This window comes from Amaranthus tricolor, chromosome 2 (genome assembly GCF_026212465.1).
Source record: "Amaranthus tricolor cultivar Red isolate AtriRed21 chromosome 2, ASM2621246v1, whole genome shotgun sequence".
NCBI classification, from domain to species: domain Eukaryota; kingdom Viridiplantae; phylum Streptophyta; class Magnoliopsida; order Caryophyllales; family Amaranthaceae; genus Amaranthus; species Amaranthus tricolor.
Window position 1 is genome coordinate 34,345,042 of NC_080048.1, and position 57,201 is coordinate 34,402,242.

At 33.7% G+C, this 57,201-nt stretch overlaps 2 protein-coding genes and 3 non-coding genes across 5 annotated transcripts; all 5 read left to right on the forward strand.

Annotated features, from left to right (window-relative positions):
* The first annotated feature begins 5,810 nt into the window (after positions 1–5,810).
* Positions 5,811–12,809, forward strand: LOC130806438 (uncharacterized). Its single transcript, XM_057671515.1, has 2 exons — positions 5,811–6,364; positions 12,546–12,809. Exons 1-2 carry the CDS (start codon positions 6,023–6,025, stop codon positions 12,780–12,782), a joined length of 579 nt encoding a protein of 192 aa, XP_057527498.1. The 5' UTR covers positions 5,811–6,022; the 3' UTR covers positions 12,783–12,809.
* Positions 12,810–33,325: 20,516 nt separating this feature from the next.
* Positions 33,326–33,419, forward strand: LOC130807132 (small nucleolar RNA snoR27). The gene has a single exon (XR_009040502.1). It is a non-coding gene; the product is annotated as a small nucleolar RNA snoR27 (small nucleolar RNA).
* A 37-nt stretch (positions 33,420–33,456) lies between these two features.
* Positions 33,457–33,545, forward strand: LOC130807130 (small nucleolar RNA snoR26). Its single transcript, XR_009040500.1, has one exon. It is a non-coding gene; the product is annotated as a small nucleolar RNA snoR26 (small nucleolar RNA).
* Positions 33,546–33,838: 293 nt separating this feature from the next.
* Positions 33,839–33,939, forward strand: LOC130807124 (small nucleolar RNA snoR97). The gene has a single exon (XR_009040495.1). It is a non-coding gene; the product is annotated as a small nucleolar RNA snoR97 (small nucleolar RNA).
* Positions 33,940–44,579: 10,640 nt separating this feature from the next.
* On the forward strand, positions 44,580–45,747 carry LOC130806436 (zinc finger BED domain-containing protein RICESLEEPER 3-like). Its single transcript, XM_057671514.1, has 2 exons — positions 44,580–45,402; positions 45,574–45,747. The coding sequence occupies exon 1, from the start codon at positions 44,598–44,600 to the stop codon at positions 45,345–45,347; it is 750 nt and encodes a 249-aa protein (XP_057527497.1). The 5' UTR covers positions 44,580–44,597; the 3' UTR covers positions 45,348–45,402; positions 45,574–45,747.
* The last annotated feature ends 11,454 nt before the right edge of the window (positions 45,748–57,201 follow it).

Consider the following 57,201-nt stretch of genomic DNA (forward strand, 5'->3'; position numbering starts at 1 on the left):
TTTTCTTACGAGACCCAACTAAGAGACTCACCTTCGAGGGCTCACACATTTTAATAAATAATCATTTCAATTCAAACCTCTTTATTGGAGAAGTCGTAACTATATTTTTAATATATATATAAGTCGACATTTAAATCCGTATATGAAAGAAATTTATTAAAACTAATTCGGAAATAATTAAATAATAATTGTAAAATCTTTAAAAACTATTAAAATATTAAATAATTACGTCATTAAAATCTCAGGGTGTTACAGACTACCCCCCCTTAAAAGGAGTTTCGTCCCCGAAACTAGCGCAACCAAGTGCCAAATTGTGAAAATTTATATTTCTAATAACTCAAGGAGGCGTCTTAACGATTTTAAGCCTAAGGAATTAACTCAAAGATCGTGACCTTATTGACACTATTATACTCACTCTATCCAAATATTCATGCATATTTCGTTTCGAGCATTCATAACCATCTAAATTAACTCAACACCCAAACAAAGCATGTAAATGTCACACAATTAACTTAACATAATCAATCAAAAGCATGTAAAAATCATACAATTGACTCAACACGGTCAATCAAAAGCATGCAAATATCACACCAATTGATTCACACAATCAATCAAAGCATGTAGATATCACACAGATAGGTTCAAACAATGAATCGAAAGCATGTAAGTTTGTAATAGGTTGTTATCATAGAGACAAAAATGCGTGAAAACGCAAGAGAAAATGCGTGTAAATGCGCGAAATTTTACCGCATTCTCCCCCCCTTAAAACTTAGTTACGACCTCGTAACTCACTAACCTCGAAACATATGCAAGGATAGTGTGGTTAGACCATGGAACTCTAATTATTTCATCTCTTCGATCTCAGTGCTACATACCCTAGTATCTAGGTCTCAATATGTTCTCTTAGTAAGACAACTCTTCTCAATGTTTACAAAAATAACAGAACTAGCAGATGTGGCTTTTAAAAAAAAAATATCACTTGAGTTCGTAACAACACGAAACGTCCTGTTATCTAATGTAATTCTCAAACAACTTTTTTCAATTCTACGTGACCACCTAAGGTCGACTTTGTGATAATCTTGAAATGTACGGAAGGTTTAACTATTATAATTTGAACCATGAATGGGGGTAAAATATCAAAACAACAAAGTCCTAAAAGTAAAGTGCACGAAGTTGCTCAACACTTAACTCGTATTACAATTAGAAACCCTAGACCTGAGGATACTTGAATTTTACAAAACTGATTGGTTATCACCTCCCAAATCGATTCACCGCTAACTTTACTTATCATGACATAATCCTAACCTTTTACTTAACATGAAATGCCCTTTTTTATTAACCATATATGATCAAATCATTTTATAACATATTAATTCATACATCAAGAATCGATTAGTAGATTAATAACTCAAATTAATAACTCATAACATAATACATGTTTCAAGTATATAATCCAATTATATATACCACATTTTTAGCAAGTTACTGTAGTTAATAGTTATACGTTCACAACCATGATACTAATACACATATTGTAATCATTCAACAATAACATCCTTTATCCATCATAATATCAAATTATAATTACGATAATGTGAGGATGATTTACAATCATGAAGACATTTTTCAACTATTCACTTACCATACAACTAGATATGTTGAAAGTATAGAATTTTTTTCTTTTTTTTTTTTATTTTTTTTTTTTTATTTTTTTTTTTTTATTTTTTTTTTTTTATCAATTAAGATCACGAACTCATATATGACTGAAGTAATGCATCATGTTCATATATAACGACAGCACTAATGGTACTAATAGGGTAATAATAACAGTGATGATCAACAAAGATGGCATTTTATGTATACAAAAAAATGCAAGATGAACACACCTACATCATCGCAATTTCCCATATCAATAGCAAAGCAGTTATGTATCATTCAGTTCGATAAAGTTGTGATACCAACACTAATTTCACAATATCCAACCTACATCATAACATTTCCATCTCAATACTACCTCTACCTATAAGACCGTTATCGCAACCATATGACTGCTACATTAACTATCCTAACACTATACTAAGGTACAACAACACAAGCCAACAAAATAACGCAACACTTGAAATTATGCATTACAATTATTCCTTCGCAAAAAAAAAATTGGAACTCAATCACCCTTCGACCTAAGAGGCGAAACTTAAAACTAACAACTATAACATAATCGTTTGTATTAAAACACGTCAAAATTTCAAAACTCTTTCATCAAATGCTTATTACGATCCAATGATTTAGTAACATCAAATTAAAACTCTTCTTAACACAAGTGCGAATATTATTTAACTCTCTTTATCGCATAATAATGATTGTGTATAATAATCGTTTAAGACATACTCCATTATCTTGATTCATCTCTCAAGTTATAATTATTTGCATACTCATTGTCGTTTCTTCAATGTTTAGGTTTAAAACACCTGGACTTTTATTAGGACCACATTATCTTTAATAACCCAACTTATCACATCAATCATTATTAAAACAATAACTTGCATAGAGTCAACTTCATTTAGAATCTCATCTGAGTCTTATCATTTCGATACACTAGCAGGGCTATTAAATTGGTAATCAATGAGAAATTCTAAAAGACTTCAAACATTTAACTATATCTTACGTGCACAAGGACGCTTATTCCACCTCATCATCAGGTTATTTTATCCTTATATCTTGTAATAGCCCAGAAGGCCATGAGGAAAACAAATTATAATATCACTGATTCCTTTTTAATTTCAAATATCATTTTATCCAGTTAACGCTTTAAAACCGTCTCGGTTCTTCTTCACATTATCATCCGATTAAAATATTCATCACTCCATATAGGCATTTAATGAGACAAAATGTCTTAACTCAATAGTGCTCCCTTGAATCAATCCTTAGGCCCTTAACATGAAAATTTGTTTACGATGATTATTCTTTAACTATCCACTTTAATATGAAGTTATCGACTTATGTATGAATGATATATCATGTCTCAACGAAATACAGAACTCAAAGGACTTGCGAACAATAATTTTCTCCTTTGATACTCAAACTCATATGTCTTCAAGAAAAAAAAATCACCCTTATTTTATCCAAGGAATCCCTTTAAATAGAGATTTAAAGGTTGTTAGCCTTCGACAAACATGAAATATTATATTCATTATGATGAGAGTTGAATGCTTACAAAAATTAAAATCAATGACAGAGGACCTTTATAGTATATAATTCATCAAAATATATATAAAGTGTTTACTAAGGCTGATAGGTTGACTATCGTTTTCACTCTCAACTGATTCTCAAGGTCTCACTACAAGCATAATATGTTGGGTTTAGAACTAACAAATATATGTTACATAAACCAATTTAAAGCATCAGTCTCAATCACTGTATGAGACTAAAAACGTTTATTGGTAGACACGTTTATGCCACACTAAAACTCAACACCAATGTTACTATAGCTAGTTACAAAGGTCGAGAGCCTCAATCTAGTAAGAATTATAACTTCAAATAGAAATATTAAAGCGATTCTAGTATGAACAACAATACTAATGTAATAATTTGGTTCAGCTAATATAGCATTATCTTTAAACACTTAGCGGCGTTGAAAACAATCTCTTAACTTCAACTCAACACTATATAAAGAATATATCAATAATACTCTTATAGATCATGGTTCGAAATTGGGGGTTGAATTCTCAAACTATAAACTCTTAACGTGCTCTCGAACTTCTGCTTATATTAATATGTAGGTTTTAACGCATCTATACTTTTGCTATGACCGCATTATTATCATCAACTGGTGATTAAAAATTTATTTACAAGGTATCGCATACAAGACCCTTTTCTTTCATTTACAATACATCAAATTCTTATTACCCTTTAGCTCTTATACTTATTCTAGTTCAAACTACCTATGCTCATACTTGCACAGTCATTCAACATATTCAAGAGAATTATGATCACCACCTTCTATGTTATGATATGATGGACGAATGCACCCAACAAAGGAAATGCTCAAGCAGATAATAATTAGTGGGTTCATGTATAGAATCAATATCAAAACTAGTAAGCTTTATGAAAGCAATTAACATGAACAAATACTCAAACACATAAGGCTAAATTTCATATAATCATCACGAGCAAGAGGAAGTTCCCGTTGCAACCAACTTCTCTAGAATTTCTTCATTCATACTTTATATCTTCATAATGACTACTTGTAATACAACTCATGAGTTGAACCAAATACTCAAAAATTTCATTATTTCTTGATAATACATCATTCAATTCTACTGATTTGTTAAATCATGTTATCATTCAAACCAGCATCATGATTGTTATTTATAATAACACACATGAGAATAAGTCTTATAACAAGCTAAACAAACTATATATTGATCTATGCACGTGCAATGGTAATCATTATGCATGAATGTGTAATGTATGCACCTATCCCATATCTACCCAAACTCTCACGAATGACTTCTAACTTCAGGCAATTTCTAAACGATTTTGAGAACACAAAGCGTCGGAAATAGGGACCACTGGCTCTGGTAACCACCTGTAACACCTCAGAATTTCCGACCCCTTAACGAAACCAAAACCGTAAAGGACGGGAGGAAATTCGGGTGTTACATAAAAGAAAAAGGAATAGAATTTAGATAAACTTTAATTATTAACTTTTAAAAGGTGAGTGGAAATTTTGGCAGCATCTACCTTAAAACTGTGCGCCTTTGTAGAAAACAAAAGTTAATTAAGAAACTAATAAAGTAAAGGCACTAACGGCTTATCAAAACTATATCACGGCGGAATGATTCGTCGCCGGCTTCTCAAATCAACATGCCAAACATGGATCGTGGTTCCAGTGTTGACGTTTGCGTTTTTTAAAAAGACTTAACTACTCAAAACCATACAGAGTTATAAACTACGCAGCGGAAATACAAATACATGTGGGAGGACACAAGGCCTCATAACAGAACATATACAACCGAAATTTACAAAAGATAACAAGAGATACAAAATCGAAAGATAGGGTAATGACACAAGTTATGCTTCGCCCTCATCACTTTCCCCAAATGCAATGCAATGCATAAGAAGCTCCAGTACCTGCTACGCTGGTCTATGATCCCCCTGCTGCTCGACATTAGACCAAGGGCCAATGTGTCATAGCAGGACAATCATAGAAAGTCAACAAACAAACATAAACACAAACACATACACGTCAGTAACTAACATCAAATAGAATAAGGCCAACTACTAGATAGCATTATATCATAAAACAAATAAGACGATTTCATAAAACGCAAGCACGGATAGTAACCGTTTATCGGCCACTTATACTTCTTAATTTCATTACGTGCTTTCCAACCCGAACCATGTGCTCTCGGGTAGAATGCAGGTCTTCACGTTCCTCTCTTCAAACATAAACTCTTGCAAAACACGCATAGATTAACTCGACCTAGGCATTAACAGAATACCTAACTCATACCCTTATAGAGCTTGTCTATCTTAAGGTAAGCGTGATCATAGTTCGTAATACCCTTGAAGTAACTTAACTTAGGCACAGTTCTCACTAGCATAAACTATTCTATCAATAATAAGTATACGTTCTATCAATGAGTAAATATTCTACCAAAGAATGAACCTTCTATCATTACATAACTTTCGATCAATGAATAAACTTTCTATCACTGAATAGTTTTCTATCAGTGGATCTTTTCTCTACTTCCTGGCATAGTGACACTCCAAAGGGCGTTATCGGCCTCCCGGCGCCCAATGGCAAAGTATGAGCTCATGCCCCCTCCAGCTGACCCTCTCGGGTCCTACCTTCGGGCTAAACCTAACACACTGGGGTACTAAACCAGTGAAGAGGCCACCATATTGGGGTTTGCAAGGCCCGCATGGTAACACCTCGGTCAAGGGGCGTTATCGGCCTCCAAACAACCTAAACCAACATACTCCACAATAAAATAAACCTCTAACCACAAAATAAAAAATGACCTTAACCACTAATTACCCCCAAGTTAATTGGGTTCCCACATTTAAGGGAGAAAAATATGAACAATGGGCTATGCAAATGAGGTCAATATTTATCTCCCAAGATTTATGGGAATTAGTACAAGAAGGTTACGAGCAACCACCCAAAGATGACACTAAAGAGTCATCTTGGGATGAAACAAAAATAAAACAATATAAACAAAATAGGATAAGGGATAACTATGCCCTATCTCTATTATATCGTGGAGTCGACGAGGCAATACTTACAACGATCATGTCTGCAAAAATAGCTACGGAGGCTTGGAGGATCCTGGAGACAAAATACAAAGGTTCCGAAGAGGTAATTCTTTTTAAACTCCAATCACTATGGAGAGAATTTGATAATCTATTAATGGCAGAAAATGAAACAATACATTCATTTTTTGACCGAGTCACTAATATAGTTTATCAAATAAGATCAAATGGTGGTAAAATAGAAGATGAAAATGTGATTCAAAAAATATTAAGGAGTCTTTCACAAAAATATAACATTATTGCCACAACAATAGAAGAAGTTAACAAGAAAAATTTATCTCAATTAAGTATGCCCGAATTAATGGGATCACTACTTGCACATGAAGATAGATTAAAAAGATTTAACGAAGAACCACTAGAATAAGCATTTCAAGCTAAATTAAAATTTTCTAATGGTGAAAATAAAAATAGTCATTGTAAAAATTATGAAAAAGGACAAACATCAACTAATTGTAGCAAGGGGAGAGGAAATTTTAATAATCAAAGGACTCGATTAAATAATCAAACTGACCTTTATTGTAAATTATGTAATAAAACTAACCACAATACTAATGATTGTCGGTACAAATGTAATAGGTGTAAAAAACACTCTCACCTCGAAAAAGATTGTTGGTATCGACAAAAAGAAGCAAACTATTCCGAAAATAATAATTCCGGAGAGCAAATATTTTACACTGGATTAAATGCACAAGAAAAAGTAAGTGACATATGGTATATTGATAGTGGTTGTTCAAACCACATGACCGGCAATAAAAATTATTTTGTCACTCTTGACGAAAATGTTAAAACACACATCACACTTGGCGACGGTAAAAAAGAAGATGTCGCCAGAAAAGGAACAATTGCCGTTAAAACAAAAATTGGATCATCAAAATTAATTCATGAAGTTTTTTATGTTCTCGGACTTGCACAAAATTTATTAAGCGTAGGCCAATTAATTAAAAAAGGATATATGGTTAAATTTGAGAATAACAAATGTCAAATCTATGATAAAAATAAGGGTCAGATAATAACAACTGTTGAAATGGCTCCTAACAAAATATTCCCATTAAAATTGCCATTTGAAGAAAAATTGGCTTTAAGCTCAATAAATGATGAATCCACCTTATGGTATTTGAGATTCGGGCATCTAAATTTTTACAGTCTAAAACTATTAAAACAAAAAGAAATGGTAATTGAACTACCATCAATAAAAAATGAAAGAAAAATTTGTGAAGGCTGTATATATGGCAAGATGCACAGATTGCCATTTCCTACCGCACCTTGGAGGGCCAAGGCTCCTCTAGAGCTTGTTCATGCAGATATCTGGGGTCCTACCAAGAATCCGTCTCTTGGCGGAAAAAGATATTTTCTTCTGTTCGTAGATGACTACTCCAGCATGATGTGGGTATATTTCCTGGAGAAAAAATCAGAAGCTTTTTCCCACTTCATGGAATTCAAAGCCCTCACAGAAAATCAAAGTGGGCATTCTCTTAAGATTCTTAGAACAGATCGTGGCGGAGAATTTACAAGCAACGAATTCAACAACTTCTGTAAGAAGCATGGGATTAAAAGAGAACTTACAGCAAGGCATACACCACAACAAAATGGTGTCGCGGAAAGGAAAAACCGCACTATAGCAGAGATGGCCCGCAGCATGATGCAGGGTAAACATCTACCCAAAGGATACTGGGCCGAAGCTGTTCACACGGCAGTATATATCCTCAATAGATCTCCCACAAAAGCAGTTAGGGATTTAACGCCATATGAAGCCTGGCACAAGAGAAAGCCAAAAGTAGAACACCTCAAAGTGTTCGGATGCGTAGCTTATGCCCACATCCCAAAGGAGAATCGGGAAAAGCTCGACGGGAAGGGAGAAAAATGCATATTCATTGGATACAGTCACGAAACAAAAGGATATCGCCTTTACAAGCCTGAATCTAAACAATTAATCATCTCTAAAGACGTAATTTTCGACGAAGCAGCCGAATGGACGTGGAAAGAAAAAGAAACTGAAGCTCGCGAAGGAGATACTCTCCTAAGAGATCCAAGTGAAGAAGACGGAGCAGACCAACCAACAAACCCATCATCTCCGAGTCCAAGTACACCTGAAAGTACAAGATCATTCCCAAGCTCAAGAAGCCAAACATCACGTTCAACTCCTCAACCTCAAGAAGCCCGAAGATCAACACGAGATCGGCAACCGCCATCATGGTTACAAGATTACCATTGTGACCAAGCAATGATGGCTCTCTTCTCTAGTGAGCCACAAACATTTCAAGAAGCAGCACAAGAAGAAACCTGGATTGAGGCTATGAACGAAGAAATCAAAATGATCGAGAAGAATCACACATGGAAACTTGTAGACAAACCACAAGACAAGGAAGTCATCGGACTCAAGTGGGTCTACAAGGTGAAACATAATGATGATGGTTCCATCAACAAGTACAAAGCAAGGCTCGTAGCAAAGGGATATGCGCAACAACCAGGAATCGACTTCAACGAAACATATGCACCAGTTGTCCGCATGGAGACAATCAGAACAGTCCTGGCATTAGCAGCACAGCATCAGCTACCAGTCTTTCAACTCGATGTCAAATCAGCATTTCTAAATGGAGAACTTGAAAAAGAAGTGTACTGTAACACCTCAGAATTTCCGACCCCTTAACGAAACCAAAACCGTAAAGGACGGGAGGAAATTCGGGTGTTACATAAAAGAAAAAGGAATAGAATTTAGATAAACTTTAATTATTAACTTTTAAAAGGTGAGTGGAAATTTTGGCAGCATCTACCTTAAAACTGTGCGCCTTTGTAGAAAACAAAAGTTAATTAAGAAGCTAATAAAGTAAAGGCACTAACGGCTTATCAAAACTATATCACGGCGGAATGATTCGTCGCCGGCTTCTCAAATCAACATGCCAAACATGGATCGTGGTTCCAGTGTCGACGTTTGCGTTTTTTAAAAAGACTTAACTACTCAAAACCATACAGAGTTATAAACTACGCAGCGGAAATACAAATACACGTGGGAGGACACAAGGCCTCATAACAGAACATATACAACCGAAATTTACAAAAGATAACAAGAGATACAAAATCGAAAGATAGGGTAATGACACAAGTTATGCTTCGCCCTCATCACTTTCCCCAAATGCAATGCAATGTATAAGAAGCTCCAGTACCTGCTACGCTGGTCTATGATCCCCCTGCTGCTCGACATTAGACCAAGGGCCAATGTGTCATAGCAGGACAATCATAGAAAGTCAACAAACAAACATAAACACAAACACATACACGTTAGTAACTAACATCAAATAGAATAAGGCCAACTACTAGATAACATTATATCATAAAACAAATAAGACGATTTCATAAAACGCAAGCACGGATAGTAACCGTTTATCGGCCACTTATACTTCTTAATTTCATTACGTGCTTTCCAACCCGAACCATGTGCTCTCGGGTAGAATGCAGGTCTTCACGTTCCTCTCTTCAAACATAAACTCTTGCAAAACACGCATAGATTAACTCGACCTAGGCATTAACAGAATACCTAACTCATACCCTTATAGAGCTTGCCTATCTTAAGGTAAGCGTGATCATAGTTCGTAATACCCTTGAAGTAACTTAACTTAGGCACACTTCTCACTAGCATGAACTATTCTATCAATAATAAGTATACGTTCTATCAATGAGTAAATATTCTACCAAAGAATGAACCTTCTATCATTACATAACTTTCGATCAATGAATAAACTTTCTATCACTGAATAGTTTTCTATCAGTGGATCTTTTCTCTACTTCCTGGCATAGTGACACTCCAAAGGGCGTTATCGGCCTCCCGGCGCCCAATGGCAAAGTATGAGCTCATGCCCCCTCCAGCTGACCCTCTCGGGTCCTACCTTCGGGCTAAACCTAACACACTGGGGTACTAAACCAGTGAAGAGGCCACCATATTGGGGTTTGCAAGGCCCGCATGGTAACACCTCGGTCAAGGGGCGTTATCGGCCTCCCGGCGCCCAATGACCCAAGCATGCTCATACCCCCCTTACGGTGGTCCCGTAGAACCTCACCTAGGGGACTAATAAAACAACCGGACATAATCCAGTTAAGTCACGCCAACTAATCATAATATAGTACCTTATCAGATGGGAATAACTTCCACTCTCAACTATTAATGAGCGCCCTGGGATAGCAGCGCGCTAAAACCCACTGAGCCACTCAATAGAATATGAAATTCACCTATAAAGGAGTCATTCTAACTCCAATTAGGCATAATCTAATTCTTAAATAAATAAGGGGTAGTTCTCGCCCTCTATTAACTCTCATTCTCTAAACTATTCTAAGCGCAAGGATTTCATAGTCGATAGCTCTTCATGTAAAGTGTACTCAATAGTATCTCATAGTTTCAATGCAATGTATATTATCACAATAAACAATAATGTCTTAAAGCAAATTGCGTATAAGGGTTAGTTACTGCGTGTACGTACCTGTAAGCGTCACCGCACGATCAAAAGTCACAAAATCACCCAACTAAGGCTCTACTTTCCTCTTACGTAATAGGCACCTATATAAGTTATGAGTAGAACTATTAAGTTCCCTTAACTACTTTGACATACCAAACTAAATACCAATTTAACCGCTATCACCCATTCAACATGAGTTTCCGATTACTCTAGCACGCACACAACCCATTCAATACAAGTCAAAAATTATTAACTCAATACAACATAAGTCTTTCCATCAATTTAAAGTAGAAGTATGTGTGAATAGTTTCTTTACATTAATCAACTTGAGTTATAGCGATCCACGTTACTTTAGGATAACATATCAATTCACACTTAAATCTTGCGATGTTCATGTAGTGCTAATATGACGACAATGACGAATCTTAAATTTATCACATCGCAATATCATCCATTATATTCTTCAAGGTTAGGAAGAACTACAATCACGACATCATAACTAGTAACTTTAGCAACTCTCAACAATAAGTTAGACACTATGCTCATGACTTATTGAAATTACGTATTTACAACATCAATAACAACCTAATAAGGTAGTAGTAATTCTCTACAATTAAATCAATAACAATTAGCAACTCCTACTTCCAATTAACAACCAAAACCATTTCTATAGTCAATTGTAATCAAAACATTACTAATTGCCACCACGATAATCAACAAAGTCTCAACTACTTATAAGATTATTGAATAAATCATCACATCACCAAAGTAGCATACAAACACACACACACACTACTAGTAATCACATCTTTAAATAAAACCCTAATCATTTCATTTCAATGACAATTCTTTTAACTACTACCCATACTAGAATTCAATGAGACTAATACAATACACAATCAACACACAACTCATGAACATGGTAGATTCTAATTAAAATTAGTAAATTAATCAATTGGAAAGTGAGATGCTTACAAAGATTAAAACTAGTAAGAATGGTGAAGAGGAGGATGAAGGTCGTGGTGGTGGTGCACGAAAGCCAAGAAGGGCTGGAGAGGGCCTTAAATCGAACAGCAATTGGCGGTTGTTCGTGGGTCTGCTGCCGGCCAGCCACAGCGAGGGAGGAGGGAGTGTGCTGCGGTGGCGAGAAGAAAACGCAGCTGCTGGTCAGAGGAGAACGCAGCCTTGCTGCTGCTGCTTGCGGGAAGGAGAAGGCGGGCTGCTGCTGGTCGTTCACTGGTGGCGCAGGGGAGAAAAGGGGTTGCTTGTGTCCTCGTGGCTGCCGGGCTGCTGTGCGGGAAGGGGGAAAATGCGGGAGTGAGGGAGGAAGGAAGAAGAAGAGAAAGAAGGAGGAGAAGAAGGAAAGAAGTGACGGCTCCCTCTTGAGTGTTTAGGGTTTCAACGTTTTTATACTCGTTATTTCTATTATTATGATTATTATTATTATTATTATTATTATTATTATTACTATTATTATTATTATTATTATTATTATTATTATTATATATTTATTTATTTATTTTTCATCTCGATTTGTTTTTCTTACGAGACCCAACTAAGAGACTCACCTTCGAGGGCTCACACATTTTAATAAATAATCATTTCGATTCAAACCTCTTTATTGGAGAAGCCGTAACTATATTTTTAATATATATATAAGTCGACATTTAAATCCGTATATGAAAGAAATTTATTAAAACTAATTCGGAAATAATTAAATAATAATTGTAAAATCTTTAAAAACTATTAAAATATTAAATAATTACGTCATTAAAATCTCAGGGTGTTACATGTACGTCGAGCAACCGCAGGGATACGTCATCAAAGGCCAAGAAGACAAAGTATACCGCCTTCGAAAAGCTCTGTACGGACTCAAACAAGCACCCCGAGCGTGGAACAGCAACATCGACAATTATCTTCTCCAGCATGGTTTCATCAAGAGTCCGAGTGAACCTTCACTATACATCAAGACACAAGGTAACAACTTTCTCATTTTATGCTTGTACGTGGATGATCTAATCTATACAGGCACACACCCAACGATGATCGAAGAATTTAAAAAGGCTATGATGGAGTACGAGATGACAGACCTTGGTACAATGAAATACTTCCTTGGCATACAAATCAAACAAAGCCCAGGAAAAATATTTCTATCACAAGAGAAATATGCAGAAGACCTTCTCAAGAAATTCAACATGGGTGAATGTAAACCGCTGGCTACACCAATGGCAATCAATGAGAAGTTATCAAAGTACGATGGCAAACCAAAAGTCGACGGAGCAATGTATCGAAGTTTGGTCGGCTCTCTTATCTATCTCACACATACAAGACCAGATATAGTCAACGCTGTCAGCATCGTATCCAGGTTCATGAGTGAACCGAGCAAGGATCATCTAACAGCAGCAAAGAGGATTCTCAGATACACTAAGGGAACAAAAAGCTATGGGATCATGTACGAAACTGAAAAAGATTTCAAGCTCACAGGATACACCGATAGCGACTGGGCTGGAAGCGTGGATGATAGAAAAAGTACAAGCGGGTACGTATTTCAGCTTGGAAACAAAGTGGTCTCATGATCATCAAAAAAACAGGCGACAGTAGCTTTATCATCAGCAGAAGCAGAGTACATTGCAGCAACAAGTGCAGCATGTGAAGCAGTCTGGCTGAGAAGGATATTAATCGATCTACAACATAAGCAAGAGACACCAACTACAATGTTCTGCGACAACATGTCAACAATAGCAATGACGAAGAATCCAGTGTTTCATAGCAAATCAAAGCACATCGAGATACAACATCACTACATTCGTGAGTTAGTAGATAAGAAAGAGATAGAACTCCAATTATGCAAGACGGAGGAGCAGCTCGCAGACATTTTCACAAAACCCATATCAACTGATAGATTTATCGATTTCAGAAGACGACTTAGAGTTCAAGATTTTTCAGATTAGGGGGAGTGTTAAAATAATCTAGAAAAATCTAGAATTCTAATTAAATATAAAAATATCTAAACTAAAGAATTAAAAAATAAAAATATCTAAGATAATATAATGGAAGATCCTAAAAAAGTAATTAAAAAATTAAAAATATCTAAGATATTTTAGTAAACTTGCACTATAAATACCCATTGATGTAATCAATTTTTTGTGCAATGAAGAACAATATTCATTCTACATATTCACTCATCTTCCTCTCCAAATAAATCCATTCACTATTTTACCATCTAAATTTTATTTTAATTAAAATCCTACATCACCATAAAAGTGATCATCAACACCAAACCAGCACTCTTCATCATTTTCGCTGATTAATTAATTCGGGTTCGTATTTATGTTTTGTGTTTTGTGTTTGTAAACCAATGCACCATACCACTCTTATATAGACATCACTACAAGTATTATATTGCAAATGCCAGCTCATCTATGCCCTATCTAATGAGATAGGACCATGTGTGGTGGATAGTTCTACACTTAGTTGTGTTCCTAAATGAAATGGTCTCATGGTTATCCGATCTCTAATGGGCTGACCTATGTACAATTGATGTGTTAAATATATGAGCTAAATGAGCTAAATATATGAGCTCGTCTCATCATGAGACGATCTCCACTACAAAAGAATAAAAAAATTGCAACAATACATTTCGTCGCCCTTTGATAGCTAAGTGGTCAAAAAGTGGGTCGAGCGACGAGCTGGCGACGGGAACCAGGGTGGTCGCCTTTTCGTTTGTCGCTAAATTAAAAGTGGACGCCATACCCTCGCCAAATTTTCAGATATCACGGGGTGACCACCTGGCGACGAAAAGTCTCTTCACCAAAAGCAGTCTGACATGGCGACGAAATTTCTCCTCACCAATTCTCTCGCCAGCTTAGGCGACTAACTGGCGACCACTTGCCCGTCGCCTGTTGGTCGACAACCAGCTCCTAGCCAATTCGTCGCCAGACTTGGGCGACCACCCATTCGTCGCCATTTGGTCGCCATGTATATATATATATATGCTGGCTGTGTATCAAAAAGTCAAGCCTAAAAATGTATTATAGTGCTGGCCACATTGAATTTTAATGAGTGGATGCAAAAATCAAGTGGCTTTGTATAGTATAATCTTGTATGTGGCTTTTAGTTTTCTAGTTCTCATAATATGCTATTTTCAGTAATATGCTATTTTCAGTAGTAATTTTATTTTCAGTAGTAATTTCGTATAACAATATTTTATAAGCAGGTCCAAAATTATGTGGGTAATTAGGTAAAATATGACCCAATTTTATTTGATAATGAAAAAAGTATTTATAATAAATTACGCAAAAACTTGTAAACAACGATCTCATTATGAAATGACACTAATGGGTTGGCCCAAACTCAAAAATTTTTTTAAAAAATATCAATTTCAACAACGATCTCATTCTGAGTATTCTAACGTTAAAAATATCAATTTCAACTTAAACTATCTAACCTTAAATGGTCAATTATGATTTTTTTATAGTGATCAATTTCGACCATAAAGTGATATTAGGCAACCTGTAGCCTGAAGGAGAGAGTAGTTGTACTTTATACTACCAATTTTTAGAAAAATGATCCAATTTTTATGGTAATGCATTAATTTAGAAAGCACAAGTTTGATTTACAATAAGTGAACATATTAGCAAACAAATGATATCATATATAATACTTTTAAAATTTCTTAATTTATAATATAGTATCCTTTTTTTTGTATATATAGTAACCAAACAAAATCAAACAAAAATCCTTCTCATCCTTCTCATTTTAAAATCCTTCTTATTTGATCTTACATCTATATATATATATATATATATATATATATATATATATATATATATATATATATATATATATATATATATATATATATATATATATATATATATATATATATATATATATATATATATATATATATGTATATGTATATATATATGTATATGTATATATATATATATATGTATATATATATATATATATATATATGTATATATATATATATATATATATATATATATATATGTATATATATATATATATATATGTATATATATATATATGTATATATATATATATATGTATATATATATATATATATATATGTATATATATATATATGTATATATATATATATATATGTATATATATATATATGTAACCACCTCGAATTATGAAGGCAAACACTAACTGGAATTTAGTATTAATCAAGCGGAAGCTTACTTTTGCCAACACAATTAAGGGGTTACTTAAAGGTCAAACCAATATCCAAGTATAATACTTGAACCAAACCAAAGCAATATAACGGAAGTCTTAACTGTCTAAAATATAGGAAAATTACAACCAAATCGAAATAAGTCCAAAGTTCAAATTACATCCTTAAAATAGTCTAAATCTAAACTAATAGTCTCTCAAATACAATAAAGAGATCTAAACAAAAGGGGAGTCATACTCCAACTCGGGTTCAACTTCCGCTCACATATCCATTCTCCGTCGAGGTGCCATAGGGGTTTACTCTAAAAACAAAACCATTGGAAAAACATACAAAGCATAGTATCAGCAAAAAGGCCGAGTATAAACACACTGGTGTCTGTCAAACAAGTTATTAAAATCTTCTTTTTTTTTTTTGAGTAAATTCATTTTGAAATATACTTTTTCATTTGATAAATCATATTATGATTCAAATCCAGTTCAATGGCTCTATAGTAATTTCAAATTCTCATTTTTCATCATAAATCATAAGATCTCAATAGATCCAAATCAATTTCAAACTCATATCATAAGTTTACATGGGTACTCTGTGAGTCATCCTGTGACTCGTTTGGTAGTCGATCTACCGTCCGCGACATGTCCGGCAAGTGTAACACAATGGTATTGTGAACAATACGCGCTCAGCATTGGTGAGCCGTTTAATCATGCACACAACATTTGCTGTGGCATATGTACCCGCCATTTAGGCTAAAACATTTTTTTGTACATAATATATATCTTGTAATTTAATAGCATTTGAAAGTCAAAAATATGATAAATATCTATTATTTGCACATAGCAAAACATACTTTATTTGCGACTTAGCAAAATCAAATCATAATATTTCCCACATGGGTAAAACATGCTTAGCATAATCATATCATTAAACATAACCTTTGTATTATATTGGGGCATCACTAACATGTATGGAAATGCATCGTAACAAAAAGTGATTAAAGTTCAATACAATTTTTTTTTTAGGAAACCACTAAAATGTTTCGTTTCAATCTTTCTTAAAGTAAATATAACTTTAAAGGGTTTTGAAATTCATTCAAAACAACTAGAATATGATTCATAAGTCTATAAAATCTTTACGACAGAAGATTTCATAAAACACTATTTTCTTAAATACAAGATAGTTTTGCCGGTAATAAAATCGATAATTGATTTGCAAAGTACATATTAATTCTCCAACAAGGCCCAAATTAATCAAGTCATTATAATACCTTATTTAAAATGAATTTAAGGTTGTCCCATCAGATTATAATTGGTTATGCGAATTTATAACGATTTTACAATTATTTTCGACAATTTGGGTATTTACCGTTATTTAAATGGTGTCTTAAATCCGTAAAATTTTATAAACCATCTAATTTAAAATTATTTTAGACTATGAGGCAGTAGTTTATTAATATAATTATAAATTTTTGATATAGATTTATTTTTACCCAAATTTATTTAACAATATTACACTTTTTAATAAATAAACATTTTCTATTAATTTGATAAATTAGTAAATAATTAATAATTTATTTTGTAAAATTATACCAAAGTTCCAGAAGTCATATAACATGTTTATTAGGCCATTTACACTTATAAAAAATCATGTATGATGTTTTATTATTTTGTATAGATATTTTATCGATATATAGAATAAAATAGGTTTAAAATTATTTGAGTCCGAATAAAATATTATAAAAATTATATGATATTTCAGAAACTTTTTTAAGGGGTATAAAATTTTAAATAACCATTAAAAATCATTTGGGGTATTTTTAATAATTAATATTGTTATTTTACCGATAAACCGAATAAAATTTATTTAAGACCATATATAGTTACGAAAATCAATATAAATTTTTCAACATGTATCTACTGTTTATATAAGTGTCTCATAAAAGTTTCATGTCCAAAAGACGTTATTTAGTATTTATTTTATATTTTACCGTTTTCAAACTTACCGATTATTAATAACCGAGTAAAAATTATTAAGGTCCTTAAATGTCAACGAAACCTTCCCAAACTTTTACCAATTTTACCTACTGTCCATATGAGTATGTGATAAAAATTTCAAGTCCATATGTCTTTGTTTGGTAATTATTTTATATTTTACCATTTTATAATTTACCGTTAAACAATTTAACGATTATTCAAAAATCATAAAAAAATTCAAAACTAAATATATTCTGGCCAAATCTTGTTGGAGACATTATAATATATTTTTATTAATTATTTTTGATGATGAAGAGTTCATCTAATACCATGTTTTATAATAAGAGTATTTAACACCTTAAAATCCATTAAAATGTCAATTTAACGAATAATCTCAACAAAAAGTATCAAAGAAATTTTCTTAACATATAGCTACTGGAAATTTCTTTTAAAATGAATTTCAAATATTTTCAAATTCATATAATCATTTCCATCACAATAACTTTCACAAAGTAGTGTTAAACATGCCTTTAAACATACAATAATTTATAAAATCAACATGCATGATGCCCACAATAATAATACATGTAATAAATTATTCCATACTCAAATTCATCATTTTGACATCATTTATCAAGATTTAAGAACTTCTCTTTGGGAATTTATTTTTTTTTCTTTTAAAAAAAAGTTTATACACAAACTTTCCCAACTTGTTCTTAAATCCTTTAAAAATCACCCCATGTGACATACCTCGACTCCAAGCCTATATAATTATTCCGTAAGCTCCTACGCGTTTTTAGAAGTGGTTCTAACTTCAGTTCCTTGCCCTTCAAGCCTCAACTCCAACTCTTCAACTAAACATATTGCATTCATCCAAAAATCAATAATAATTTTGGATTTCTAACATGCACTTAACTTTTCCTAGTTAGAGTTGTTAAACTAATACTTGTGATGATTTTAACATATTTGGAGTATACTTATTATGTTGAGCAACATACTTAGTTAAGTCTCATAATTTTACTTGAATCCTTTAAGTAACAAAATTTATATGTTTGTAGAAATACATCTTCTTACTTTCTATTATGGCCTATTTTCATAGATTTATAAATGATGATTTTCTTAGTTTAGAGATAAAATACTCATGTTATAATGATCTTAGTTTATAGAAAGATTCATAAAAAAATATGTTTTACATGAACAAGTTTTAACAAAAACTAGTGGAATAAAGAAATGAACATAACTTACTCTATACTTGGTGGATTTCTTCAAGTTTGGTGTCTATGGAAAGCTCTTAAGATGAAGATTATTTTTATGGGAGATTTGAGTTTATAAACATAAATTTTCAGAAGTTTTAGATGGGTTTTTGAAGAAGATTTAATGAGAAAAGAAGGTGTTTTTGCTAGGAATTGTAAGATTGAACTTCAACTATGCTTATGGATGAAATAAGGAGTAAAATGAGGAGTGAAAGAAGGTTGATGGAGCTGAAAATATGGACAGCAAATATGTCTTAATTTATCATGTTTGCATGCTTGTTATGATGGTGTTTTTGGGTAAGAACAATAGGGGCTTTGGGTAGAGAGTTTGGAGGAGTGTGTAAGTGAGTTTTGGGGCTAAATGAGGGCTAGTATGGCAGCTAGGGACTGCTGTTTTGGGGCTGATTTGGAGTGCTTTTTGTCCTCAATTTGGTCTATTATGGTATAAGAAAGGTTTATCTAAGATAGTTTAAAGTTTGGGTAAAAATTGTTGTACATGTAACAAGTTATGTAACTTGTACTTCATGTTTAAAAATCACTTGTATATGTAAGAAATATTTAATTTACTCCCATCATGGTTATATAATATACTTGGGTAATAATTAAAATTTTTTTTTTTTCGAACTGTTATGGGTAGTTGCTCAACTTTAAGTTTTACCTCCAAAGTTTACGTTACTTGTTACGATTCATAATCACGTTACGAATTAACAAGTTTCTAATCATTGTAGAGATTTTTCAAACTACTACCATCACTAATTAAATTATAATTAGTAACGAACAAATATATAAGAAAAATTAGGCGCTAAAAACGACTAATAAAATCTTCTAATAATACGACTGTTTCAGTCTTCCCTTCTTACAAGAGTTTCGTCCTCGAAACTAACTCAAACTAATGGTTATAAATACATCACTCAAATAAGTAAGGGTATCTAATTAACATGTCGTCCTCTTTTTCCCAAGTAGCACTGTTGCCATCCTGTCCACTCCATAGCACTTTCACAAGTGGAATCGTGCGGCTACGGAGTTTTCTAACCTCTCGACCTAGGATCCTCAGGGGTTTCTCCTCATACTGCAAGCTTTCAACAAGTTGAATCGGCTCATGCTGGAGAACATGTGATGGATCAAACACATACCGGCGCAATTGCGACACATGGAACACATTGTGAACCTTAGCTAATTGTGGGGGTAATGCTAACTCATAAGCTACCTCCCCAACTCTGCGCAAAATTTCATAGGGTCCAATGTATCGAGGATCAAGCTTCCCTTGCATTCCGAACCTCTTGATTCCCTTTGTTGGCGAGACTTTAAGGAACACCTTCTCACCGACTTGGAACTCAAGTTTCCTCCTCCTACGGTCTGCGTAGGATTTCTGTCGATCTTGAGCAGCCTTCATCCGGTCTCTAATGATTTTGACTTGTTCAGCGGTCTCTCTGATCATTTCTGGTCCAACGAGCACGCCGGGCCTCCCGGTATCCCAATAAAGTGGTGTCCTACACCTTTGGCCATACAAGGCCTCATACGGAGCCATACCAATACTACTCTGGTAACTATTGTTGTAGGAGAATTCTATCAATGGTAAAATATCCTCCCACGAACACTGAAAATCAAGGGCACATGCCCGAAGCATATCCTCTAGAGTCTGGATGGTCCTCTCCGTCTGCCCATCTGTAGCTGGGTGAAAAGTGGTGCTGTAATTAAGGGTCGTGCCGAATGCCCTTTGTAGCTCATTCCAAAATCGAGCCACAAATTTTGGATCTCGATCTGAAACTATTGTCATCGGTATACCATGTAGCCTAAGTACTTCTTTCACATAAGCATCGGCCAATTGTTTTGCTTTCCAAGTTACTTTAGCAGGAATAAATCTGGCAGTCTTAGTGAGTCGATCAACAATCACCCAAATAGAATCATTTCCTCTTTTCGAACGGGGCAATCCAACAACAAAGTCCATACTCACTGATTCCCACTTCCACTTAGGCACGGGAAGTGGTTGCAATTCCCCTGGAGTGCGCTGGTGGTCAATCTTGACTTGCTGACATACTAGACATCGAGCTATGAAATCCTCAACATCCTTCTTCATGTTCATCCACCAAAAGTATTGTTTTAAATCTGCTAGCATCTTATCCCGTCCTGGGTGGACAGAATACATAGTCGAATGTGCCTCCTTGAGTATTTTCTCTATCAATTCAGGATCTCGGGGCACGCATAACCTTCCCTCTAGATGAATACTCTCATCTTTAGCAATACTGAAGTCTTTTACTGCACCCTTTTCAATACCAATCTTCAACTCTGACAAGAAGTCATCATACTGTTGTAGCTCACGGATCTCCTCATGTAGACTCGGTGTTGTACTCATAGCATTGAGAACGCTGTCGTATGATCCCTTCTTAACCACAATCAATTCTAGCTCCTTCATCTCCACATAAATCTCGTAGGGCACTGAAATTAGTCCATTAATGACCATTCTCGGTTTTCGGCTTAAGGCATCTGCTACACGGTTTGCCTTCCCTGGATGATACTCCAAAGTGAGGTCATAATCTTTCATCAATTCTAGCCACCTTCTCTGCCTCATGTTAAGCTCCTTCTGTGTAAACAGATAAGTCAAACTCTTGTGATCGGTGTAGATCTTGCAAGTAGTGCCGTAGAGATAATGCCTCCAAATTTTTAAGGCAAATATGACTCCGGCTAATTCTAAATCGTGCACTGGATAGTTCTTCTCATTTGGCCTCAATTGTCTCGATGCGTAGGCAATCACTTTTCCCTCTTGCATGAGTACACAACCCAAGCCCTCTAAAGATGCGTCACTGTATACCGTGAACTCTTTCCCATCCTCGGGCAATACAAGCACTGGAGCCGTTGTCAACCTCTTTTTTAATTCTAGGAAAGCATCTTCGCACTTTTGTGACCACACAAACTTGGTATTCTTTCGAACCAAACTGGTGATCGGTAGTGCGATCTTAGAAAACCCATCAACATATCTTCGGTAATAACCTGCCAAACCCATAAAGCTTCTTACCTCAGTTACACTAGTCGGTGCTGGCCAATCAATGATAGTCCTTATCTTCTCGGGGTCCACTGTTATGCCATCTTTTGAGATTACATGACCTAGGAAGACAACTCGATCCAACCAGAATTCACTCTTGCTCAACTTCCCATAAAAGCTTCTTTCCCTCAATCGTGTTAATACCAATCTTAAGTGCTCCTCATGATCTTTCTCTGTCTTAGAGTACACTAAGATATCATCAATGAAAACCACTACAAATTTATCAAGATAGTCATGGAATGTTCGATTCATCAAGTCCATGAATGCTGCAGGGGCATTGGTTAACCCAAACGGCATCACTCTAAACTCATAGTGCCCATATCTGGTGCGGAAAGCAGTTTTAGGAATGTCTTCCTCCGCTATCCTCAACTGATGGTAACCAGATCTCAGGTCAATTTTAGAGAAAACTCCGGCTCCTTTCAACTGGTCAAATAAATCATCAATTCTAGGAAGTGGGTACTTGTTCTTGATGGTGATTTTGTTCAGCTCCCGGTAGTCAATGCATAGCCTCAAAGACCCATCTTTCTTTTTCACAAACAACACTGGAGCTCCCCATGGTGATACACTTGGTCTGATAAACCCTTTATCTTGTAACTCCTCGAGTTGGGTTTTTAGTTCAGCCAACTCAAGTGGTGCCATTCTATATGGTGCCTTTGAAATCGGTCTTGACCCTGGAACTAGGTCAATGTGAAAATCAATCTCTCTCTTTGGAGGTAACCCAGGTAGATCATCAGGGAATACATCAGAAAATTCTCGCACTATCAAGATCTGACTTAAGTCGACCTCCTTGTATGTTGACTCGCTCATGTGGTAGACCTGGGCTTCCCCACCTCTCTTTGGAAAGGTTGTAAGCCTCTCAATCATCTCTGGCTCAATATTAGGTATGGTCCCATCACTAAAAGTTACTTGTTCCCCTGGATTTTTCTCAACCTTTATATTCCTCTCATAGCACTCAATCACTGCCCTGTGTTTACCTAGCCAGTCCATTCCTAGAATGATATCAAACCCTCCTAAGTCAAATACAATCAGGTCTACATGGAACTCCTTACCCTGGATCACTAATGGGCAATCAATCAACTTTGTATTACATGATACCGTTGATCCATCAGGTAAGTCAACTCTATGCATTATAGGGCATACATTAACAGAACAGTCCAAGGATCTCACAAATGACTTAGAAACATAAGACTTGTCGGCCCCAGAATCAAATAAGACACGGGCGAACTTACCAAGCAATAACAGTAATCCGGAAATGACTTTACCTTCTGTCTTAGGAATCAAAGTGTTAGGCTCCTCCGCTGTAGTAATGGCAAAGAATTTTCCTCCTCCCGGGCGCTGGTTCCCTTGGCCTCCAGAAGATGAGGCTTTATTGCCTCCTTTATATTCAAGGCGAAGCTGAGAGTTGTTGTTACGCTGGTTCCCTTGATTTCCTGAGTATCGTGCTCCACCATTCCCGGGGTTTCCCCGGTTCTTGCCCCAACAATCTCGAGCCAAATGACCTGGTTTTCCACAATTCAGACACACAGCCTTACCCTCACAGTTGACTCCCTTAGAGTGCCATTTCTTGCATCTATCACACAGTTGACTTTTTAACGGGTTGGAGTTTTGTGGGTGTCTGTTGCTGTTGAAGCGGTTTTGGTTTTGATTCCCCTTGAAGTTTCCCTCAGCTCTGGGCTTCTTGCTCTGACCTCCCTGGTCTCCTCCAGATCTCTTTTTCCTCGCATCTTCCTCTCTCTTGCAGACCATTTCTTTCTCCACAGCATGTTCATACATAGCTTGAAAAGACTCATATTGACCCATCAACTTTTGGTAGCTGAAGTTGAGACCATTGTAGAAGCGATCCATCTTTTTCTTTTCATCAAGCACATAATCTGGGGCAAATCGAGCCAACTCCAAGAACTTGTTAGCATATTCGGTAACGCTAAGAGAATGTTGCCTCAAGTAAAGAAATTCTGATTCTTTTTGTCTCTGTAGAGCAGCTGGGTAGAACCTCTCCCTTAGTTTCTTCAAGAAATCTTCCCATCTCCAACTAGTGGGTTGTGTTGCTCCACCAGCAGATGTGGAGACAGCTGAGACACCTTTTAGGGCTCTCCACCAAAGCTCTGCAGGTCCCACTACATAGAATGCTGCAAGTTTAACCTTAAGATTTTCTGGACAGTTTACCACCTCAAGAATTTTCTCAGTTTCATTAATCCAATCTTCAAGGACAACTGGATCTGTAGCACCATTGTAGGTCTTAGGCCTATGGGTAGCAAGCCTTTTGTAAAACTTAGTCTCATCATCCACACTAGCATGTTGGTTGGCTATGAACTGGACTAATTGAGCATTGGTCTCTTGGATGACTCTGAGTTGCTCGGTTAGGAGATTCAATTGGGCTTGGGGATCCATTCCTTCCCCAATTTCCTCTAGGTTCCTGCCAAGAGGTAATAACTAATTAATAATTATGCCTTTAAGACAAATAGATATGCACTTGCATAACACACTTTCTTAACTTTATTGATTTAATGACTTAATAACTTCATCAATTTCCATCCCATTGTATCACTTGTTTAGCAGTTTCAACACTTTTAATGATGATTTCTCAACTTAATTTACCATCATGCTTAGGCAACTTAGCCACATAATTGGATCATCACTTGCTTACAAAAAACTTTTAAGACTTCTAGTTTACTAATGGTACTTAGTTAATAATCTGATTTAAGTTAGACTTACTACTTAAATCCTTTCTTTACCAATAATCCCTAAATTTTAAGCTCATTTCTTAATTACTTCCATTAGTTAGCTTCAACTTCTTTAAGTTAAACTCATTCTCTAATTTTCCTGATATTTTAGACAAGCTTCCAAAGCCTTGGCTCTGATACCAACTGTAACCGCCTCGAATTATGAAGGCAAACACTAACTGGAATTTAGTATTAATCAAGCGGAAGCTTACTTTTGCCAACACAATTAAGGGGTTACTTAAAGGTCAAACCAATATCCAAGTATAATACTTGAACCAAACCAAAGCAATATAACGGAAGTCTTAACTGTCTAAAATATAGGAAAATTACAACCAAATCGAAATAAGTCCAAAGTTCAAATTACATCCTTAAAATAGTCTAAATCTAAACTAATAGTCTCTCAAATACAATAAAGAGATCTAAACAAAAGGGGAGTCATACTCCAACTCGGGTTCAACTTCCGCTCACATATCCATTCTCCGTCGAGGTGCCATAGGGGTTTACTCTAAAAACAAAACCATTGGAAAAACATACAAAGCATAGTATCAGCAAAAAGGCCGAGTATAAACACACTGGTGTCTGTCAAACAAGTTATTAAAATCTTCTTTTTTTTTTTGAGTAAATTCATTTTGAAATATACTTTTTCATTTGATAAATCATATTATGATTCAAATCCAGTTCAATGGCTCTATAGTAATTTCAAATTCTCATTTTTCATCATAAATCATAAGATCTCAATAGATCCAAATCAATTTCAAACTCATATCATAAGTTTACATGGGTACTCTGTGAGTCATCCTGTGACTCGTTTGGTAGTCGATCTACCGTCCGCGACATGTCCGGCAAGTGTAACACAATGGTATTGTGAACAATACGCGCTCAGCATTGGTGAGCCGTTTAATCATGCACACAACATTTGCTGTGGCATATGTACCCGCCATTTAGGCTAAAACATTTTTTTGTACATAATATATATCTTGTAATTTAATAGCATTTGAAAGTCAAAAATATGATAAATATCTATTATTTGCACATAGCAAAACATACTTTATTTGCGACTTAGCAAAATCAAATCATAATATTTCCCACATGGGTAAAACATGCTTAGCATAATCATATCATTAAACATAACCTTTGTATTATATTGGGGCATCACTAACATGTATGGAAATGCATCGTAACAAAAAGTGATTAAAGTTCAATACAATTTTTTTTTTAGGAAACCACTAAAATGTTTCGTTTCAATCTTTCTTAAAGTAAATATAACTTTAAAGGGTTTTGAAATTCATTCAAAACAACTAGAATATGATTCATAAGTCTATAAAATCTTTACGACAGAAGATTTCATAAAACACTATTTTCTTAAATACAAGATAGTTTTGCCGGTAATAAAATCGATAATTGATTTGCAAAGTACATATTAATTCTCCAACAAGGCCCAAATTAATCAAGTCATTATAATACCTTATTTAAAATGAATTTAAGGTTGTCCCATCAGATTATAATTGGTTATGCGAATTTATAACGATTTTACAATTATTTTCGACAATTTGGGTATTTACCGTTATTTAAATGGTGTCTTAAATCCGTAAAATTTTATAAACCATCTAATTTAAAATTATTTTAGACTATGAGGCAGTAGTTTATTAATATAATTATAAATTTTTGATATAGATTTATTTTTACCCAAATTTATTTAACAATATTACACTTTTTAATAAATAAACATTTTCTATTAATTTGATAAATTAGTAAATAATTAATAATTTATTTTGTAAAATTATACCAAAGTTCCAGAAGTCATATAACATGTTTATTAGGCCATTTACACTTATAAAAAATCATGTATGATGTTTTATTATTTTGTATAGATATTTTATCGATATATAGAATAAAATAGGTTTAAAATTATTTGAGTCCGAATAAAATATTATAAAAATTATATGATATTTCAGAAACTTTTTTAAGGGGTATAAAATTTTAAATAACCATTAAAAATCATTTGGGGTATTTTTAATAATTAATATTGTTATTTTACCGATAAACCGAATAAAATTTATTTAAGACCATATATAGTTACGAAAATCAATATAAATTTTTCAACATGTATCTACTGTTTATATAAGTGTCTCATAAAAGTTTCATGTCCAAAAGACGTTATTTAGTATTTATTTTATATTTTACCGTTTTCAAACTTACCGATTATTAATAACCGAGTAAAAATTATTAAGGTCCTTAAATGTCAACGAAACCTTCCCAAACTTTTACCAATTTTACCTACTGTCCATATGAGTATGTGATAAAAATTTCAAGTCCATATGTCTTTGTTTGGTAATTATTTTATATTTTACCATTTTATAATTTACCGTTAAACAATTTAACGATTATTCAAAAATCATAAAAAAATTCAAAACTAAATATATTCTGGCCAAATCTTGTTGGAGACATTATAATATATTTTTATTAATTATTTTTGATGATGAAGAGTTCATCTAATACCATGTTTTATAATAAGAGTATTTAACACCTTAAAATCCATTAAAATGTCAATTTAACGAATAATCTCAACAAAAAGTATCAAAGAAATTTTCTTAACATATAGCTACTGGAAATTTCTTTTAAAATGAATTTCAAATATTTTCAAATTCATATAATCATTTCCATCACAATAACTTTCACAAAGTAGTGTTAAACATGCCTTTAAACATACAATAATTTATAAAATCAACATGCATGATGCCCACAATAATAATACATGTAATAAATTATTCCATACTCAAATTCATCATTTTGACATCATTTATCAAGATTTAAGAACTTCTCTTTGGGAATTTATTTTTTTTTCTTTTAAAAAAAAGTTTATACACAAACTTTCCCAACTTGTTCTTAAATCCTTTAAAAATCACCCCATGTGACATACCTCGACTCCAAGCCTATATAATTATTCCGTAAGCTCCTACGCGTTTTTAGAAGTGGTTCTAACTTCAGTTCCTTGCCCTTCAAGCCTCAACTCCAACTCTTCAACTAAACATATTGCATTCATCCAAAAATCAATAATAATTTTGGATTTCTAACATGCACTTAACTTTTCCTAGTTAGAGTTGTTAAACTAATACTTGTGATGATTTTAACATATTTGGAGTATACTTATTATGTTGAGCAACATACTTAGTTAAGTCTCATAATTTTACTTGAATCCTTTAAGTAACAAAATTTATATGTTTGTAGAAATACATCTTCTTACTTTCTATTATGGCCTATTTTCATAGATTTATAAATGATGATTTTCTTAGTTTAGAGATAAAATACTCATGTTATAATGATCTTAGTTTATAGAAAGATTCATAAAAAAATATGTTTTACATGAACAAGTTTTAACAAAAACTAGTGGAATAAAGAAATGAACATAACTTACTCTATACTTGGTGGATTTCTTCAAGTTTGGTGTCTATGGAAAGCTCTTAAGATGAAGATTATTTTTATGGGAGATTTGAGTTTATAAACATAAATTTTCAGAAGTTTTAGATGGGTTTTTGAAGAAGATTTAATGAGAAAAGAAGGTGTTTTTGCTAGGAATTGTAAGATTGAACTTCAACTATGCTTATGGATGAAATAAGGAGTAAAATGAGGAGTGAAAGAAGGTTGATGGAGCTGAAAATATGGACAGCAAATATGTCTTAATTTATCATGTTTGCATGCTTGTTATGATGGTGTTTTTGGGTAAGAACAATAGGGGCTTTGGGTAGAGAGTTTGGTGGAGTGTGTAAGTGAGTTTTGGGGCTAAATGAGGGCTAGTATGGCAGCTAGGGGCTGCTGTTTTGGGGCTGATTTGGAGTGCTTTTTGTCCTCAATTTGGTCTATTATGGTATAAGAAAGGTTTATCTAAGATAGTTTAAAGTTTGGGTAAAAATTGTTGTACATGTAACAAGTTATGTAACTTGTACTTCATGTTTAAAAATCACTTGTATATGTAAGAAATATTTAATTTACTCCCATCATGGTTATATAATATACTTGGGTAATAATTAAAATTTTTTTTTTTTTCGAACTGTTATGGGTAGTTGCTCAACTTTAAGTTTTACCTCCAAAGTTTACGTTACTTGTTACGATTCATAATCACGTTACGAATTAACAAGTTTCTAATCATTGTAGAGATTTTTCAAACTACTACCATCACTAATTAAATTATAATTAGTAACGAACAAATATATAAGAAAAATTAGGCGCTAAAAACGACTAATAAAATCTTCTAATAATACGACTGTTTCAATATATATGTATATATATATATATATATATGTATATATATATATATATATATATATATATATATATATATATATATATATATGTATATATATATATATATATGTATATATATATATATATGTATATATATATATATATGTATATATATATATATATGTATATATATATATATATATATATATATATATATATATATATATATATATATATATATATATATATATATATATATATATATATATATATATATATATACACTTCATATGAAATCATCTAATTTATACGTCTATTTGAAAAAACTACTTTATGTGTTTTTTTTGAAAAAAATTACCTAATGTGATATATTTCTCTGCAAATGATTACCACTTAACGGAAAACGTTAATTGATTTTTAAGTTTGAGGGTTTGACCAATTTGAGGGGTAAACTTTTCTATGCGGCAGTACGTATCGCATTTTAAAATAAGTACTTGTTTCGACCGGATTTTCGAAAGAGTTATCACATAAGGATAATCGTGACGTCCGTTTTTTGAAAAAAATCATTATGATGGGTAAAAATGACGTTAAATATATTTTCGGTTTACGTATCGGAAAATAGGCGAATAAGTACTTGTTTCAACCGGATTTTCAAAAGAGTTATCCCATAAGAATAATTGTGACGTCCGTTTTTTGAAAAAAATATCATGATAATGGGACAAACTTACAAAAATCAAGATGATGATAAGAAATGTGTGTTTAAATGTTTGATTAGTTTATCAAGCAACCATATCATGCATTCCGAATCATATCTGAAATTCGTAAAAATAAACTACAGAATTTAAGCAGTAATCAGCTATCCACCGCACAAGTCCTATCTCATTAGATACGGCCAAGGGAGTATTTGGGGAGTATTTGGGAACCCTAAACCACGATCCAAAATAAAAATCGAGTGTATGGACGCAATACAACATAATTACTTTTATTGTGATATATTTAGTGATATTTAATTTAAATGTGGCTATTTTAAACTTTTAATGGTGTATATAGTAGATTTTATGATATTTATTAGAGCATTTAGCAGCATAATAAAAAATCATACTAAAGCTTTTCGCAACATAAGATCTAGTGACATTTTTTATAAAGGCCAGAGTAGACTATAGTAATAATTGCATATGTCACTAAAGGTCAAATAAAGTGTCACTAAATCACATTATTGTAGAATTGAATATAAAAACAAAAAATTATTATACTAAAAATATAAATCATCAACACTTAATTTACTCATTGATAGAATAGTTTATGTTAGTGAAAAGTGTGCCTAAGTTAAGTTACCTCAAGGGAGTTACCAATCCCAAAGATAGACTATGATCACACTTACTTAAGGATAGACAAGCTCTATAAGGTCATGTGTTAGGTAGTCTGTTAATGCCTTGATTGAGTTGATACTACGCGTGTTTTACAAGAGTTTATGTTTTGAGAACAGGAGTGTGGAAACTTGTATTCTATCCAAGAACACATGATTTGGGTTGAAAAGGACAAAATGAGATTAAGAAGTATAGGTGGACGATAAACAGTTACTATTTATGCTTGTGTCTTATGGAATCATCTTATGTTGTTGTATAACATGATGTTATGAAATGACACTAATGGGTTGGCCCAAACTCAAAATTTTTTTTAAAAAATATCAATTTCAACAACGACCTCATTCTGAGTATTCTAACGTTAAAAATATCAATTTCAACTTAAACTATCTAACCTTAAATGGTCAATTATGATTTTTTTATAGTGATCAATTTCGACCTTGAAGTGATCAATTAAAACGTTAAAGTAATCAATTATAACATTAGAGCGGACAACTTTAACTTGATAACTTACAAGTTTAAAAATGATCAATTACAATCTTAAAGTAATCAATTTAAAGCTTATAGTGCTAAATTATAAGTCATATATATATTATACGATAGAAACATGTGCAATGCACGAATTTTAAAATACGTTAATATTTTAATAAAATTTTAGACTAATAAAAAATATTAAATTTTAGACTATTTATATTGTAAATTTTGTCATTAAAGTGTAGTACATTTTTAAAAAGGAATAATTGCATTACCGAAAATCAGACAATGTTTTAAGTTTATTGATTTTTATTGCACTAATTTATTTGTTGCCAAATTGCATACAGACTTAATACAATTGATACTTTTTTGCATTAATTTATTTGTTGCCAAATTGCCATTCAGTTCAACATTCTTGACATTTTTCCTAAAATTCAAAACTGTAATTATGGTAGTCTATCAATGTAAATAATTGATTTTAGTGATCTACTATATAAATTTTATGTCATTTCAGTTTTAAAGAACAATTGCTAAAAAAAGACAATTATGTACTTCCGGTAATTTTCTAAATTACAGTATAATTGGAATATATGTAATTTATTATGCAGTATAATTATCTACATAGTACATCATACATTAATACATCATGTATATTACATTGTAATTCCGATAATTTATTAGACAAAATACCATAACAGAAAGGAGAGAGAGGCTACCAACCTCGACATTACCCAACGGTTCTTGATGGCTTTGTATATTGATCACAAAATAGCCAAGTCAATTATATAACAAAGTATTTTGTGTAAGAAGAAGAACAATGTGTGGAATAGAATTGAGTAACAAATCTCTAAATATAGAGTTTCTTCAATATCTATATAGACTATTATTTTTTTTGTTTTCTTTTATTTTGTAGTTAGTTCTACTTATTTATTTTATTTATAGGCTTTTATTTTATCTTTCTTGTATAATTACGTCTCTTTATCTTTCTCGAGCCGGGGAACTCTTTTGGTTGCACTCTCCTGTATGGGTATGAGTTGCCGTCGTCCTTCCCTCCCCAGACCCTGTCCATAGTTTTTCTATGAGCGGGATACACCGGGTAGGTTGATGACGATGATTAGAGACTATCTTGTAACAAGACGATTTCAAAACTAGTAGCTCAATTATTTATAAATTCTCATAAGAGATAGTCCTATAGTGATCACTTATAATTTTTAAGTGATCACTTTTTATAGTGTTAAAGTGATTATTTACAATCTTAAAATAATCAATTACAATCATAAGTGATCAATTAAAAAACTGAGTTAATTATATGAGTCCATCTCATGGTGAGATGGTCTCATATACAAGTCGAGCTGATAATTCATCATCATCATTATTTTTGTACACAGTGCATGTCACTTATAGAAACTATCATCAGGTTCTAGGGAGGGATGAAAAAAGACAATTTATATCCATAAAGGATGATGCTACCAGAGAGTCCTTCGACTCGAAAAAGAAGTTTATATAGAGAGATTTCTATAACGAGAGAGAATGAGTGAAGTTGAACCCACAAGGCTTCATTTAACAACAAAAGCTCGACCATTTTCATATAAAATAATAATAAAAATAGATAAATGGTAAGTCCATCTCATACAAGAATTTATGATAAATAAATGACTATATGAGTTCTCATGTAAATAGACAAAAAATAAGACACAAATTCTTTTATGTGACGGTCTCATATAAGACGGTCTTATATAAGACGGGCTGATAATAAGAACTTAAATAGGTAAGGAGATATTAGATCGCGCATTGGCCCATTTAGTAATGTGAATATCTTTAACAGCGATAACCCTAACCCGTTGGCCCATTTAGTAATGTGAATACCCGTTGGCCCATTTAGCAAGAGCCGCCATTGGTTTGTTTGTCATACGCTCATAAATACATAGAACTACTCCTTCCTACCTCTCTTCTCTTCTCGGCTCTCTTCGCCTCTTCTCCATTGGAATTCTTATAAAATTATCAATTTCAGTATTCAAAAGACTTCCTTCTCCACGAATCTCGTTTCCGTCGTACCGATTTCTGCCTATTTGGTGTTAGTTTTATCTTTCGTCTTTTGATTCGAAAATTTTGGATTATTTTTAATTTATACATGAATTTGTCTGCTTTTTGAACAATTTCGTTTGTGTACTTCGATTAAAATGGCAGTAGAAGTACCATATGACAATCTATTCAAATACTTCAATTGTATTTTGCTTAAATTTTAGGAGATTTAAACTTGAGAGTTGCTTACTTTTAAATCTGTGCTGGGTAAAAAACTGGATACATGATGTGTTATTAAACTGCGTTATCTATCTGCAACTTCCTTTTATTTGGAATTGAAGAAAATTCAGATTTCGCTGATATCCTGTTTTGATTTTATTTGAATTTTTTGCCTTTTTTAAAATTGGAGCATCAATGATGAGTAAACCTTGTTGTCCTTGCACATTGATTCGTAAATGATGAAAATTAATAGGTGAAATTAAATCCGAGATGCCGAATTATGCATAGTTTTGTACTATTATTGTATCATAGTCTTCTCTTATAGCACAAATTTTTAGGGTTTTAAAGATAGTTTCATCTCCTGTCATAGTTTTTATTCATAATTAGGGATCAATGATAATATAATCCAAAATCAATGAGGTGTAGTGGAGCTGAGAGCCTGAGACCCTATTTAATAGGGAGAACTCCTCAGTGAAGCTACATTCATATGATATTACTGGATTCAACTGAGGTTTCACAATGAATAATTTAATATGTTGTTTATTGAGTTTCACATCTTATTATCCTTGTGAAATTGTGGATATATAGTCTGAAAAACTCATAAAGTGAGTGTAGTCATCAGCTTCTTCCCTTGTTTTTTTAGGGACTGGAGTTAACAGCACAACATTTATACATAAACAGATTTGTATTTACATTTTCGGTCCGTTTGGTAGCTTGTATTAAACGGTTTGGTAACTTGTATTAAATGGTGATAATAGGAATGAAAATTAGTGTTGTAATTTGTCCAATTTAATTATCTTATTTTCTTCATAAGTTTTATTCCATACAACTATTGGTAGATGTAATATTAGTGGTAATAAAAGTTTGTAAAAAATTTTTTTTTTATCAAAGTTTTATCATTACGGAAATGACATGGAACTTTGATGAAATTTTACATTGTAAATAATTCTCATTGCCACCATTTAGTATCACTAGTCAAACGGGCCAGTTTAATGGGTTGTGAGCATTACTTAGTAATCTGGCATTGCAGCTAACAACTTAGCATACTTGTTATTGTTTCATACAGTATTCTTCAAGTTTCATCTGTTTTTGGTTGGGAATTATAAGCAGGGGTTTTCTTGTACAACTAGTAGGTAGAAAAGGGCAGGTAGGAAGATTGATCTTTGAAGATTATCTTTATATTTTGTTGGGAATTTTGTTTGAAGATAAGATTGTGCAAGCAAGTAGATTGGATTGACACTAATTTGACATACAAATGTAAAAGAATGATATATTCCTGAGCTGGGTGTGACAACTTTAGATAAGGTCAGCTCAATTACATTGTTGTGCTCCATTACTAATAATAAACTCAACCCTTTTATATATAGTACAAAGACAGGCAAATAAACTTATCTATGACAAGCAAATGGGCATGTCTTTTAAGGGCAATAAACGAACATGTCTCTGCTCGCCAACCACTCATGAGGGCTCTTTCCGGTGCAGCATCCATCGCGCTCGACACAAGTTCCGGTCGATATCTTCAACAACAAAGGCTAGCATTAGGAAACTTGATCCCAACAATACATCAAAGGCTAGCTTGCTTAAAGCCTTTTTGTTTGAGATTATAAATCCATCAAGGCATGATCTTCATAGGCAAAGTCAATTCAGACCTAGACCTACCAGGTTTCATAATTCGGACCTTCAATGTAAATAACTTGCGTTTTAAGTGAAGTGAGTCTTTAATTTGTGAGCTACTTTTGTAAAAGATCATCTATCAATAGACGACTTTAAAATAAAGAGCTTATATACTAATAATTATATTAGTTGAACTATTATAAGAAAGGTCCCACGACGAGACCGTCTCACATAAAAAATTGTGTTAATTTATTTAAATTCAATGGAATGTGGAATTCTTAGATTAATACTATTGTGTTTTATTTTTTTCCTACCTAGGTTTTATTATTCTGTCTTTGTTTTGTATAAAAAATAATCATTTTGTTACAAAAGCTTATGTGGTTAAGTAATTGTATTAGATAAAAGTAAGATTATAATTTATACCTTTATTTTGAAAGGTAAGAGTAAGACCTTACATTTATGTTAGAGGAGGTAAAATTTGATGTTAGTCCCACAGAAGTTCGGACCCATTCATATTCATATAATGAAAAAATTAAAGAAAAAAGAAAATGTAAAGAGTCTGATACTATACTAAAATTTCAACTTAATTAATGCTAAGTTTAAAATTGTAAATTGAAGTCTTATGATATATTATATAATCTAATAAAGTTATTTCTTATAAAATGTCAATATAAAAATTTATTAGAGAAATTATAAATAATAATCTAATTTTTGTTCGATTTGCTTACAATAAATTTACTTATTGTTTATGTTTAAATGTATGCACTTATTGGATATTATTGTTGAATAAATATTCACCTATTGTTTATTCATGATTGTTTAGCTTTACAAATTAGAACATTTGAAGAAGATTATAAAAAAAAACGTGAGTTTATTTTTAGATTATAGTGGGTTTATTTAAAAATAAACAATTGATTTGATTTTAATGGATCAAGTTTATGTTGATTTATTATTGATAATTTTGTCAAAATTATATCATATGAAATTCACGAAATAACACATTTAAAAAAATGTATATATTCTTTTAATTTGCTATATTTTTAACAGGTTTCTCATTAGATTTATAACATTTCTATTTTTAAGAATATAATTGATCTATATATTCTCTTTTAGTTTCATTCACACATATAATTTCTATTTTTGCTTATAGTCGATCTCCTGAAAGACTCGGGCACAACACAAAGATAATAATGGCTGACCAAATTAGAGATGATCTCTCAAAGAAACCGACTCTCACAAGAATCTGTGTTTACGGCTTATTTTTCTCATTCGCTTGTTTTTGATTTGACCAAAACATACTGAAACAAAAGTGTTTAGGACTCTATTAAGTGAAGAATAATATGAAAAACAAAAGTAAAACAGAGCAAGAAGCAATAGAGGCACAAGCAACAATTGAATGAGATAACTTAGATACCTAGCTACCCCCTTAACAAGTGTTTATTTTCATTAATAGACGATTCAACAATATATCAATAAATAAATCTAACACACTTGAGAACAAATTCTCCAAATAAAAATCCTACATTAGAATAGAAATCACCCTTAATATTAATATAATGAAGAAAAATACTCTTTTGGTATTAATTAACCCTAGCCTCCTCTTTACATATTAGCCTTTTAATTTTTGGATTTGATGTATTAGAAGGATGATGTTGTTCTACATTAATTTTTGCTTGGGGATTAGATAAATATATAAGTAGATGTAAAAGATATATAAATGTGATAAAAAAAATAACATGTTTAGGAATGAGTTTAAAAAATAGAAAAAGTCCAAGAAAAAATAAATAAAAGTAAGAGTTTAAATTCATATGATCGGATGGAGGGAATTTAAACCCATTTGTACTTTTGAAGATTTTTTTCTTTCTGATACTTGATTTATTAATAATTTAATTTATTTTTAGTTTTGTTTAATTTAGATTTTTAATGAATTTGTTCACATATAATTTTATGAATTATAACTATAATCTATCATTTTCAGTTTAATAAGATTATAATTTATAAGCTCTTCTAATTTCATTTATTTATTTAAGACAGCATACCTTCAATCACTTGTATGTATGAATAACCGTATTACATTGTTATTTATATGTTATATGTGCAGAATTCCAATCATGATTTACGATTTCACAATTTAAAAGCATTCGAACGATTCGAATCGTAGGTAGGATCTTTATGTTGGTAGAATTGCATGATCTTACTTAGCTCAGGAACATGATTCTACGTTCCTATATATGTTCCAACTATTTGACACTACAAAGGTAGTTTCAATCGTAGAATTTTTTAATATAATTCAGAGTTCACTTATGTAAATATATCAATACGACTATAAAAGTCAAGTTTTTCTTGATTTGCAGTTTAAAAATGATTATAAAAATTATTAATTTTCAAAACTTAATATTAGATGAAGTCAAATAAATTTTTATTTACACCTTAAACTTAATAAAAACAAATATAATTGATAATTTGTTATCCAAAGCATATTAATGCGTATCTGTAGGATTACACGATCCTACGATCTAATTCTATCAATTTCGATCACACCCCTTTAACAATCTTATGTAGAATCCTGATTCAAACAAACTTGTGTGCAAATAACTATATCTTCTGAGAATTGGATTATGTTTTAATTGAAACAAGTATTATTTTTCCAAGCTAAGTCCTAAATTCGATTCTTACATAATTATCTCAATCAAACTACCATGTATTCTAAAAAACAACTAAATCTTTTAATAATATATAGTCAAAACAGGCTCAAAGGAATTACTGCCACATATAAAATGAGGAGTTATTTACCTCTAATTTTAAAAACTCAAAAAAAGTCCAATGAAGTAAGCATACCTTTTAATTTATTTTTAGCCAACACGCAATATGTGAAATTATTGGAGAATAATTGAAAGAAAAATTTATTCATAGCAAATCAACAATAAAATAAATTATAGAGATATTTTTTTCATCTATTTTTTTGACAGATTTATATCTAGAAGTGTTCAAAATAAACTCGACGACCAAATATTCATCCGAATTTGTAATCGAACCCGACTTTGAGTCTATCACCCGATGTCAAAATAAATTGAAATCACATAAAAGTCAATATGTACAAAAGACTTTATTTTAAACCGACCTAAACTATTTAATTCAAAATCGACCTGTTAGTCCAAATCAACCTTTCTATTTATATCAAGGTAACCTTCTAAATCTAATTATGATATGCACAAAACCCAATTGGCCTCAAAATAGATACCCCAACTTGCACGCATATGATCATCATCATCAGCATATCCATTGTATTTTATTTATAGACAACTATAATTAATCTGTGTTTATAAGAAAAGATAAACGGCAGTTCATATCCATATAGGACAGTGCGAATAATTAATATAATTGATCAATTAATAAAATTGTTGATAAATAAATTAGTTGAATTTCGCTATTTATTTATTTATTGATGTTTATTGGTGTTTACCCACCAGCTGTATAAAGCAATTTCCAATCGTGAATGGCTGTTTTTTTATTAATGGTGATGTTGACTTTAGTGGTGTGGAGTACATGCCTACATGCCTACATATCATAAATATGAGTGCCTCAACAAAATTTGGCCAAACCATTTATATTTTCCACTACTTCAACAACTACAATAAGAATTAATTTTAAAAAAAAAATTTCTATAAACGTATTTGTCTTAAATGTTTCTTTGTATTCTATTTAAAAAAATAACATGTTTGGGAATGAGTTTAAAAAATAGAAAAAGTCCAAGAAAAAATAAATAAAAGTAAGAGTTTAAATTCATATGATCGGATGGAGGGAATTTGAACCCATTTGTACTTTTGAAGATTTTTTTCTTTCTGATACTTGATTTATTAATAATTTAATTTATTTTTAGTTTTGTTTAATTTAGATTTTTAATGAATTTGTTCACATATAATTTTATGAATTTTAACTATAATCTATCATTTTTAGTTTAATAAGATTATAATTTATAAGCTCTTCTAATTTCATTTATTTATTTAAGACAGCATACCTTCAGTCACTTGTATGTATGAATAACCGTATTACATTGTTATTTATATGTTATATGTGCATAGTTTTAGAATTCCAATCATGATTTACGATTTCACGATTTAAAAGCAGTCGAATGATCCGAATCATAGGTAGGATCTTTATGTTGGTAGAATTGTGTGATCTTACTTAGCTCAGGAACATGATTCTACGTTCCTATATATGTTCCAACTATTTGACACTACAAAGGTAGTTTCAATCGTAGAATTTTTTAATATAATTCAGAGTTCACTTATGTAAATATATCAATACAACTATAAAAGTCAAGTTTTTCTTGATTTGCAGTTTAAAAATGATTATAAAAATTGTTAATTTTCAAAACTTAATATTAGATGAAGTCAAATAAGTTTTTATTTACACCTTAAACTTAATAAAAACAAATATAATTGATAATTTGTTATCCAAAGCATATTAATGCGTATCTGTAGGATTACATGATCCTACGATCTAATTCTATCAATTTCGATCACACCCCTTTAACAATCTTATGTAGAATCCCGATTCAAACAAACTTGTGTGCAAATAACTATATCTTCTGAGAATTGGATTATGTTTTGATTGAAACAAGTATTATTTTCCCAAGCTAAGTCCTAAAGTCGATTCTTACATAATTCTCTTCTTCAAATTACCATGTATTCTAAAAAACAACTAAATCTTTTAATAATATAAAGTCAAAACAGGCTCAAAGGTGTTACTGCCACATATAAAGTGAGGAGTTATTACCTCTAATTTTGATATTATATTATATTATATTTATATATATTTTATATTTGTTGTAATATTAAGATAAAAATATATACACGTAAAAGAAATAATTATTAATGAACAAAATAAAACAAACAAATATCTATTAACCTAAAATCCAAAATAAATACGTTTTTTCCACTAGTGGTAACACCCGAATTTTCCCCCATCCTTTATGATTTTAGTTTCGTTTATGGGATTGAAAATTCAGGGGTGTTACACCTCCTTTATAATATCTAACGATCAATATGATCTTCTTGCTTTCAACTTTATGATCATCTTAAACCTTTTGCTCCTCTCATTAAATGTACGTTTTTATTTGCTTAAAATGTTGTCCATTTTATCTATTTTTTAAAAATTTTGTCCCTTTTTCTTAAAATTTTGTCCATTTGATACGTTTTTCTATAAATTTTATTTTTCATTTCAATAATCATTTATTTTAGACATAATTAGAATTGTGATTCAAAGTTAGATTGCGAGACAAAGTTAACCAACCACTGTGAGAGTAAAACAACAATATTTAAGAAACTACATAGCATGCATAAATAAAACCCATCACATAGTGGCACTGTTTTTTAGCGGAATATTGGGTTGATGATGATAATGATAATTGGCTAATTTAATTACTATGACGCATTGCATGTAACAATTTAAGTTGGGCTGAAGAGTATTTTATATTTTTTGGTCACGAATTCTTGTATGAGACGGTCTCACCATGAGACATGCCTCATACTTGGGTTATATATATATATATATATATATATATATATATATATATATATATATATATATATATATATATATATATATATATATATATATTATATTTATATATATTTTATATTTGTTGTAATATTAAGATAAAAATATATACACGTAAAAGAAATAATTATTAATGAACAAAATAAAACAAACAAATATCTATTAACCTAAAATCCAAAATAAATAAGTTTTAATTTCATGTGTCATTAGAATTTTTATATTTTTTTAATATTTAATCCAAAATCGAATATATTAATTTTTTGGGCCCTTAAAATAATAGTCGTAATAATTCGCTCATGACATAGAGCCGACTCTGTCTGTTGTCTATACATGCATTGTTAAGAATAAAAAACTAAATAAAAAGAAAATCATGTGTTTTATAAGACAATTTTCTAATAAAATACAGTAAAAAAATTTTAGCAATCAAGATAATTTCAACAATATGTACGATATGCTAAATTTTGGATCGGCTAAGGTCCCCACATGTATCTGATACTGTACGCCCTCTGCCCTATCTATGGAGATAATTAATAAGAACTTCATCTTGTGTGGTGGATAGCTGTACTTACAATAGCAGGATATATAATAATAACGATACTCTAATCTCCTCGTCGCTAAGAGATTGCTATACTATAATGTAGGTTGAACTTTAACCATAAAGCTTAAATTTTTTGTTGCTTGATCTGATACTGTTGAACATTTAGTATATATTAAATCTTAAGTAAATATCACTAAGTAATATAAATAGTAGTAGGACAAAATGTATTAAAAAACACAAGGTCCAAAAGGAGTCCAAAAGGGATTCAAAGGATAGAACAAAAGGCAAATTGGAAAACCGAGTCAGCAAGAAAAGCCGACTTGGCTTTAGGTACTAGAAAATGATTTTGTCCAGCATGAAAAATCGACTCGACTTTTTTGGGAATGGACCTTAAGCCGACTCGACTTTAGGCTCTAATCAGATCGTTGTGACGTTACGTTTTCTTTGAATAAAGTGCATTTAATTCCTTTTCTTGTTATTGGTTAACATTGGGTGACAACTACAATGTAGTACCATGTGTTTATTTACATTAGATTTCTAAGAAATATGCTACTGCAATTGCCTTCTATTTCACAATTGCATTTAAATAACAAAAGAATAGTTAAACAAGAAAACCTGATCATTACTTTATTTTAACATGAATTCGACTTGACCATCGAATTGACAACGTCGCAACATCATTCTCGACAACATAGTTTCCCAACCATTAGTCTTTCAACAAGCCAATAACCCATCAACAACGGATGTCTATCATCTATCATTCCCTCAACACAAAAGTATATAAAATATCATCACATGAAAACATAAGTGTATAAAACCTTCAATACGTTTTCATGTCTTAATTTGATTCTCCTACTACTTCTTATACATCTTCAACATTTGCATTTTTCACATCTTTGCAATACAATGACAATCTAATATTTACATTTGTATTATTGTTAACAAAAGTATTTAATATAACATCGAATTTAATAGTGTAACTTGAGGGGCCGCATGCGTAGTAAAGAAAAATATTACATTTTATAATTAAGTAAATGTGTTAGGCATGCATACTTAATTAGATGTTAGATTTAAAATAAAATATAATCATCATTATAATAGTCTTCAACTACTACAATTTAGACATCATCAGCTTCTTTGACTTTAGCGATTATAAGCTCCACATCAACATCTTCATCATCGTCTTAATCAACAATATTGAGGTTCTTCACCTATTGAAGTACCTAGGCATGGCCACGGGGCGGGTTACCCGGAACCGAACCGGTCCCGAACCGCTTGCCGCTTGGAACCGGATCCGGAACCGGAACCGTTTGCGACAGGTTCCGAACCGCGAAACCGTGAAACCGCCGGGAAAAAAGTTGCCGGAACCGTGAAATCGCCGGAAAAACCGTCGTGAACCGGGTAAAAAACCCGCGGGTTGGAACCGGAACCGGTCCGGTTGAACCGGCCCACCGGTTCCATGGAACCGGTTCGCCAAAATGTGACCGTTACGTTACCGTTAGCTAGCCGTTGCCTTCTCCTCTATATATACTCATCACTTTCAATCATTTTCATTCACAACTCATCTCTTCTCCTACTCTCTCTACTTACTCTCTCTACTTAATTCTTTAATTACGCAATTATTCTCTTAATTACATAATTATTCTTTTAATTATTTCTTAATTTAGTTAGTTACATAATTAATTATTTATTTATTTCTTAATTCTATATTTCTATTATTACTTCAATATTATCAATCATGTCTTCATTTTTGAAAAAAGCCACAAAAAAAGTTACTAAAGTGGCAAAATCATTGGGAGGTTCCAGTTCCTCCAAAAGAAAGGCCACTTCTACTCCGTCGGTATCAACAACACCTTCCATTAGTAATTATAATTATGAACCAAATTATCCAGAAGGGTACGACCCAAAATTACATAATTATGTAGAAGAAGTGGAAAGAGAAATACAAATTGATGAAGAAGAGGAACCAACGACCCCAATTGGGATACATATATCTCGACAGTCATCAACAAGATCACATGAAGAACAAGGAGAACAACAACAACAAAGACAAGCTCGTGGTAAACGAGTCAATTTCCAAACTATCGGTTAGTTTTATAATTTTATTCTTCAAATTAATTAAACTTTAAATTATTTATTTATTTAATTATAGTTTTATAAGTTTAAATTATTTATTTAGATGAAGACGAACCAGTAAGACAACCTTTTCTGGCAATGGCATCTCCTAGTGGTAGAGCTGTTTCACATGTGTGGTCGTATTTCACAAAAGAACCAACCGAGAATCCAGATATTTTCTTATGCACTTGTCAAATTTGTGAAAGTCAAGGAGTAAAGCCCTTAGTTTCATACAGTTTCACCAGAGGTAAATACTTTTTAAGTTTTTTATACATACATAATACATTATATATTCATACATTATATATTCATATTTTATAAACATTTATTTATTGTGTTTTGTGAATACGTGTTAGGTGGTGGTACGGGATCTTTTAACAAACATTTGGCAAAGAAGCATGGAATCACAAAAGAAACTCATGCAGCAAGCGGGAGCGAGACCACAAGCGGAAGCCGACAGACACAATGGGACATTCCCAGCACAGGTATGCCTTTTAGATACAATCGTAATGACATGATTGATGAATTTTCTAGGTATGTAATTTGTGATGAATTGCCTTTTAACCACGGTGAAAGTAGGGTATACGAGCGTCTCACTAGAAAAACTTTGCAACCACAATATAGAGCAATCCCTAGGAGCACTCTTAAAAGACGCACAATTAAATTATACGAATTAATGCGCTATGAATTAGTTGAAATGTTTAAATCGTTTAATGGTAGGGTTAGCATAACAACTGACATTTGGTCTGCTCCCCCACATTTAGAACCTTATATGTGTGTAACAGCACACTGGATAGATCGAAATTGGATTATTCAAAAAAGAATAATTGCTTTTGAGACAATGCCAGAAAGACATACCGGTGAAAATATAAAATATAGATTAGTAGAGATATGTAGAGAATGAAACTTATTAGATAAAATATTTTGTTGTTCAACTGATAATGCAACCGCGAACATTAAATGTATAGAACTTTTGTTTAACGAACCTGCTTTTAGTTTAATCCTTGGGGGTAGCTTATTACACATACGTTGTTGTGCGCATATAATTAACTTATCTTGCCAAGCAGGCATAAAACAATTAAGTGATTTATTAGAACCAATTAGGGATATAGTGAAATGGGTTAGGATCGGAAAGATAAAAAGACGATATAAACAATTATGTGACCAATACCAACTTAAAAAAGTGTATTGGTCATTAGATACTTCTACACGTTGGGGCTCAACCAACGATTTATTAAGAAAGGCGATTGCTTATCGCCCAGTAATAACACAACTATATAGTGAGTGTACAGATAGTTTCATAGCTGATGACACTTGATAATTAGCTATAGGTGTACATAACATATTAGAAGCGTATGACCACGCGACTAAGATTTTTTCTTATGTTTATGAACCGAACGTTCACTTAGTAATAAGTAAATATATTACTATTTTTTATCATCTCCTGAAATATACACATGAAGATACTAACCCAAAATTGAGGCTTATTCTTGCAGATATGATGGAAAAATGGCAAGCATATTTTACCGATTTTCCTTATATTTATGGAATCGCAACCATTTTGGACCCACGTTTTAAAACTGAGGTCCTTACTAAAGTAATAGGATTTTATTACCAATCGTTAGATCGCCCGTCTACTGATGTACATAATTATGTAGGAACATGTAAAAAATATTTAGCAGAACTCTATGATTTTTACGCTAGTGTATATAACCCGAAACGCGATATGTCTAGGCGTGCTAGCGTTTCGGCACGTCCCTCTTACTATAATTCGGTAATAGCTAACATAATGACTCAAGATGATAGTTTTGTAGGATCATCTTCTTCTTCCTCGACCTCATATTTAGAACTAGATAGTTATCTTAAACACCACTTTGAAATAGACCAAATTATCTATAATATTTTGGAGTGGTGGAAAGAAACATCTGTTAAATTTCCCATTTTATCGAGAATTGCAAAGGATATCCTTGCAATTCCCGCGTCAACAATTGCGTTGGAGTCTGCTTTTAGTGCAGGTAGAAGAGTTTTGGACGAAAAGCGATCTCGTCTTGCTCCACATAGTATTCAAATATGTGTTTGCAAGAAAGATTGGGATCAAGCGGAGATTCGAACACAAGGACTAAGGAATGATGATGATCAAGACGACGATGATGATCCATGGATGATGATGGATACATCTGCATCATCGTCAGGAGGAGAGTCAGCGGAAGCATCTAATCAACCACATGATGATGACGAAGACGAATAGGATCAATCCGACAAGCGACAACGATAAATCAACATTCAACAACTATAAATAAAAGGTATGACAAAGAACTACGTGGGCTTTGATTCCTTCGGGATACGTAGGCAGCTTAGTATTCATTTGGGTACTAGGTTCAAGTCCATTTTCTCCCTCTTTTTTTATTAATCATCTTTATCGACATTATCATTGATTCGTTTCTTATTAATTTATTTTTTTCCATTCTTTTTAGTAAATATTTCAATAACGATGACAACTTGACATGCAATGAATTTCGCTAATAATCAAGTAATCATCAAAGGTACGTCCGCGATATTATAGTATTTTTTTATTATATAAATATTTAAAGAAAAAATAAAAATGGAACCGATGGTCCGACCCGCCCGTCCCGTGAGTTGGAACCGCCGGAACCACCTCATGAACCGCCAAGGAACCGTTTGGAACCACCCGGAACCGGAACCGGAACCGGAACCGTTCACGACAGGTTCCAAATGGAACCGGAACCGGATGGAACCGGAACGGAACCGGACCAACCCGGACCGTGGCCATGCCTAGAAGTACCCTTGGTGAATCTTAAGAGTGATTCATTGGATACATCTTCATCCTAAAGGCACTTTTCATTGAATCCTTTTGTGTTGCAATGTTGAATTTGTTTGGTTATACCTTGCATATTGCTTTCCATTGTACTATGTTTTTTCAAGTGCTCGGATAAAAGAGGTAGTATACTTGAGATGCTTGACTTGCTAGCACAAATGGGTCATACTTCCGATAAGACTGATCATGATGTATATCAACAAGTTTGTAACGTTTGTGAACATTTTTTGTGCCCATATCCAATGTTTGTGGATCATATCAATGACATTTGAACAATGTAACTCTTTGATAGGTATTTCCGGATATTCAACCTCTATAATCTCCTAGTGTGCTCCATCATGACATTATCGAATAAGTAGGAAAGTCATTGGTTATTCACACTAGTCCGCTCAGAGCTAAAAGTTTCCTCTCTTAAAGACGTCAAATGTTTGAATCCCAACGTCCGATAAAAAGTTAAGCTTTATAATCAATGGCTGAAGACACAACTCGATGTTGTGCTTAACCACTTAGGATTTCTAAGGCATGAAACAATTACGGTTAGTAACATCTATGGCTTCCTCATGCACATCCAAGGTGGGAGGTTGTATGGGGTAACAATAATAGGCAACGATGAATATTGTTGACTTGAATTTCCAAAGGGTTTGAAACCTTCTAGATGTATCACAACTATGACAATGATTGACATTCATATTGATTCCCCAATACATAATGCAACCGTTAGGACAACAATCAATCATCTCCACCGAGAATCAGAGAGCAACCATTTGTTTCTTTGTGTCATATAAGTTGTTTGTCATTGTATTCTTTTCAAGAAAAAGTTCTTTTTTCAATGAACATATCTCATTGTATAATCTCTTGGGCACATGAAAGTTTTCTTTTGAGGTTTCTCATTCGACCTATATATCATAGACATCTTGGTGTGATTCTTGCAACTAGGATACAACGATCTGTTACCAAAATTAAGCATCTCAAAAAACTATCTTTTGATCGAGGGTTTGGATCTTCATCTGCATGTACCGCCGAATGTTCATCATCTACAGGTACTTTATTATATAATGTTGGGAGAAAGTGCTGGCGTCGTACACCATTTGTGAGTATGAATCTGTAATAATGTTTTCTGGTACCTACTCATTAGACATACCCTAGAACTTGTCCCAACCGCCACGTTATAATGATAGTTTTAGTCATAATAATTCTCAACAAAACTTTTTCTTAATACGTGTTCTCTAACTTCATCTGATTTCTTAAATGATCGACTTAGTTTAAAATATATTAGTGTGCACTCTTTCTTGATCTTCCAATCCATTTATAAGTCCACACTCCGCTCTCTAACTTAGGTTGATGCATAATTATTTTAGTGCGCACTAAGTTCATGCAAGATTAACTCTTATGGGTAAAGACCATACACAATGGCAGATTTACATGGTAACAATGGGTAGCATACGCTACCCATGTTTTTTTTTTCTTAAAAAAAACTGATTTTCCTTTTTTTGATATCTTATACTTTTTGTGTTTCATAGTGATGGCCACGGGGCGGGTTACCCGGAACCGTACCGGTCCCGAACCGCTTGGAACCGGATCCGGAACCAGAACCGGAACCGTTTGCGCCAGGTTCCGAACCGCCCCGAACCGCGGAACCGTGAAACCGCTGGAAAAAAACTGCATGAACCGGACCTAAGAACCGCGGTTTGGAACCGGAACCGGTCCAACGGTTCCATGGAACCAGAACCGGAACTGGGACCGGTCCGGTCGAACCGGTCCAACGGAACCGGGACCGGTCCGGGTGAACCAGCCCACTGGTTCCATGGAACCGGAACCGTGAAAAACTAGCCGTTTCTAGCCGTTGTAATTTTTTCTATAAATACCCACCACTTTCAATCATTTTCATTCACAACTCATCTCTTCTCCTACTCTCTCTACTTACTCTCTCTACTTAATTCTTTAATTACGTAATTACTCTCTTAATTACATAATTAGTCTTTTAATTATTTTTTAATTTAGTTAATTACATAATTAGTCTATTAATTAATTATTTATTTCTTAATTCTATTATTATTACAATATTATCAATCATGTCTTCATTTTTGAAAAAAGCCTCAAAAAAAGTTACTAAAGTGGCAAAATTATTGAGAGGTTCCAGCTCCTCCAAAAGAAAGGCCACTTCTACTCCGTCGGTATCAACAACACCTTCGATTAGTAATTATAATTATGAACCAAATTATCCAGAAGGGTACGACCCAAAATTACATAATTATGCAGAAGAAGTGGAAAGAGAAATACAAATTGATGAAGAAGAAGAACAAGAAGAGGAACCAACGACCCCTATTGGGATACATGTATTTCGACAATCATCAACAAGATCACATGAAGAACAACTACAAGAACAATAACAATGACAAGCTCGTGGTAAACGAGTCAATTTCCAAACTATCGGTTAGTTTTATAATTTTATTCTTCAAATTAATTAAATTTTAAATTATTTATTTATTTAATTATAGTTTTATAATTTTAAATTATTTATTTAGATGAAGATGAACCAGTAAGACAACCTTTTCCGGCAATGCCACCTCCTGATGGTAGAGCTGTTTCACATGTGTGGTCGTATTTTACAAAACAACCAACCGACAATCCAGATGTTTTCTTATGCACTTGTCAAATTTGTGAAAGTCAAGGAGTAAAGCCCTTAGTTGCATACAGTTTCGCCAGAGGTAAATACTTTTTATGTTTTTTATACATACATTATATATTCATATTTTAAAAAAATTTATTTATTGTGTTTTGTGAATACGTGTTAGGTGGTGGTACGGGATCTTTTAACAAACATTTGGCAAAGAAGCATGGAATCACAAAAGAAACTCATGCACCAAGCGGCAGCGGGATCACAAGTGGAAGCCGACAGTGGGACATTCCCAGCACAGGTATGCCTTTTAAATATAATCGTAATGATATGATTGATGAATTTTCTAAGTATGTAATTTGTGATGAATTGCCTTTTAACCACGGTGAAAGTAGAGCACACAAGCGTTTCACTAATAACACAACTATATAGTGAGTGTACAGATAGTTTCATAGCTGATGACACTTGATAATTAGCTATAGGTGTACATAACATATTAGAAGCGTATGACCACGCGACTAAGATTTTTTCTTATGTTTATGAACCGAACGTTCACTTAGTAATAAGTGAATATATTACTATTTTTTATCATCTCCTTAAATATACACATGAAGATACTAACCCAAAATTGAGGCTTATTCTTGCAGATATGATGGAAAAATGGCAAGCATATTTTACCGATTTTCCTTATATTTATGGAATCGCAACCATTTTGGACCCACGTTTTAAAACTGAGGTCCTTACTAAAGTAATAGGATTTTATTACCAATCGTTAGATCGCCCGTCTACTGATGTACATAATTATGTAGGAACATGTAAAAAATATTTAGCAGAACTCTATGATTTTTACGCTAGTGTATATAACCCGAAACGCGATATGTCTAGGCGTGCTAGCGTTTCGGCACGTCCCTCTTACTATAATTCGGTAATAGCTAACATAATGACTCAAGATGATAGTTTTGTAGGATCATCTTCTTCTTCCTCGACCTCATATTTAGAACTAGATAGTTATCTTAAACACCACTTTGAAATAGACCAAATTATCTATAATATTTTGGAGTGGTGGAAAGAAACATCTGTTAAATTTCCCATTTTATCGAGAATTGCAAAGGATATCCTTGCAATTCCCGCGTCAACAATTGCGTCGGAGTATGCTTTTAGTGCAGGTAGAAGAGTTTTGGACGAAAAGCGATCTCGTCTTGCTCCACATAGTATTCAAATATGTGTTTGCAAGAAAGATTGGGATCAAGCGGAGATTCGAACACAAGGACTAAGGAATGATGATGATCAAGACGACGATGATGATCCATGGATGATGATGGATACATCTGCATCATCGTCAGGAGGAGAGTCAGCGGAAGCATCTAATCAACCACATGATGATGACGAAGACGAATAGGATCAATCCGACAAGCGACAACGATAAATCAACATTCAACAACTATAAATAAAAGGTATGACAAAGAACTACGTGGGCTTTGATTCCTTCGGGATACGTAGGCAGCTTAGTATTCATTTGGGTACTAGGTTCAAGTCCATTTTCTCCCTCTTTTTTTATTAATCATCTTTATCGACATTATCATTGATTCGTTTCTTATTAATTTATTTTTTTCCATTCTTTTTAGTAAATATTTCAATAACGATGATAACTTGACATGCAATGAATTTCGCTAATAATCAAGTAATCATCAAAGGTACGTCCGCAATATTATAGTATTTTTTTATTATATAAATATTTAAAGAAAAAATAAAAATGGAACCGATGGTCCGACCCGCCCGTCCCGTGAGTTGGAACCGCCGGAACCACCTCATGAACCGCCAAGGAACCGTTTGGAACCGCCCGGAACCGGAACCAGAACCGGAACCGTTCGCGATAGGTTCCAAATGGAACCGGAACCGGGTGGAACCGGAACGGAACCGGACCAACCCGGACCGTGGCCATGCCTAATCGTACATATTGTTGAAATTATCTTGATTGCTATAATTTTTTACTGTATTTTATTAGAAAATTGTCTTATAAAACACATGATTTTCTTTTTATTTAGTTTTTTATTCTTAACAATGCATGTATAGACAACAGACAGAGTCGGCTCTATGTCATGAGCAAATTATTAGGACTCTGTTATTTTAAAGGCAAAAAAATTAATATATTCAATTTTGAATTAAATATTAAAAAATATAAAATTTCTAACGACACATAAAAATCTTCATATAAATATCTAATATACGTGTTTAAAACTTATTTATTTTGGATTTCAGGTTAATAGATATTTGTGTGTTTTATTTTGTTCATTAATAATTATTGTAATGTGTCAACCTATATCTTAGTGTCCTTGTTTTCATCTTTGTATGATATACACCATGATTTTTGTACGTTTTTATGTTTCTTTTCATTATAAAGTTAAGTTATCTGATCTTTGTTATTTACGTTTGCTATGTTCTTTTTACGAAAATTAAAGAATTCATAAATCATTAAGAGCAACAATTTACAATATAATCAATACTCAGTTGAAGGAAATTAAGACCCGCATTCGTCTAAACCGGACTATTTAAGTGATATGCAAAGAGATCATTTCAATTTGATTTTTGATGATAAATATCATCAATCTGCGACTTGTACAACTATCCACCACACATACATGTGGGACCTTAGCCGATCTAAAATTAAGCATGTGAGATTTAATTTAGTTTTTTATTCTTAACACTGCATGTATAGAAAATAGACATAGCGATGACAATTAAATTCGAATCCGATCCGATTCGAAAAATTTAACTAATTTGAATTCGAGAAAAAAAAATATAACTCTGAATTTGATTATATCGTCTGAGTTCGATTCAGATTCGGACTGGAGTTGGACCTCACTAAAATCCAATACTCCAACCTGACTCTGATTCGACCGACACCGACTCCGATCTACATTAGGCTCTGAATTCAAATTTAACCCACTTTTTATTCTAAAAAAAAAACAAAATTTGAACTTCAAATTTATCTTGGAATTGTACAAGTATCCACCACACAAGGTGGGTCATGTAGTTTGGCGATGAGCTGGCATTGGCAATAATTGTAGTGAGGGCTATATAAAGAGTGGTATGGTGCTTAAATTTACAAACAAAAACACAAACACAAACACAAAACACAAAACATAAATACGAAGCCTAATTAATTAATCAGCGAAAATGATGAAGAGTGTTGGTTTGGTGTTGATGATCACTTTTATGGTGATGTTGGCAACAACAACATTCGCAAGTCCGAATTTTATGATTGAAGAAAACACCGCAGCAAATAACAAACTTGTAATTCCCTTATCTGAGATAATGCTCGCTGAGGGATACGCTAAACAGCTTGGACAATGCCGTAAGTGTGGTGAGAAATGTGGGCCACTCTACTGGTGTTGCCCTGGTTGTAGTTGTGGCCTTCAGATTATTATCGGAGAATTCCGTTGTTCTTAAACTTTTACTCCAACCTTACGTACGTAATACGTACTATGTGTCTATTCATTGGTACAATTAGTGCGTTTCATCAGTTGGCTGCTGTACGTGTTTCTTATGAATAAAACTATGTGATGGGTATTATTTATGCATGCTATGTAGTTTCTTACTTATTGCTGTTTTACTCTCACAGTGGTTGATTAATTTTGTCTTGCAATCTAACTTTGAATCATAATTCTAATTAGTCTAAAATAAATGATAATTGAAATGAAAAATAAGATTTATAGAAAAACGTACCAAATGGACAAAATTTTAAGAAAAATGGACAAAATTTTAAGAAAAATGGATAAAATGGACAACAATTTAAGCAAATAAAAACGTACATTTAATAAGAGGAGCAAAAGGTTTAAGATGATTATAAAGTTGAAAGCAAGAAGATCATATTGATCGTTAGATATTATAAAGGAGGTGTAACACCTCTGAATTTTCAATCCCTTAAACGAAATTAAAATCGTAAAGGACTGGGAAAAATTCGGGTGTTACCTAAAAGAAAAAAAGAAAACGAAAAGAATATGCACATATACGTTAAAGATTAACTTAAAGAGATGAGTGGAAATTTCGGCAGCATCTCTGCTAAAAATCGAACATGTGGTAGATCAATTAACACAATAAAAACATTAAAATAGTCTAAGGCATCGTTGACTTTAAAATCTCACACCACGGCGGAATGATTCATCGCAGACTTTTCAAATCAACATGCCAAGCATGGATCGTGGTTCTAGTGTTAACACTTGCGTTTTAAAATGACTTGACTCACTAGAACCATGCAAAGTTATAAACTACGCAGCGGAAATACAAATATACAAAGGAAGACATAATACCTCGTAACAAAACGTATACAAACCAAAGGTTACAAAAGATAATTAAGAGCTACAAGGTCAAAAGATGATGATATAATACAGGTTATGCTGTGCACTCATTAATCTCCCTCAATGCAATGCAATGCAAACGAAGCTCCAATACCTGCTATGCCTGTCTATGATCCTCCTGCTACTCGACATCAAACCAAGGCCAATGTGTTATAGCAACACAATCATAGAAAGTCATCAAACAATCAAATATAAACACAAACACGTACACGTTAGTAACTAACATCAAATATAATAAGGCCAACTTACAAGATAACATCATGTTATACAACAACATAAGATGATTTCATAAGACACAAGCATGAATAGTAATTGTTTATCGTCCACCTATACTTCTTTATCTTCTTCTAATTTATTGTTTTTTGTTATACCTGGCATTGAATATTTTGCTCTTAATGAGGGGTGGTTGAAATTTGATTTCATAACTTCTTGTCATGTTGGCTTTGATAACTTGTCAAGAAACCAACTCAGCCAAAAGCTTAAATTGATGATTAAGGCCTCAAAATATGTTATATACTCGAACAAATTATATATATATATATATATATATATATATATATATATATATATATATATATATATATATATATATATATATATATATATTGTCATGGTAATATTTATTCTTTTATTAATTTATTTAATTTTTTTAATAATTAACGTTATATTACTTAAATACCCCTTGACCTTTGGGGTTGACTTTGACTTTCGGTCAACGGGCCTTCTTCTGGGTTTTCCATCTCCCTTGAATGGCCCATGAATTGGTAACCTCTCAATGCCTTAAACTACCTTCCCATAAAGCAACTTCCCATTCTTCCACAATGCATGGATCTCCTTACTTCAAGATTGATAACTGCCCACTACTCCCATGTTAGTCCACTTCTCCTTAAAGATAACTTCCCCTTAATTGTATGATAATCCTTTCTCCATGGGAATTGACTGCCCATGTCTCCCATGATCTTCAGCTCCCACTGTCCAATGTAACTTCCCTTCCTCATCATTATAAATAGGGGCTACCATCAAGAGAGGAAAGGGCATCTGAAAATAATCCTCTTAAGCATCCTTGCTCATACTCCTCTTCATCAGCCTAGCAACATTCCAATAACATCACCCACTGCATCTTTTCGTATTCATTCTGTACCATACTCTCATATCCACGTTCTAAGTTGAGCGTCGGAGGGGTTTTCCGGGAGATCACCTCCCGGACAAGGCTAACGAGTTGTTTTGCAGGAATTCAAGCCACTTCCTCCCACAAGTTGCTTCTCTTGATTACACTTCCACTAATCTCCAGGTATTTTGAGTGTCTTTTGCACTTCCTCGTTTCATTACCGAAACAGTTTGGCGCCGTCTGTGGGGAAAGCGATTGAACAAAAAGTCATGGCTCCTAAGAGAAATCCGACTCAAACCGCCACCGTGCATAGCACAGATACAGATACTTCTGCAGGTCATGCTAATAATCAAGCCGTGACACGCCGTGATCTGGACATGCTAGCATAGAACCTCACGGCTGCTTTCTCTGAACAACTCCGCGCCGTCATGAATAATGCTCCTACTCAGCAACGAGTATTAGAAGACATGGCGAATCAAATAAAAAACTTGCGGGCACGAATCGAACCCCATCAGGAGATACCGAAGTCTCATGAATCTCAGGATGGGAACTCGAGGACGTCCCACTCCAGTAGACGCAATAAGAAGAGGCGGGAGAGATCTAGAACCTACCCGAGCCTCAGCAAAACAGGTCTGCGGGATGGCGAATCTAAAACCGCCTCTCGAGATGTCCGCACCTTCCTAGAAAGTAAGAAACAAAAGACGTCTGAAAGCGTCCAATCATTGGTGGATAAAAGGAGGGAAGAAAGAAAGCAAGCCCAAGCCGCGGAGTCTAGCCGCCGCATCACCATGCCGCGGAATGAGGCCGGCAAAAGTAGCCTTTCTGGAAAACTCGTACCCATAATCTCTCCATTGGCCCCGGTGATACTAAATACCCCCAGTAATGGGAAGATAAAGATTCCAAACATGGCGGCCTTCGATGGAACGTCTTGCCCGGAGGAACATCTGATGGCCTACAAAAACTTGATGTTGCTGTATACCAACGACCCGTTGTTGTGGTGCAAGTTCTTCCCGACTACTCTTACGGGGGTAGGACTGACATGGTATACTTCCCTTCCAGGAGGAAGTATACACAACTTTGCCCAACTGGAAGAGAAGTTCCTGGGCCACTTTATAGCTTCCAGGAGGTAGGAGAAATCAAATTTCCATCTACTCAGCATCACGCAATTAGAAGGAGAATCCATATCATCCTATCTAAAAAAGTTTCATGAGGCGGTGCTGGAGGTAATTGATTTGGAAGAATCGGTTGCATTAAACGCCCTGATCAACGGAATGAAGGCTCAACGGCTGAAGTTCCAGTTGGTCGAAAGTCAAGTGAAGACATACGCGGAGGCCATGAAGCAATGCTAAAGCTATGTCACGGCCTCCGAAATATGTCAGGCCCATGATCCTAAGAAACGGAGGTCTGATAAGAAGGACCCCATTACCAATCAATCCTCGAGAAACAGAGAGGAACAAGCATTGAGGAGGGAAAGAAACTACCCTCCACGTCGTCCGGAGCCCACGTCAGATATGGGGCCTCCACGATCCAGACATGTGTACGTCGCGGAAGGGGAAACAAGGACGCGGAGTATACTCGATGGAGGCAATGACCCGATGTTCAACCGCAACAGGAAAGACATATTCTATGCCATCCGCAATGAATTGCCGACTCCGCCTCCTACTAACACCCCCTCCAACCGTCGTAACTTCAATCTGTGGTGTGACTACCACAAAGAACACGGCCACACTTTGGCCCAATGCCGTGAACTTAAACGTATCCTGCACCAATTGGCTGATGAAGGGAAACTGTCGAGGTTCATCAACAAGGGAGACTATGTAGCAAAAGAAGTCGAAAGAAAGCCGTGGCACCAAAAACACAGATCCCCCGGGAGGGATGAGGCCAGGCGCGAAAGTTCCAACACTCAAGGGACTATCAACCTGATTTTCGGTGGATACACTGAGGAATATCCCACCATCCGCGCCGCAAGAGATAGCGTCCATACTCTGCTAAAGGGACCCCCAATGACCACATCCAGTGGGCCGGTCATGAAATTCGATGCCACGACCTGCCAAATGCTGTAACAACCACATACTGACCCTCTGGTGGTCACTTTGAAAATTGGGCAAATGAAAGTCAAAAGGGTACTTGTAGATACCGGAAGTACGGCTGATCTTCTAACAATGGATTGCCTAAGGAAAATGCAGTTTGAAGAAAAACACTTGCAACCCCTCGATAAACCTTTGATCGGGTTTGGGGGAAACCAGGTCGTTCCACTAGGTACCATCGTACTACCCGTACGAGTAGGAGAGAAGGACAAAAGTAGAACGATGCCCATACGATTCACGGTTGTAGATCTCACATTCCCCTACAACGCCATCATGGGGCTTCCGCTCATTAACAAAATCAAAGCTGCAATCTTCCCTCATCAACTCTTGCTTCAGTTTGAGCGGGATGATGGGCAAGTGGGTATACTCAAAGGGGACCAAGTGACAGCTCGTCAATGTCTAGTGAGTACCCTCAAGCGAGAAACCTCCTCCACTCCCTCCAAAAGAAAGAGGGGAGACTCTTCAGCCGTCATGAGCGTGTATACAGACAACCCCAACGCCCACGGAAGGCCTCACCCAGTGGAACGGTATGAGGAGGTGGAGATGTTTGATGGGAAACAAATAAAAGTTGGAAAAAACCTCTCAGACGCAATCAAGACTGATCTCTTGGCCACCATCGCCGAGTTCCGCGATGTCTTCGCTTTCTCCACGGAAGAGATGCCTGGTATCCCTACCCATATCACGTGTCATAAACTTGATATAAAGCCAGGTTATAAACCCGTGAAGCGAAAGCTGCGACATCAGGGAAGAGAGCGAATAGAGGCCGCCAAAGAGGAGGTGGAGAAGTTATTGAAGGCCGGATTCATCAGGGAATGCAAATATTCAGATTGGCTCTCCAACGTTGTTCTCGTCAAGAAATCCAACGGGAAGTGGAGAATGTGCGTCGATTTCATGGATCTAAACAAGGCATGCCCAAAAGACGACTACCCTCTCCCCAAGAAAGATCGTTTGGTGAACTCCACAGCAGGACACGCCCTGTTGAGCTTCATGGATGCTAACGCAGGTTATCATCAAATCCCGTTGGCCCCTGAAGACCAACCGCACACAGCGTTCATCACGAATGCCGGCGTGTACTGCTACAAAGTCATGCCCTTTG

Bases quoted from the DNA above. Each gene is read 5' to 3' on its own strand.
- LOC130806438 (XM_057671515.1), top strand. From the start codon at position 6,023: ATGACCTTAACCACTAATTACCCCCAAGTTAATTGGGTTCCCACATTT. The intron at 6,365-12,545 runs GTAATTCTTTTT...TTAAAATCTCAG, and splicing joins AATACAAAGGTTCCGAAGAG to GGTGTTACATGTACGTCGAG.
- LOC130806436 (XM_057671514.1), top strand. From the start codon at position 44,598: ATGATGGAAAAATGGCAAGCATATTTTACCGATTTTCCTTATATTTAT.